General features: G+C 43.5%; 1 pseudogene; it reads right to left on the bottom strand.

Annotated features, from left to right (window-relative positions):
• Positions 1-24,920: 24,920 nt before the first annotated feature.
• LOC126191903 (5S ribosomal RNA) lies at positions 24,921-25,038 on the bottom strand (annotated as a pseudogene).
• Between the last annotated feature and the right edge of the window lie 47,051 nt (positions 25,039-72,089).

Below are 72,089 nucleotides of genomic sequence, written 5' to 3' on the forward strand. Positions count from 1 at the left end.
GCGCATAATTAATAATGTGTGTTAATTGTAATTTAATTTGTTCAGAAAAAATGCCCCAATAATAATATTTTTTATAACGTAACTCTTTTAAAGAAAGGTATTCATTTCAATTTAAAGAATTGGCATTCATTTCAATTTAAAGAATATTTCCTATCCATTCCTTCCAAGAATTATATATATATATATATATATATATATATATATATATATATATATATATATATATATATATATATATATATATGTATACGCCAGCATTGCACGAAGCTGTGTCGATAAATAAGAGCAGATATAGTTGCAGTTTTTATTGAGATAAGAATTTTGCTTTTGTTATTCAGAATACAGGGCCGAAGGTCAGCGCTGCTGTCCTTATAAAATTTACCAGATATTATTATTTCTGTTAGGAGGTTACATTTCGTTCATGGTTCATTATTTAAATAATAATATTGTGTGGTTTGTGGTCATTTTTAATTTCATAACTTTTGTGGGGAGTTTAAGCTTGGCTCCATTTTGCATTATTATTAAACATTATTTTTGTTGGGAGGTTACACTTGGCAACATTTTCATGTTTTTCATTGAGCATTTCTGTGGGGTGGTTACAATATATATCATGTGTCCATAACGCAGTGGTTTCCATAGCCTTGTGCATCCTCATGCAGTTCATCATTGCTGATTCTTCCCCTTTTTTGGGGGGTAGTTTCACACCCCGCTGGCAAGAGAGTGCCCTGAACCTCTTTGACATGGCCGTTGGCTGAATTCTTATGCAGAAAGTCTTCGGCTACCATTGTTAATGGTTTGTGACTCAAGACTTATCTGTTCCATTGTAGCATCAGACGCTTGGAGCGCCAGGGTCATTTAGTGATGTTTATATAATTAACAACGATATCGGTGTCATTAAGTACACTACGTTTCACGACCACACTATTTTCGTTGAAGGGTGGCCAGAGATTACTGTTATGTCGGTATGGCGGTGCCCAAGCAGTACCTTAATCGAGATGTCGGTTCATAAGTCAATGATGTAGCGTTTTTGTGTCCGCCTGTCTTCTACTGCGGCTGCGGATAGGCGGTGCATCGATTATATTCCCTTCATTCAGGTGCCGCTCCAGTTGTGGTGTCGTCCTAGTCAGCGCACTATTGGCTGACGTCGGCTCACAGCCCTCTCTGGCTTGTCGTTACGCCGGAACAGGTAGTTCATAATTTACAGAATTTCTTGAGATTCTAGCCACTTGACTCTGGTCAGGAGCCATTTGTGGCTAGTCATATGCTACACATATGTCCACACCCGAAATATTACTCTGCCTGATGAACCAAGTAGACATTTCGAAAAGGCACGTGGCTTTTGCTGCCGGCAATGTAAGAGCTATGAACTGAATCAGTAACGGGCAAGTTTTATGCGTCGTACGGTTTTCGTCCTTCAGCTATTGTACGTAGCACTGATGAGTCTGTTAATCGTCAGGGATAATGTTCAGCACAATGTTTCCTCTTCTGACGATTTTGTCTAAGACATTCTCCCAGCATTCATGAAGTTGTGATCTCCGATGAACGAGTTAAACATGCCATCCCCAAAGTCTACGGTAAGTGTGTAGAGATGGTGTGGGGGGATTGAAGGAGATGGAAGGGTGGAGTGGAATGCAGCGGATGGAATCTATTTGGGAAAGGGAGCTCGAACGAGGAGACGCTAACACGAAATGAAGGGGGAATTCGGCGTTCCAGCCTTGCTGATTCATCGAATAAAAACGGAAATTAGCGAAACTTTTTGCTCCTTCGCCTCCGCAGCCAGGAAACGAGGGGTGAAATTCCCTCTCCTCCTCTTCCTCCAATCGCGGCCTCACGTAGCAGCCGCACCCAGGGCACAGAAATTGCACCGCCGCCACATTAGTCTGAATACATTTTCCTCATTAAGTTTTTTAGCTCTTTATTCAGCGGCACGGAATAGCAGCAGTTACACGCCTGGTAGGACGGATTTTGCTGTAGCGCAGCTCACCGTTTATGCATAGTCAGCTGAAGCATCTCTTCAGTTCCACTGTGCTTATTAAATCTAGAGCAAGTGAAGAACGAAAACAGACTCGTCAGATTTTATAGGGAGAGATATTTTGCAAGGGTAGACAGTAACCAGTTTCAGTGTTTTTCACTTTTCAGTTATAAAAAGAAGCTGATTAAAGATGATTAATTCGATTTCCTAACACTGTATTTTCTACGTAAATAGAGGCAGAAACGAGGAGTGCATTATATCCTCCGAAATGAAACCAAACGGTTTCCTTGGGATAGGTTGAAAATATCCGTTCTTGTGTTCTGCCGGCTAGGGCTGTCTTTCAAAAATTTCGCTCTCTCTCATGCTCACTCGATTCCAGGCATGATATGCACGGTGTTAGGTATGTAAGTACAGATATTGTGATCAATGGTTGCGTAATATGTAACAATTTCAACTTTTTTTTTCTGCGGCCAACAGATTTCCCGCAAACATCTGACACAATGAAAAGCCTGATGTTTTCTAAATGATCATAATTGTACCACTGAGTAGACTATACCAGTCAGAACAGACTAACCGTTTGGCTTCCATGCGTTTTACCCCTTAACACCTGACCTGCAACAAAGGAGATAATAAACCGAATATCTTGCTCTTGCCACATGAGCTTGGAAGTACTAACAAAGCTAAAATTACACTGTCCTCAGTCAGAATTTCCACTTCTGTGCCTATCTTTACGTCCAAGAGTAGCACTTGCATCTACGTACTCAATTATTTGTTGGATGTATTCCTGTCTCTGTCTTTCCCTATAGTTTTTATCCTCTGTAGCTCCCTCTAGTACAATGGAGTTTATCCTCTGAGTATTAACTCTCGTTGACAATGTCTCCATGTGTTCCTTTCTTCGCCGATTCTGCTGAGAACCACGTCATTCCTTATCTCATTTACCCACTTTCAACATACATCCTTAGAACCATATCTCAAATGCTTCTATTGTCCACTGTTTTCCCTCGTGTTTTACTCCAATGCAATGCTGTTATCCAAACGTACGTTCTCGGAAATTTCTCCCTCAGACTGAGGGCTGTGTTTGATACCATTAGACGACTCTTTACAGAGGAAATCCTTCGTTACATATGCTAGCTTGCTTCCTTTATGTCGTCCTTGCTTTGTCCGTTGTGGGTTATTATCCTTTCAAAGCAGTAGAATTCCTTAACTTCCTCTACTTCGTCATCGCCAGTTTTGACTTTAAGATACTATTCTCTTTTCTGCTGCCTCTCGTTACCTATGTCTGTTTCCGGTTTTTTATCAGACCAAGATCTGCGCTCATTAGGTTGTTCATCCCATTTAGCAGATCCTTCACTTACTCTTTGTCTTCACTGAGGATAGCAATGCCATTACCAAAACTTATCACTGATGTTAACTCACCCTGAATTTTAACCTCACTGTTGAACTTCCCTTTTGTTTCTGTCGTTGCCTCTTCAATGTTCAGTGTGCAGATTGAACAGTTGAGGAGAAACACTGCCTTCATGTCTTACATTCTTTTAAACCGACCACTTCGTTCTTGATCTCCAAATCTTATCGCTCCCTCTTCGGTCTTGCACATATTGTACACTATCCATGTTTCAATACACCTAACTCCTTATTTTCTCAGAATTTTGAACTTTTTGAGCCAATTTGCACTGTCCAACGCTTTTCGTAGGACAACAAATTTTATGAGCGTGTCTTCTCTTTAGTCTTGATCTCATCGTCTAGAGCCACGTCAGAAATATGTCTATGGTGCCTTCACCTTACCTACAGCGAGACAGATCATCTTCTAAGCGACGCTCAGTTTTGAAATCCATTCTTCTACATATTATTACTGTCAGTGGCTTGAATGCATGACCTATTAATTGGGCGATAGCCCACGCACTTATCTGACCTAGCCATCTTAGGAATTGTGTAGGCATTGTTTTTCCTATAGTCTTAGGATATCTAGCTAGTCTCATACCTTCTACAAACGAGCTTGAGTATATTTTGGTTCCCATTCCCCAGAATGGTTTTAGAAATTCCGATGGAATATTACCTATTCCTGCGGCCTTATTTGATTTTATGTCAGAATTAGAAAAAAAATAGAGAATTGACTTGTCCTAGATTCTCTATTTCTTCGACGCCTACTCCGAATTCTTCTCTCACGTCAACAGACAAGTTCTACCCCTCATAGATACCTTCAAAGTACTCTTCGCAAGTTCCCTTTCTCTCCTTTAATTTTAATTTCACAGAGGGTGGTATCGACTTTTCTGTGTGCTGAGTCAGTTCTCTCAACGGTCATTCTATTTTCGTTATTTTCACACATTTCCTGCTGCCATTTCGATTTGTTTGCCTTGCACTTCCTATTCATTCTAATCGTAAGTGATTTACGTTTCTCTCCCGTAAACATTTTTGTTCTTCTCTCTTCTGTAGACCAATTGAAATATTTCTGTTGTTACGGGTTTTTCGCTGTTATTCTCCTTGTACTTGCGTTTGTTGGCCCAGCATTTGTTATTGTCGTTTTTAAAGATGTACAGTATATTTCTATTGAACTTACTACTCTGTTATTCCGTATCTCAATATCCACAGCGAGCATAAAACTCGCCTCACAATTCCTCAGTACTTCGGTATCCCACTTCCTTCCTCACTGACTCTTCCGCATGTGATTTTAAATCTCAGTTTACTCTTCATCATTACTAAACTGTCAGGTGAGTCTATATCTGCTCCTGCGTACGCCTTACAATCTAATGTCTGATTTCGGAATATGTATCCGTCAGTGTTCTGGTATTTTTCAAGTATATATCCTCCTTATTCCCTACTACGTTCAGACTTCTGCGTTTACGTGCTCCGACTCGTAGAGTATTATCCCTACTCTGGATATTCCATTTTTTATCATGGTCACCTCCTAGAGATCAAAATGGAGAACTGATCCCGAGAATGGAGAGATCATCACTACACTTCTTCAATTAAATGTCACAATGGAACACATTATGTGTCTTTAATGAAGTGGTTTCCATTGCCTTGTCCATCCTTATGCCGTCGCTTACTGCTGCTACTTCCACCTTTTTGGGGCAGTTTGCGAACCCAAAGGGAAGTAGTGGCCTGAATCTCTGTCATCTATTCCGCCCACTTTGAAAAGGCCTTTGGCAGAGGAAACGTGACTTCTTACGTCGGAAGTCCTCGGACGCCATTGCTAACGATTTTTATTCAAAATTTAAGTAGTGGCTGTGTTCAAACAGTGGGACCCAGACGTTATATCTTACTCTGCGTAGGCCGGCTGCGGTAGCCGAGCGCTTCTAGGAGCTTCAGTCCGGAACCGCGCGACTGCTACGGTCGCAGGTTCGAATCCTGCCTCGGGCATTGATGTGTATGATGTCTTTAGGTTAGTTAAGTTTAAGTAGTTCTAAGTTATAGCGGACTGATGACCTCAGATGTTAAGTCCCATAGTGCTCAGAGCCATTTGAACTACTCGGCGTAGGCAGGAAAATACTTCATAACATCGCTCACTGTGGGTCTAAACCATGACGTGTTGACTACCATTCAAAGAGGCTACACCTAGACAACATGTCTCATAGTGTTCTTGTCTTTTAATTTTTTTAAAGGGCGAGCTGAGAAAGTTGCTATGTACCTCCCTTTCCTACAACTTTGGGTGAAGTAGGGTACACCGTAGCGACAGCAGTGAACGCAATAGCTCCATATATGCCATTAGATGTTTCATACTAGCCTGACTAAACAATGGATGATTGTCGTAAGGCTGGAGAAGGGCTCAACGATTATGTGTGTATGCATATAAAACACATACCCTAGTAAAATCGGACGGGTGTTTGAAAAATAAGAAATATTTTAGACATCCGAAAGCTATAATTCACTCAAGGCTCTACCTAAAAATCGTATGGAAGATATAATTTTGTGAAATCTCAATGAATGTCTTGAACAACTTGTATTTGTTTACTTGCTACTGGTGTTCACAATACAAAATCAGTACGAAGCGACAATTCCCTTGTTTCTCGATCAGACGTCAGCAAGTCGTGTACAGAGTCCGTTAAGAACTTTTAATAGAACGTGGTGGATTGTGTTGTAATAACGATGGGCTGAAAGTCACAAAACTTTGGAGATAACCAGATACTGACCTTTACATAAATGTGTGGGAATTTGCTGCGTTGAATATATCGCCTACCACGTGAACCGTGATGGCTGGTTCTCTGCGTTTCCTCCTTGTGTGTGGTGCGTTCCTTTTGAAACTCCCGCTTCGCGTGCTGCTGTTTTCTTACCCTAGCCAGAGGGCGCTGTGGCGCTGCGGCCGGCTGCCTGCCGTGTTTGCGAGAGAGCCTCGGTCTGGAGGAGGGACCCTGATTGCGGATGTCTAGGAGTCTACAGGAGACCACGCCGTTTTGTTGATGGTTTGGCTTGACTCGCGTCAGGTGTGATGCATCGTTAAAGCCGTGATAGCAGCCAGTGTTACTGTCTTGGTCGCAGGTGGATCCAAGGGAATGAGGCCTGGTTGTCCGTTGAAAGCCCTATCTTACAGATGTCATCGGACTTAAAATAAGACGTTTTGACCATTATTTGCGTCATTTGCAAGCAACTGGGGATTCTGGCATCTGCAGTAATTCGGAGAAGATTATTTGTTTTTTCGGCGTGTAAATGACTGAACAAGGAGCAGTTTATTTAATGCTCACCTTGTGTTCTGCGTGTGCTCTTTGCGAGTGTAAATTTGACTCCCACTTTTGTCTGTTGATTTTAAGCGCATCATCAAATACTGAATCCCAGTAGTGACTTCCAATTAATCAGCAGGATTCTTTCTTTCCTCGTCACGACGGGTGTTAAATGGCGAAGTAGAATTGTAGACCTTAACTTGCTACCTCATTTGCGTGGCATCAATAACAGAGCCTAACCTGTTAACTAATTAGGGCTTGTGGTAATCAAAGGTATTTATGTATATTGTTTTAAAATATTATCTGAAATGTGTCAATAATTTATGTTGTGCTAGTAGATTCTGGGGTATGAGCGGAAGTGTTGGTACGTCTGCCGTGTAAGGGAATCCTGCTAGTTTTGATTGCTTTGGAAACTTTAATTGAGGGAGAAACTAGTATGCTTTAGTCCTGTCTTGGGTTAAGGCTTTATTCGGGCTCTGGAATTTGTACTGTAAGCTGCAATATCATCCTGTTGTTTCATGGTTGTTTTGTTCTCAAACTACGTGGTTGCGCTGAACATATATTGCGCTGGTCGTTTCGCCCCTCAGCATTATACTTGGGTTTCAGGTGATTGTTCAGTCTATTGACTGTCCATCGTACGCCACATAGGTAATGGTCAATCTGTCATCAATTGATTTCAATGCTGTAGTTACTTGTAAATTATTACTGGTTCCATTACCTTCTGACCATGGTTCTTGCTCGACGCTTGTCTTTAAATACGCCGCTAACCTGGATAGTGTATGTTGTGGCTAGCTTTAATAATCATGGCTCAATACCCAAACACAGTTTATCGGCCGTGTTATTTATTCCTTTATTATAGTCAGTCTATAAGTATGCTATTCTTTATTTGTTACTCTAGGTAGCCGTTAGGATGCCATTTTTAGATTGTTTCTCCTGTTGAACTGTAACTAAATTTCAGAAAACTGAATCATGTGTTTATTATTGTTCTAGTGCTATTACCTGTCAAGTGTAACACGCGACATTTTCTTGGTCTGTTATCAAGCGCTACAATAAATGCAAATTGCAGGGAAGTGACGCGCTTTTTCAGTTGTTCCCATGATTTCCTATCTCCGCATACAATATTTAATAGATAAGACTGATTCAGCCTTTTTTTAAATATTGGAGAGAAGTGCGCGTGTCTCACCACGTATGCATTTAAGAACTTTATATAAAAAAGTTACCTCTCACGGGAAATTACAGTTATGAAATAGAAGACAATGAGATGTACTTCACTCTGATAATATGCATGCTAGTGCAAAGAGCTGCTATGGAGGTTGTGGTGCAAGGCATAGACACCTTTGAGGCCAATAAAGATTTATAAGTAACTTGGATTTCAGCACCACCTAGGAGTCGTTGTACATAAGAAGAACAAGGACGTCTCATATAACTGCATAGGCTTCCGCCGCCAGAGTCGGTTGACAAAAAAATTTTTTTGGGTATGGTACGGCGTCATAATGTATAAAACTGTTGCTGTTGGAGAGAAACCTTCGTTTGGGCCACAGTTGCAGCGGTGGACCCAGATCCAGAGGAAGACAGCTGCAACCGTGGCCGAAACGTTGGTTTCTCTCCAGCAGCAGTAGTTTTATACATTATGACGCAGTACCATATCCAGATAACTTACGTCGAAGCACGTCTCACCTCGGAAATAAGTTTTCCGCATTCTCTAATTATCCGCAGTCATGTAACGATTCCATTACGGCCAAGAAAAAATTTATAAATATACTTTCATGCTCAGAACAAAAAGAGCACCTGTAACTACTAGAGCTATGAAGTTTAAAATTCATAGGAATGTACGTCAATACGTTCTGCAGTTAAGATTATGATTTGAACCATGTCGGCCAGCGGATTCGAGGTTAACATCGACATTGCGGCGCAACACCACAAAACCGTTAAATGCATCTATGGCTCTCGCTTCGCTATAAGATGGAAATGAGAGTGTGGCATCGGTGGCCAGCGGGCCCCTATTCGGGGATGTTCGGACGCTAAGTGACACCGTGTTTCATTCGACGCCACATTGGGCGACTTGCGCGCCGGCGATGAGGATGACATAGTGATGAGGACAACACAACACACAGCCGCCGAGTGGAGAAAATCTCTAACCCGCGCGTTAGTCGAACCCGGGCCCGCTTGCATGGGAGGTGAACACGTTACCACCCAGCAAAGCAGGCGGACGTCGTCGCTATAAACCGAAGGTAATGGATCAGTGCGACTTGAGCAGAGGTGCGGGCTGCCTCCCAGACGTGTGCGGGAACCACACCGTTAGATCAGTGAGTTTGAAAGAGAGAGCATTATTGGTGTGAGAGAATGTGATGTATTCATCCTTGAATTTGCTGCTTGTGAGGGACTATGTGTTTCGGTAGTGCAACAGATGTGTGAAGAATGGTTCACGGAAGGCCATAGAACACGACGAGATGGGTCAGATTACACCTCCCAGACCACCACAACCCCCGCTACCCCCTCCACCACCCCACGAAACCCCCACGACCGCTTCGCCCACCGCCCTCCGCTCCTCACCCCCCCCCCCCACCCCCTCACCGCCGAGTAGATCGACACCTCATCTGAATGGCACTGAAAGGAAGAGTTGCATCCTCGTAGATTCTGAGATAGCAGTGTAACACATCGTACACTATCAGGAGTGACAGTCCGCCTTTTCTAACTACGGCTTGGGTTACCTGCGCGTTGTCCGCTTCTCCGTCTACCCTTGACGTATGTGCAGAAACATGCTAGAAGACAGTGGTGTGTGGAACGACGTCAAAGGGAACAGGAATGACCCCAGAAAATGTTTTCGGATTAATCCAGGTTCTGTTCCTTTAAAAATGAAAGCTGAATTTTGGTTCGTCGCTGATAGGGGAAGCAACTTCACAGTGACTATTCGATCAAGACCTAGGGCGCCAACTCACGGCCTTATAGTGTTGCGTGCTACTGAGTGCAACCACAATTCACAGTTTGTACATGTCCAGGCACTCTCACCAATCTGACCTACTTGAATGACATGCTTCCACCCGTAGGCATACGCTTTTATGCACAACACACCAGACGTCATACACTGACGAACTTTGGAACCAGGTGAATGCAGCGTCGATGGCTATACCACTGGACTCCATTCGCGCTTAGTTGCACCGATTTCATCTTGTAAGGAACACGTTATCAGGGACCATGGCGGACCTCGAGCTTATTGAGCAACGGGACACATGGTTAACTAAGGTGACTCAGAGCCAATCATCTCTGCCGAACGTGCTAATGTTCTGTGAATCTGAACGTCCTGTCTCTAGTTTTTCAAGGTGTTCTGTTTTTTTTCTGTACATGAGCACATATCTGGGGGACAGTACGGAGATATGAACAACTTTTCCGTGGTTCCCATGCAGTAATGGGATATATTCTAATACATTTACGATATTCATGTTTGACTTGTTAGTGGCAGAGAGAAGAGGTCAGCACATTAGTTGAAACAGTGAAGTATGTAGTTGTCGAATACTCTAGAATATCTACAACGGCTCTACCGTTTCGGTTTCTTTAGGTCATTGACAATTGTTGGTGTAAATGGGTGTCCGAATAAGAGGTGGGTGGCATGTTATGTGAGTTACCTAAAAGTCTTCCGGCAGTAGACTTTCGTAAATGGACTCCACATCTGGATGCAAATTTTGTAGAAGAATTATCCGTCCACTATTAAAAGCAGATGCAATCTACATTTATTCAGGTGGCCGTTACGATTACATACGATATACAAATATTTACAAATTATATTTTTAAACACACACACACACACACACACTCTGAAGAGCCAAATCAATTGGTAAGCGTGCCTAATGTCGTGTAGGGCCCCCGCGAGCACTCAGAAGTGCCGTAGCACGACGTGACATGGACTCGACTAATGTCTAAAGTACTGCTGGAGGTAACTGACACCACGAATCCTGCAGGGCTGTCCATAAACCTGTAAGGGTACGAGGGGGTGGAGATCTCTTCCGAACACCACGTTGCAAGGTATCCAAGATATGCTTAATAATGTTCATGTCTAGGGAGCTTGGGAGTCAGTGGAGGTGCTTCAACTCAGAAGAGTGTTCATGGAGTCACGCTGTACTAATTCTGGATGTGAGGGGTGTCGCATTGCCCTGCTGGAATTGCCCAAGTCCGACTCAATGAACAATGGACATGAATGGATGCAGGTAATGACACTGGATGCTTACGTATGTGTCACCTGTCCCAGTCGTATTATATCTCACCAACTGCTCACGCCACACACCAACACAGAGCGTCCACCAGCCTTAACAGTTCCTTGCTGACATGCAGGGTCAATAGATTCAAGAGGTTGTCTCCGTACTCGTACACGTTCATCCTCTCGATACAATATGAAACGAGGATCGTCCTACCAGGCAACATGTTTCATTCATCAAGTCCAATGTTGGTGTTCACGGTCCCAGACGAGGCGTAAGGCATTGTGTAGTGCAGTAATCAAGGGTACACGAGTGAGCCTTCGGCTGTGAAAGTTCATATCTATGATGGTTCGCAGGCTGACAGCTGTTGATGGCTCAGCGTTGAAATCTGCAGCAGTTAGCGGAAGGGTAGCACTTCTGTCACGTTGCACTATTCTTTTCAGTCGTCGTTGGTCCCTTTCTTGCAGGATCTTTTTCCGGCTGCAGCAATGTCGGAGATTTGATGTTTTACCGGATTCCTGAAGTTCACGGTGCACTCGTGAAATGCCCGTACTGGAAAATGCCCACTTCATCGCTACCTCGGAGAGGGTGTGTCCCATCACTCGTGGCTCCGACTACAACACCACGTTCAAACTCACTTATTGATAACCTGCCATTGTAGCAGCACCATCCTATCTATAACTGCACCAGCCACTCGTTGTCTTATATAGGCGTTGGCGACCGCTGCGCCGTATTGTGCCTGTTTACATATCTCCGTATTTGAATACGCATGCCTATACCACTTTCTTGAGCGAGTAATTGTTGTAAAATTCAGACGACAGTGGGATTGCTAAGAACAAGGCTCCACCCTGCCCAATAGGTGATGTCTCGCAGGCCTAGGAAGCGCAAACGGCGTTCCGCACAAGCCTCGAAGCATGCCCACGCACGCCACTCTGGAGCCACCGCCTCCCCCCCTCCCCCCCTCCTCTTCAAACCGACGTGCCTCTGCGCCTGCGCAAACACTGTTAACTATGCCGCGCGATCGCATTGCCCGCTCAGTTTCGACCGTCATTTCTATTTGCATCTCAAAGACGACCTCGGCTCGCGGCCGCACCTGCTGTTTTGCCACCGCGCGCGGCCTCCAGCCACCACTGCAGACGCCATGCTGGGGACAAGTGACAGGGAACCGCCCGCGCCTGCAATTCCTCCGCCACTGTCGGCTGCGGTGAGCGCAGGCAGCAGCTTCCCCGCCGCTCTTAACTCGCTTTAACATTTGGTGCGACCCACACTCCGTGGTTTGGTGGACCTTGGTGAGCCGAGACCGAATCACTGGCTTTGCTCAGCTGCCTCTTCTGAAGCTGCTGCTGTGATGGTTTTGTTTCGCAGACGAAAGGCTTTTCCCTTGTAGCGAAGAGAATGGGTTGTTGGAACGAGAGAGAGATAACAACTCGTTTGGGATGAGGGTAGAAAAATTTTGTAGACCATGACGTGCCATTACTTCATTCATGCAGTATTTGCATTTGAGAATGAGAGCACTGCCAGAAACTACACATAATAACAAACCTTTACGAAACTGTTTATTGCTGACAACACCCAAAAAAATTATGAAATGGAAAAGTTAATGGCTTACTACTCTCATTTCCGCTGTTCAGGCAGTACAACTGCCAAATGAAGCAAGGCATTTTAATTTATAAATTTTTTACCACTGTCTGTATTCGCGACACGTTTTACAGAGAGTGTTCCCCTACACCACTGAATTTACCAGCACAATTACACCACCGTACGAGATATAGTTCGGGAGACATAACATCACAGACACTGAGATTGGTGAAACCTGCTGCATCATGCACGACTTTTAAATTTTTTACGTCATTAAGGCCAACTCTATTCGCAACACATTTCATAGACAGTAACCTCATATGCCACTGAATGTACCTTCGAAATTGCATTACTGTGCAACACATGGTTCATGAGACATTACGTCAGAAACAATGTGCAAATCTGTGACCCCCTTATGACGTTTAAATATATTACGTCTTTGCAACTACACCTATTCACAACAGATTTCGCAGACAGTAGTCATATAGTTGGATGTACCTCGAAAACTATATAATTATTCGAGGCATAGTTTAGGAGATACGACGTCATAAATATTAAGCTGAGTGAGAATGAAACAGCACTGTGAAATTCACTATATATACAGGTGTTCAAATACTTGTGAAATATGTTCAGTATATGTGAAATACATTTGAAATGCGCACATGCGGGCAAAACATTGGGTAAAAGATCGTCGTAAACCGTTGCAAAGATTTAATCCAAATTTGGGAGACATATTAGTTACGATCTGGAAAGGAATACTGAGCGGGTAAGAACCGACCATCTGTTATGGTGGCTTATAACATGAAGAAAGAGAGGGGTGGAAAAGGGGGCAAGGAAGAGGAGGACCGAGATGGGGGGGGGGGGTGATTGGCAGAGAGAAGAGGCAGAAGGAAATGGAGAGAAAGAGCGGAGGAGGAAATGGACAAAGGGTGGGGAAATATAGTCGGAGAGATGGTAAAGGAGGGATGCTTTAATACTAGAGTGGAACAAATACATACGTGGGCAACGCCGGATACTTAGTTATCTTTACATATACGCACAGAACATCAAGTCGCGGTACATAGTTTACAGAGAGATATTGCAGTAGATTTCTGGCTCTCCAGGCACACCGAATCAATTATCATCCATTCTAATCATGTCGCAAACACTCGTGAAATCACTTACTCCCTTTCCAGGCACATTTGGGAATCGGTATTCGGTCGCATCGATATTTTTTCCATGAAGTAAACGAGTGAGTTGCAAGCGACATGAGTTCTGTCAGCTTTTCCCACTGGGTAAAATTTGGTGTTTTTTTTTTTCAATATCAAGCGGTTTGTTGGGCCGCAAGTGACTTGCGCCGCATGACTTCCAAGAGATAACTTTTGAGGTGGTGCATAAGCGTGGATAGTCAGCTTCAGCATTAATATTTTCTTTATAAATTACTGTTTAACCACGGGTAGCACCTCTGGGAGCACATAGTGTATAGTAAAAGAGTTCATACCATACTATCACCAGCGTTGTCAGTGACAACAAAGAATTTTAATAACTATTTGAGACCTTAAATGTGTTTCCCAAGCTCTAGGTCTCAAAAGTAACATTCGAACGATGAAGGCCATGAACTCAGTCATTATTACACTTCATATCGAAAACTATGCTCTAGATGTTGTAAATGAATACTTTTATTTCGGACATAAAATGCTACTTGAAAAGAAAACCCGACTCAGAGATCACTAGATAAACTGCCGTCACCTAAATGGCGTTCGGGAAACTTTGTTAATATACCCGTCAACAGACTATATCTGTAGATTTAAAAAGGAACGTTTACGACACATACATTCTACCACAGACAACGCTTTGTTTCTTAGTCATGAGTGTTCTGCCTTGCTTGATGTGGGCCCCCAAGAATACCTCTCCTATGCCAAATTTTTTTTAACTGAGAGCAGCACTTGAAAATTAAGTCCTCGATTACTCGATTATTTTCCGAGTGTATTTCAATATCTGTCTTCCTCTACAGATTTCACAGTTTGCAGTTCCTCTAATACGACATGATGTCTTAACAGATTTCCTATCATTCTGCTCTTCTTCTTGACAGTTTTCCATACATTTCTTTCCTCACTGATTAAGCATAGAACCGCTTACTCCTTAACTTACCATTCCACATAACTTTAAACAATCTTCTTAGCATAAAATCTGAAATGCTTCGATTATCTTCTGTTATGGTTTTCGCACAGTTCATGTCCCGCTACATACAATGCTGTGTCCAAACGCCCATTCTCAAAAGATTTTTCGTCAAATTGAGGCCTATGCTTGATACTAGTAGACTTTTCTCGGCCAGGAATGAGTTTTCTGTCCTCTTTGCTCCATCTATCATGGGTTACTTTGCTGGATAGGTAGCAGAATTCCTTAACTTCATCTACTTTGTGAACACCAATTCTCTTGTTAGGTTTCCCTCTATTATCATATCTGCTACATCTCATTACTTTCGTCTTTCTGCAATTGACTCTCAGTCCATAACCGGTATTCGTGAGATTATTGATTCATTCAACATATCCTGCAAGTATTCTTTACTTTCCCTTAGGATTCCAATGTCAGCTGCAAATCTTATCATCGATATCCTTTCACCTTGAATTTTAATCCCACTCTTCAGCCATCCTTTTATTTCCGTCACTGCTTTTTCGATGTGTAGATTGAATAGCAAAGGTGAAAGTCTACACCCCTGTCCTACTCCAATTTTAATCCGAGCACCTCGTTCTAGTCTTCCACTCCTATAGTTCCCACTTCGTTTTTTTCGTATTGTGTAAAATACGTCTTTCGCTGTAGCTTACCCGTATTTTTATCAGAATGTTGAACATCTTGCACCATTTTACACAGTCGAACCCTTTTCTCAAGCCGATCAATTTTATGAACGAATTTTTTTTTCAGGCTTATTTTCATTACTAACCACAACGTCAGAACTGCCCCTGTGGTATCCTTACTGTTCCTAAAACCAAACCAATTGTCTTCTAACAGATCCTCAATTTTCTTTTGCGGTATTCTGTACATTGTTCTTGTCTGCAGCTCTTTTAAATTCTGATTCTAATAATGGATTCCTTATCTCTTCCATTTTGACTCGTGTTTCTTCTTCTGTGTCTTCGTCAGACAAACCCTGCCCTTCATAGAGGCCTCTGTGTACTCTTCCCGCCTCATCGCTCTCTCCTCTGCGTTTGACTGTGGGATTCATTGTGCACTCTTGATGATACCGCCATTGCTTGAAACATTGTGTGGACTTGAAACTTCCTGGCAGATTAAAACTGTGTGCCCGGCCGAGACTCGAGCTCGGGACCTTTGCCTCTCCCGGGCAAGTGCTCTACTAGCTGAGCTATCCAAGCAGAATAAAACATCCGCCAGGCTGTGGCAAGCCATCCTCCGCAATATTCTTTCTTCCAAGGGTGCTAGTTCTGCAAGATTTGCAGAAGAGCTTCTGTGAAGTTTGGAAGGTAGGAAATGAGGTACTGGCAGAATTGAAGTTGTGGGGATGAGTCGTGAGTCGTGCTTGGGTAGCTAAGTTGGTAGAGCACTTGCCGTAAAAGGCAAATGTCTCGAGTTCGAGTCTCGGTCCGGCACACACTTTTAATAGTCCAGGACGTTTCATATCAGAGCACACTAGGCTGCAGAATGAATCTCTCATTCTACTTCAGTGTTCTTTAAGGGCACAGTGAAAAAGTTTTCCTCAGACTGCCACTCGACTTCTACACTTTTACCGTATATTGCCCCTTCCACCTTCGTCCATCGCAACGGTAATTTCGCCCAAGCCACCGCCTCCCCGCATATTCGGAAAACAGCCTCACTAACAATCGAGATAGGACTCCCCGTGTCGATTACGGAGTCCGATGACAACCCTTTCACTGAGATGGCAATCACTGGACTTACGGCTGAAATCCTGTTATCCATTTGTTCCTGAAGTAGTGTTTCCCTAATATCCTCCTGACCTATGCAACGTAACGTGGGTTTTTCATGGATCAGCCGGTCTGGTTTCCACGTCACCGGGAGTAGTTTCCCCTTTTTTATTCGCCGGGGCCTGCCCGTATTTTTCACTGGTATTTCGTGGTGACCTCGGCCGGTTACCGCGATCGTATTTTTCTGTGTTGCGGTTATCGCATGCGTCGTGATTGCCATTGCGCCAATCGTTTGTATATTTACCATACTTGTTTCCGTTCCCCAAATTACCATTATACTGTTGGTAATTAGTGCCTGAGTACTCGCCCACCCGTGAGCTCGTACGCTCCGTGTTTTATTGCGGCTGCGACTGGTTTCCGGTTGTGTCCTACATAGTTTCTGTCTGCGAACTGTGCCTTTTCATGTTCCCACTCGCCGATGCCGTACTCTTACTCTTGTAAGAGTAGTTTAAACGCCGGTCGGTGTGGCCCAGCGTCTATAGGCGCTTCAGTCTGGCACCGCGCGACCGCTACGGTCACAGGTTCGAATCCTGCCTCGGGCATGGATGTGTGTGCTGTCCTTAGGTTAGTTAGGTTTAAGTAGTTCTAAGTTCTAGGGGCCTGATGACCTCAGATGTTAAATCCCCTAGTGCTCTGAGCCATTTTTTAGTAGTTTAAACGATTCTATATCGCCCTTAAGTCGTCCGGCAAGTACGATATGGCGCAGCTGAGTTGGAAGTTTCATTATACACAATCTTATCAGGTCGCCCGGACTGTAAGGGTAGTACAGATACTGGTGGTTCTGCAGCATGTGTTCGAACAGTCACGCAGGACTCGCAAAACCAGATTGGTTTAAATTTGGTAACTTCATTATCTTTACCCGGTCTTGCGCCACCTCGGACCAATAGGCTGAGAGAAACTCGCGCTGAAACTCGCGTACCATCGTGCACGTGCGCGCTACAGCTGTCATTCGCACAGCGGGTTCGGCCTCGAGATGCCCGCACACAAATTCTATTTTATATACATGTGGCCAGTTGGGTCGTAGACAGAACTGGTATTGTTCAAGCCAAACACTTTGGTACATCCCGTTCACCTAGTTGCGGAAGACTTCGAATTTTCGCTCAGAGCGAATGTGTTTGTAGTCAAACCCTTCCTCTTCCCTCCTGTACGAACCTACGCATGGGTATCTGTGTCCTTCCCGACATTTCATTATATCCCTATGCACACTAGTTTCTTCGTAGTCCTCCTCATGTCCGGAATCACATCCTTCGCTACTGTCTTCTGCGGCTTAGCGCACGTGCGTTCCCTTTCCGGTTCCGCACGCGAGAAGATTCTCCACTAGAGCCACGCTTTCCCATACCTTAATTGTAGCATCGCGTTGTCGCCTGTTGACCTCGCATTGGCCTTCCTGAATTTCTCTTAATGATTTCGTTTCTTCATTATCTATTGCATTCAGCAACGAAGCGTTCTCGCTTCTCTCCGATATTGTAATATCTGCAACCTTTTCGGCAAGTTTTTCTACTCTTCTTTCACCTTCTTTATTTCCTCCCTACATTGCATTTTTACCGCTTCTACTTTTCCCTCAAGTTCCACTATCGCCCTAGCGTTAGCATCTACCCTTTCGTGAGTTGCTTCGACGGCTTTTATACGTTTGATCACCTTGTTTTCGCTATTACATCTTTCTGTTAGTGTTTGGAGTCATTTTTCTAATTTTTCTCCACGTGTTCTCTTTTAGACCTGAACCCTTTTCTGTTCTTTCTCGACAGCGCTTAATCTACTACCTACTACTTCAATATTTCGTTTACATCGTTTACAACGTCCTTTCGAACCTCTTCAAGTAGCGCCTTATGCTCTTCAAATCTCGCACTTGGTCCAGTCATGATGCCCTCCAGTTTTGAGTTCAATTCCGTGTCTACTCTATGCATAAAGTCCTCAAGTTTTGAGTTTAATTTCGCATTATTTTCTTCCTGTTTCGCCATACTTTCTTTCATCACCCTGACCAATTCGGTGCCCCCACAGGTTATTCGGGTCTGTGTTAGCCAACGTGCTTTGTCTGCTCGCTATTATCTTGGTTTCGTCCGAGCTCGCGGTTGGGTCCGAAGTCCCACTATCAGTCGGGGAGGTAGCCTTCACATTTTCTAAGTTCAGCATTGTCGCAGCGCAACTGAAATCAGTGATATTCCTGTTGCTTGTCTCACCCGCACCTGCCTCCTCTCTCACCGTGGCTACCTGCTTAAAGCTAACTTCCTCTGCAGCTGACCCATTTTCCTGGCACCGTTCCTCGAGCGACCATGTGTCTCCATTTTTGGATATTGGGATCACAGTTTCGCACGAAGTATGTAATTAATAGTGCTTCGCTGACGGAAAAATTAATTTTCTACCATGACTATGCGAATCAAGACAGATTATTTTTGGTAGCCTAGTGCAAGCTATAATTACACACAACCTAGCGTAGTCATCACATGCAGGCTAAGGCATTTATTGTCACACGCAATGTAATTTAACATTCCTCAAAATACATGAATATAACACACAAAGAAAATTGCCCCCAAAAACACACAAATAAAATCACAAAGCAATGCAGTATATGAAACACAGTATTTGCAATGCTGATTATTCAGAATCAGGAGTTGTGACACCTGTGGAATTTTAATCATTTGTTAGTACATCCTAGCAATCCCACAGTATCACAAAAGGGCTACTAATTTGAACGAGATCCTGGCAGGGTTGCCATTATGCATGATACTTGCATTCTGCAAAGCAATGGCAGGCATCCTCAATTTGAAAGTGGCATCTGTGGAAGTTTGGGTTTGCAAGAGCAAACATCACTACACAACATTTCTGCTTACTGGTTAACTTTAAGTTGAAAGTTGAAATACCTTCATTGGAATGGTAACGGAAATATGGCATTGCTGTGAGAAACCAAGTTAAGTGTTTATATAACAACAAAATTTACTTAATGAAAATCAGGAAAAATACTCCTTGATCACTCACTTTACTTAATAGTACGATTACATGGAATGCTGGCTCATCATCAGTAATACAAAATAGAAGTAGCAATTTCATCCAACCTGCCTTTCTCTCCTAAGGTGACTATAGGAGTCGTCTCGCAGAGCGTCTATACTCACCAGAGTCTCAGCATGGAATGCCTAACCGTCTCCTTTCATCCAGGGTCCACACGCGGTGTTGGAAGGGATCAGAGAGTCTGCACAGCTGCTATTTGACAACCTAAAGGGGCCTGCTAATGCGCGGGGAACATATGACCCCCTCGTCCAGTGAGGCCACACACTACTTGATACAATGGCTGGCTGAATTGCATCTCCACATTCATGAACCCATAGCAGACAGCCGACGCATGCTTTATCAGACGACCCACATTCAAACTTGCAGACTATACTAACATAATTCCGCAGCAACTTTCGCCAAAGCGCCGCGAGCGCCCGAGGAGGAGGAGGAGGAAGGCCAACGCCCCGGGGCGAGCGCTGAAGGGAGGACACTGCAGTCATTCTGCAAGTACTCAGCTGGAAGCCAGCGGACATCTTCGCCTCGCTCAAGGAGTGACACATTGCGAAGGGCCTGTCTCACAACGAGATGAGTGTCGAGAAGTGATGGACAACTGCAGCCATTAGGACGGAACACCAAGAATGTACACACGAGAGCATCACAGTTCTTCTGTCCTGGCGGCAGTCATTTTACCTGCCTTAGAAAGCAAGAATGTTCCGACATTTCCAGCACCCCACGGGCACAGCGAGGAGTGTACACAAATCGCGGGGAACTGGCGCAGGGAGACGCGTGAAAGAAGTCAACGGTCTTAAGATGTTTTTCTCGACAGTGAGAACATTCCTAATAAATCACCGACGCCGGCAGATTTTGAGACGGAGCCCAGACCAGAGAGCAGTTATAAGGAAGTTTTCTGTAATTGCTCCCCCTAGAGCCTCGGAATGCAGGAAAACATCTTAAGAATGTGAAATCGTGAGAAAGATGCCGATTCGCGAGCCACACGCCAGCCCAGGCCAGATAGGAAATTTCCATCCCACACGGAAAGGCATGGCGATGGAAGGGCGATCTGTTATTGGGCTGCATCGAAAATTTCGCCCGCCAATGACAACTCCTAAAGGAAGAATATTTCGGAGGTGAACTGGGAGATGGATGAGAAGAGAGAAGGGAGTCGGGGAGACAACTCGAAAGCGAGAGGTCATGGGTATTCTTCCACCCGTCGCCAACATCCGCCTTCCGACACCTTGATAGCACAACTTCGGCCACGCGACCGATGTAGGTAACGAAACTGTCAGGCAACGCAGAGATCGTACCCGGGCCTCACCGCAACGCAGAGATTGCTGATGAGGGAGGCTGACTCGCCCAGCACATTTCTGAGACAACGCGCCGCACCGACGTAGCTCCTGCCGCCGCACAGCAGTATATGACGAACGGTAACGAAGAATGGTGAGACGATTCGTTCCCTTCTCCTGCCGCTTAATATCTGAGTCGTGTCAAAGCCCATTGAAACCGGCCCCGAGATTTATAATTTTGTTTCGGTTTGTGTAAACAGCACGAAAGTAAATACATCTCTTTCAAGTTTTGATCATATAAGCAATCTTCTATATTCATACTTGAACCCCTTAACTACGAACTACTTGCGTTTTATTTTATTGACTTATTGATGTCAATTAATTGTTGGCTCCTAAAGTGGGGCAATCTCATCATTCATCTCCTCATCATTTGATGTCCGACAGCAGAGAGAAGAATTCACAGGTCACTACATTTTTTACTCCCAACGTGGGGCAACCTGATTGGTAATTTTGATGTCACAAAACAATTTCTCGAGTTCACTACATTTTTGGGTTCCAGCGTGGGGCGACCTGATTGGTAATTTCGTATGGTATCTGATGTCACAAAATAATTTCTCGAATTCACTACAAACGGTACAGAATAGCTCTTTCAATGAAGAAGGAAAGGCGTTAGAGTGTACTGCTATCTCTTGGATACCTACTAATGCAACTAATTATGCTAATTCTGTATGACACTATAATGACAGAGCACTGGTTTTGGCAAGGTAATTAAGAATAAGAAATTATGTGCGTATTTTTGTCTGTAGCGACAAAAAATTTCTGAATCAGGGATATTATTTCACAAGTTATGGTCATTAAAATGGAAGTAACCCAGACAGATCTCATTCAGTTTCCTGTGTAGTACAATTTTCGCTTGAGAGCCAACGGAGCAACTCCGTGAAATTAGCTACGTCTACATATTTCAGTGCAAAAAAATGGTTCAAATGGCTCTGAGTACTACGGGACTTAACTGCTGAGGTCATCAGTCCCATATAACTTAGAACTACTTAAACCTAACTAACCTAAGGACATCACACACATCCATGCCCGAGGCAGGATTCGAATCTGCGACCGTAGGGGTCGCGCGGTTCCAGACTGTAGCGCCTAGAACCGCTCGGCCACTCCGGCCAGCTATTTCAGTGCAGAAACATTACATCATACAAATCTTAAAGTGGTTACTTCTGCTGCCAAAATTGCAGCAATGACCCATCAGTTTCTTCCACTAATGTGCCTTTTACAATTAATGTTATAGTTTAATTGTTCTTATTATTATTAGTATTTCAAACTTAATTTCATGTACGTGAGCGTTAGTAATCAACCACATATAATCACCGACATACATACATGAGTTATATGTAATTATAAGATCACGAGGTGGTTTGTACACTTACGTAGATAGTTTGTTGGGGACATACTCCTGAAGTAGTGTAAAATGCGTAAGCAACTATATTGTAGTGTATAACCCAATCATATTAGCTACGTGCCTTAAAAATTTCTGCTCAGTTTGTTTAGTGGTAAGTCTATGCTTGACTGCCAACTGTTCACACGAACATAGATAATTTCTACCTTACCCATTGTAAAAGGAGACTGCGTATTTTTTCAGTATTTACGATTGGTGGATGCACACTGATGGATGTTAGAGTTAAATTAAAACCTCAGCATGTCTCAGAGATCGTCCTAACGAGGAAACTACTTTCACACGTTACGTCTTAGACAAGCTATGAGGCTGTGTAATAGATAATACGGTTTTACAATACATGCGTTGTTCACAAGTACGATGCAATGTTTCTTTGGACAAGCATATACGTCCGATGGAACACGCACTGAGGCGCCTGCAACTGTTATGAAATACATGAAATGTATTCCCAGTTGCTAATATGGAAAACCATCATCTGTATAATGGAATAACTACAACATAAACCCCGATTTCCTACTTACCACGACCGCGCTCCATTAAAATTTCGTAACGAGTGTACGAGTGCTGATTGAAGACAAGTGGTTGCCGATTTATGGATTTTTGGGCGTGGTCGTGATTCTTGTTCGGATAGCTTAATGGTAAGGCGACCACTCGCAATATGTTGGGACATCCGGGTTCGTGTCCCTGTCCTGCACAAATTTCCACTGCTGTCATTCCATTATACAGTTGCGGTTGTACAAATATGCAACTGGGAATGCATTTCATGTATTTAACAACAACTGCCGTCTCCGCGGTGCCTGTTTCTTCAACCTACACGCATCTCCGAAGAAACGTTGCATCGTACTTCTGAAGTCAATATGGTATTTATTCGCCGAAAGCGGGCAAGCGGCATTCAATTAAAATACCTCCCCTCTACGGGAATACACATAATGAATACAGGAGTGCAGGTTGTACACACATGGTTGACGACATACGGATGTTTGGGTCTGGCCGTGAGTGGTACTCGGTTAACCAGCTGGTAAGACAACCACTCGCGATAATCGGGGAAACCGGGTTCGAGTACCCGTCCGGCATAATTTTCACTGCCGTCATTCCATTATGCAGCTGATGGTTGTCCATGTTTCCAATTGCTAATACATAATACAAAACTTCACCAGCGAATAGACAACCGTGAAATGTTAGGGGAAAGATGGTACATGGCCATCGGTGCAAACGCCTGAAGATAGCTAGAAACCTCTGCGGCGAAGTTCATTTAGTTCATTTAAACATTAAGCTTGAGGTCATTCTCAGAATGCTGAAATAATAAAATAAAGAATAATAGTCCGGAGCGTTGACATCACTGCTCACAACCAACTAAATGGCTACCACTTGTGTAGTCGCCACGTGACGTGGTGCAGAGGCGAACGATTCTAGAGACAAAACGGATTGCGTATGGTGGAATGCGCTAACACAGGCGGTTTTTGCTAAGGACGTTTTGTAAACGGCTGGTCGGTTGTCCACGTGCTACTGTCATGAGCGTCAGTAATAATTACTGAAATACGGTGAAACGACGAGTAGGTGACAAGGTGTTGAACGTCCGCAACTCACGCTGGACGAATTCACCTGGGCCTCCAAGATACCAGTGGCAGTAATTAAAGAAACAATAAGAGATAAAAATTGTTGCTGACCACCAGCATCCCTTTGTGCCTCCGCAAAGCCGATGGTATCTTCCACTAGAATAACTGTTCGTGTCACGAGGCAAAAATCGTGCTGCAGTGGTTCGAGGAGCATAAGAGTGAAGTCACGTGGATGTCTTGGCTACCAAATGCACCGATATGAGCCCTCTGGAACATATTTGCACACCACTAAGTGCCAGCTCCTCGCCCACGATTCATCTGTCGGCAAGTACGTGAACTGTGTGACATGGACGTAGAAATCGGGCGCCACAGACTTCTGGGAACATACGAGGCCTGTTCAGAAAGTAAGCTCCGATTGATTGCCAAATTGAAACCACAGTGAACATCAGAAATGTTTTACTGGTAACAATTAGCTACACCTTTCAGCTACTTCTCTACGTAGTCGCCGTTCTGACTTAGACTTTTGTCATAGCGTTGTACCAACTTTTCAATAGCCTCATCAAAGAAGGCAGCCGCCAGTGCTTTCCGCCAATTCTCCACGCTGTCCTACACCTCGTTGTCTGTGTCAAAATGTTGTCTTCAAAGACAGCGGTTCATGTGACCAGAGATGAACCTCAGGGGGAGACAATTGCGGACTTTATTGTAGGTAATCTCACATTTCCATTTGAAAACGATGCAGGAGCATCTTCATTGCCCCTGCAGAATGCGGCTGAGAATTGTCTTGAAGAAGAAACAGCACGACAGTTATGTAATGTTAGCTGCATAGCTTCAGGCGAAATTTCTCACCAGGCCCTCGTACTTGGCGGCAGACACTATTTTCTAGACATCTTTACGCACTCACTGCGAGCTCAGAAATGAGAAGAGCGACGTGATGCTAACTGGAGTTATACTAGAGACACTACCCAACATATCTGTGCAAAGCTTTATCGGATTTTCATAGTCGTTTCCATTTCGCGACCGATCGGAGCTTACTTTCTGAACGCCCCTCGTATTACCAAATCCATGCAACGCATTATTCAGCGCAATTGAGCAGACGGTCCTAATGTAATGTGTAATAGCGTACTAAAGTACCCCGAGCAGGCAATGAAGGCCCAACGCTACCGACCGGCCGCCGTGTCATCCTGAGATCATAGGCGTCACTGGATGCACATATGGAGGGGCATGTGGCCAGCACACCGCTCTCCCTTCCGTATGTCTGTTTCCGAGACCGGAGCCGCTACTTCTCAAGCAAGTAGCTCCTCAGTTTGCCTCACAAGCGCTGAGTGCACCCCGCTTGCGAACAGCGCTCGAAAGACCGTATGGTCACCCATACAAGTGCTAGCCCAGCCCGACAGTGCTTAGCTTCGGTGATCTGACGGGAACCGGTGTTACCACGGCGGTAAGGCCGTTGTCATCTAACATACTAGTGACCGCAAAATCATTATCCTCAGTGCGACATATGTGCTCACGATATTCGTTAACGGACAGTATATATAAAACCGCAGTAAATTCACAATCTCAGTTTGTATTTGGTTTCCACTCCCATCCCATTAAGACTGCGGTAGAAGAGGGGAAGTTTAGTATCTTACAGTCTATTGAATTTTAAAAATAGTCGCGAATGTATTACCCTTCGATGATTCGAGCCACTTTATAACGACCTACAAGTTGAAGTTGCCAGAACGTACCAATAGGAAAAATATGGAAGTAAAAATTTGTGGCTCGTAGTAATCGTCATTATGAGTTCGGATGTATTAGCAAGTTGTGCAAACTCAGATAGCAGGCATTAACATGTGTGCTCTACGTAGTTTGCATATTTGAAGTAGGCTGCTCGTTGCATATCTAAACGTCCTCCATGCGGTATCGTTGGAATAACGAGATATTCTGGGTTTTTATCTTTTGCGATCAACGGTAAAATAAAAAAAAAAAAAAGAAATGCCGTTGAAAGTAATGAAAAAGTCGTGGGAAGGGTAATGTGACTGAAGATGATTCCACATCTAAAATGAGGCAGAAATCAAAGAACGTATAGGCAATAAAATGCTTTAACGTACGAGGGTGATTCAATAAATAAGTCGTAACGCCAGAATACGACATATCCTTTTAAATGTAGCGTCTGTAGATATACAGAAGGCGGCAGCACATGTCGCGTGGAAGGTAGTCGGAACACACTATTACTCCACCAATGATTAATGATCTGCAGTCAGACCTAGACGGCAAATGTGCTATGAGTGAGCACCCGACCAAAGCAACGCGATTTTTGTGAGCCTGAGGACTATCTTCAGAGCATGTCCATAACGAAATTTGTCCCGATTATGCTTAGAACTGTATGTAATGGAAACTTTTGTTCAATTTAGTTGACGAATTCAGCAAACGACAAAAAAAGAAAAAAAGAAAAAAATAAATGAAACCTCACACAAACAGTCAGCATTCTGGCTGCCTTGGTTATCCAGTAATGGAACATTTATTCCCAGTCGTACCCCCAGGACACATCGGTCATGTGTTGTTCAGTAATGTAAGAAACCAAATAAGCTTGTTATATCCCGAGGGATCACTTGTTAGATGCGAAGACTGTTGTAAGGATTCTGTTCTGCAGGTTCTTACTGCTTTGTCGAGCTATGGGACAGGTGTTACATTTATAACGGAATACGCTGAAAAGTAGAACAAATATCAGGCTCATGTACATGGCTCTGATATCTCTGTTCCAGTGCAATGATTTATTTATTGGCTCACCTTCGAATATATCTTCTTCCGCGTCAGTCTAAAACGTACTGTGTCAGAATCAATGTCTCAGTGAGAAAAGCGAGGAAATCATCCTTTCGGAAGGAAATGAATTTACCTGAAAGTTCAGCTGTTAATGCTAGACTCGTTTTTTGACTCGACTGTATTACAAAATCGTAACAGCATGGCTTTGGCACTTAACAAAATGCGTTGGTTTAAACGAATTTCTGATGAAGCCTGTAACCGTTCTGAAATCAAGAGTCAGATACAATAAATAATTAATAGTCTCACAACCATCTAGTCAATAACACTAACATTAAACTGTGCCCCCAGATATGTGCAAGAAGAATGTTTTGCACTCATGTTTACTTTCCTCCATTCTTGTAGTAGCGCGTGAGTATTTAACATAGAATTACTTTTCAAATACGAGGCCTGTTCGGAAAATATGGTCCGATCGGTCGCGAAATGAAAACCGCAGTGAATGTCGAAAATGTTTTATTCGCAACAGTTAGCCACACCTTCCAGCTTTCCGTCCCAATAGTCACCACTCCGACTTAGACATTCGTCGTGACGTTGTACAGACTTTCCACTATTATCGTCACAGAAAGCAACCACCTGTGCTTTTCCATCAGTTCTCTACGCTGGCCTGCCTTCCGTTGTTTGTGCCGAAATGATGTGTTCGTAGCCAGCGGTTCATGTAAGCAGAGATGAACATAGGAAGGAGCCAGTTAAGGGCTGTATTGTGGGTGGTCAAACAAATCCCATCGAAATCACTGCAGGAGCGTCTTCATTGTCATTGCAGAATGTGGCTGAATATTGTCTTCAAGGAAGAAATGCATGACATTTGTATTATATGGGCTGCATAGCCTCAGGCGAAATCTCTCACCAAATCTACGTACGAGGGTTATTCGGAAAGTAAGGAACGATAGTCTGCGAAATGGAAATCACAGTGAAAATCAAAACTGTTTGATTTCCAACAGTCAGATACAACTTCTAGCTACCTGACTTAGACATTTGTCCTTGCGTTGTACCAAATTTCAAATACCCTCGTCATAGAAGGCAGCCGCCAGTGCTTTCTGCCAATTCTCTACGCTGGCTTACAGCTCGTTGTTTTCTTCATAGCCAGCGATTCATGTTACCAGAGATGAAACTCAGAGGGAGATAATTACGGGCTGTATTGCGGGCAACCAAACATCTAGAATTGAAAACGATGCAGGGGCAACTTCATTGCCCCTGCAGGATGCGGCTGATAATTGTCTTGAAGGAGAAAACGCACTACAATTATGTAATGTTGGCTGCATAGCTTCAGGCGAAATTTCTCACCAGGCCCTCGTACTTGGTGGGAGACACTATTGTTCTATGTATCTTTATGTGCTCCCTGTGTGCTCAGAATTAAAAAGAACGACGTATTGCGATCGACGGGCATACTAGAGACACTGCCCAACAAATCTGTGCAAAGTTCCATAGGTTTTTCACAGTGGTTTCCATTTCGCACCTAATCGGCCTTTACTTTCCGAATTCGCCTCGTATTTTGTAGTGATTACTGGCTGCTGTTGAAACTCTAGTGGCACTTCCTGTATTGTTGTGTGTCTAAATACTTCCAGACGTTTACAAAAGGTTGTTGTAACTTAAGGCATCATACGATGCGCGCTCATCCAATCCACGAAAGTCATCTGATACGCACAGCGTGTGAATTATGCTTGAGGTGTTTTACTCTCGTTAGCAAGGGTAGAATTTTCCATACACGGAGTGGGCTGTCCCGTCACAGTGTTCGCTAGTTGTTCGCTGTGTGCAAGCGACAGCAGGGGTGCCAGGAGAAGGGGGGCTAAATTTTGGATGCGACATTAATGTTTTGCATCTGCCGTACACGGCATGGGTATGAAAAAGTGATGGAAGCCACCCCACGGGGTTCAGGGCAGCGACTAACTGCCGCTACACGCAGCTTCTGAAAATATGATGGGCTCCCCCAGCCCTGCCGGGAACCCGTTCACCCTGAAATCAGAATCTGGATTGGCTGTTTACGTTCCTCATATACTCTGGCAAACCTACGTCTCCTACACAATGCTTCTATCTGGCACAAACCACATTTCATCTTGGAATACACATACTGTACTCAATGAAGTGCTTGTCTATGGAAGTTAAATACCTAATAATCACACACATCTACAGAACTTACGAGTAATCCACGTTCAGTATAAAATTAAGCTTTTTTTGACGGTCATGATTAAATTAACTCCGTTCAAGCGACGTGCCTACTATGTGAACCAACTATTGTCCTCGAATCAAAGGAGACGGGAAACAGAAATTATATTCGAAAACTGAGAACCACAGAATACTATGTTTTGTACATTTGATTAGCCTGACAGCTCTTGAGGAAAAAGTATGTGAGCAATAAAGAATTGCTTGTCCATCTTCTTTCACCTTGTACAATGTAAATTACCTGCTGCTGCTTATGTTGCTGCGTTTGAAATATTAAGACAATAATAAAGTACAGTGCTATTCACATGGAGACTCGAGGAAGATTGATGACAAAAGCCCTGTTCTTATGTATGTTACAATGAGAAAAAGAAAGGGTGATCCACTAGTATGTCACTGGAGTAAATCTGGGTACGCAGATGAGACGTATAATGAAAATGTGTATATATGTCTCCGGGTGAAAATTGAGCGAGGGGCCTATACCTTCACACATTACAGCTATGTACAACTTTTTGTCATTTACCTGAAGCTTATCCTTTCGTGCGACTGTATTTTAAGCCATTAAGTACCGATAGTCTTGTAAACACTGCTGGGTGAACTGTGTTTGGCAATAAAGATAATACTTGTCTGCCGATAATGATTTATGAATAACCGCTATTATTGCGCGCTGTGCACACTGGATATAATTTTAACATATTTTGACTTTAGTTATGCATCCTTTGTGATCTCACATTTGAATATGCACCTGAAGACTGGTCGTATGTCCTGAAATAGGCTAGTACTTCCCTCTTTAGAAATATATAATTTTTCTAAATGTAGCATATTTTCTCATTGACAATATTGGAAGAAGGTAAGGTTGATGAGATGAATACGCGTTGATATATGTACCACTGCACATCATCAAAGTCATTGTTGGGTGACAGCACGATAGGATGCTGAAAGTGAGACCATACGGTCGTGACTGGATTTTAATCCATTTCAAGTTTGAGTATGAATAAATAATTTATTGGTTACGGCACATGGGAATCCTTCAGACAACGTTAATTTTGCGTTAGTGATCTTTTGTGACGAACGAAGCAATAGATAAGGATTTTGCTATCCATAATTAACAATTATAGTCCTCAGCCTCGCAAAGTAGAGCTTCTACCCTACATCCTCAACTAATTCCTGAATGTATTCCAATCTCTGTCTTCCTTTGCAGTTTTTACCCTATACAGCTCACTCTAGTACCATTGACGTTGCTCCCTTATGTCTTAACGGACGTCCTATCATCCTGTCCCTGTCTGTGCTGGGCCTCCTTATTTTCAACATTCACTTTTGCACCACATCCCAAATGCTTCGATTCTCTTCTGTTCCCGTTTTTCCACAATCCATGGTTCTGTACCATACAACGCTGTGCTGCAAACGTATTTTCTCGGATTATGGGATATATTTGATAGCTGTCCACGATTTCTCGTTTTACCAGTCCTAGTCTGCTTTTGATGTCCCCCTTGCTCCTCCTTTATTGGTTATTTTGCAGCCTAGATAGCAGAATTCCATAACTTCATCTACTTTGTAACCTTGGTAAGTTTCTCACTGTTCTCATTTCTACTGCTTCTCATTAAATTTGTATCTTTTTGTTTTCAGGTCCGTTGTTCAGATTTAGTTTCCTTTGTGGCTTATTTTTTGTAACGAGCTATTATAATTAGATATGTACTTTGTATAACCGGTTGTTAGCTATCCATACGAGGGCAGATTCCATGGTTTATTTCCCAATGTTCGTCGTCGTTCGCTGGTCCTGGCGTCATTTAGTACTGACTAGTTACCGAATTTTTAAATCTACTCTTCCACTTTTTTGTCACATTGTTCAACTACTTGTTTATTGGCATCTTCCAATCATGTCTTGGAATCTGGCAGAAAACCCAAAGAGATTGTGGTCATACATGAAGCACACCAGTGGCAATACGCAATCAAACCTTCACTGCGCGAGAGCAACGGTGAAGTCACTGATGACAGTGCCACTAAAGCACAGTTATTTAACACGGTTTTCCGCAACTCCTTCACCAAAGAAGAAGAAGTAAATATTCCTCAATTCCACTCAAGAACAACTGCCAAGATGAGAAACATAGAAGTATATATCCTCGGTGTAACAAAGCAGCTTAAATCACTTAAAAAAGGCAAGGCCTCCGGTCCAGATTGTATCCAGTCTGGTTCCTCTCAGAGTACTCTGATAAAATAGCTCGATATTTAGCAATTATATACAACCACGCGCTCACAGAAAGATCCGTACATAAAGACTGGAGAATTGCTCAAGTCACACCAATACCCAACAAGGGAATTAGGAGTAATCCGTTGAATTAAGGCCTATATCACTAACGTCGATTTGCAGTAGCGTTTTGGAACATATTCTGTATTCGACCATTATGAAGTACCTCGAAGGAAACGATTGATTGACACATAGTCAGCCCTGTTTCAGAAAATATCGTTCTTGTGAAACATAACTAGCTCTTTATACTCATGAAGTAGTAAGTGCTATCGACAGGGGATGTCAAACTGATTCCATACTTTTAGATATCCAGAAGGCTTTCGACACCGTTCCTCACAAGCGTCTTCTAACCAAACTGCTTGCCAATGGAGTATCGCCTAAGTTGTGCGACTGGATTCGTGATTTCCTGTCAGAAAGATCACATTCCTTAGTAATAGACGGAAAGTTATCGACTAAAACGGAAGTAATATCAGGCGTTCCTTAAGGAAGTGTTATAGGCCCTCGATTGTTCCTGACCTATATTTACGACATATGAGACATTCCGAGTAGCCATCTTAGATTGTTTGAAGATGATGCTGTCATTTACCGTCTTTTAAAGTCAGCAGATGATAAAAACGACTTGCAAAATGATTTAGATAAGATTTCTGTATGGAGCTAAAAGTGGCAATTGACCCTGAATAAGGGAAAGTGTGAAGTTATTTGCATAAGTACTAAAAGAAATCAGCTAAATTTCGATTACGCGATAAGTCGCACAGAGTTGAAGGCTATAAATTCAGTTAAATACTTAGGGATTACAATTACAAATAACCTAAATTGGAACAATCACATAGATAATATTATTGGTAGAGCAAACCAATTACTGCGATTCATTGGCAGAACACTTAGAACTTGCAACAGGTCTACTAAAGAGACTGCTTATACCACACTTGTCCGCCCTATTCTGGAGTATTGCTGTGCTGTGTGGGATCCGCATCAGGGGGGACTGATGGATGACATCGAAAAAATACAAAGAAGGGCAGCTCGTTTTGTATTATCGTGAACTAGGGAGATAGTGTCACTGACACGATACGTGAATTGGAGTGGCATTCATTAAAACAAAGGCGTTTTTCGTTGCGACGGTATCTTCTCATGAAATTTCAATCACCAGTTTTCTCCTCCGATTGCGAAAACATTCTCTTGGCACCCACCTACATAGGGAAAAAAATGATAATCACGATAAAATAAGAGAAATCGGGGCTCGCACGGAAAAATTTAAGTGCTCGTTTTTCCCGCGTGCCTTTCGAGAGTGGAACGGTAGAGAGACAGCTTGAAGGTGGTTCATTGAACCCTCCTCCAGGCACTTTATTGTGAATAGCAGAGGAATTACGTACATGTAGATGTAGATGTTTTGGAAAGCGTTTTGTCAATGCGGTCTGCTACTTACCCTGCGGCTTTCAGTTGTGGCTTATTTATTGTCCCTATCTATTATAATTAGATTTGTACTTTGCATAGCCGGTTGGTAGCTATCCATACGAGGGCAGACATCTTGGTTTAGTTCCCAATGTTGTTCGTTGTTCGATGGTCTTTGGGTCACTTACTGCTGACTAATTACCGATTTTTTAAATTTACTCTTCCACTATTTTCTCACATCGTTCAACTACTTGTTTATTAGCATCCTCCAATCACGTTTACGAAATATTAGTTCAAGATTTAAATACAGAGGGTCGTCTATTCCGGTTGTTGAATATTGTGCCAAACTTTTCATTTTGTTAGTCGAACTTCGTATCGAAAATTTAGTGATATTTGTCGAACTTCTTCTCTTAATGTCGTTTAGTTGCTTGCTACTCTCGGCACTCTCAGAGTTTTTCATGCAAGAAACACACCGCCTTAATCCTTGTTTTTTTGCATATTTAGTTATCGGAATCCTCGACGTGACTTCCCATAGTAGCAGAAACACTGCACTCATTAATACCTGAAACCACTGAGCCACATTCGTGTGTCTTCCAAATCAGCAACTTCTTCATGTCCTACTGTTAAAGCGATTACATTATTTTAATTCATTGGTAGTAATGCAGATGAAAATTCTATGGAATATAATTAAAACTGTCCCTTGAGCACAGCCTGTACTCTGCTTACAACATAATAGCAATGTACTTCAGACTCACATTAACATCGTAACCCATTTCAAAACAGAGCAACATGTAATAACATCGAATAGGTGGCTGTCATGGCATCACTCTTTAACGGCACACCTCGATGTTAAATGTAAAACACAGTAAATAAATGGCTTCACAGAATGATGTAGTGTAGAATGTATGAATCTGGAGATATACCACCTGACTTTCGGAGAGACACCATCCACACTATTCCAAAATTTGCTTGAGCCGGCAGGTGCTAGAATTGCAACACAATCAGCCTAACAGCTCAGGAAACCAAGTTGCTGACGAGAGTAACATATAGAAGAATGGGAAAGAAAATTGTGGAACCGTTAATTGATGATCAGTTTTCTTCTAGGAAAGGTAATGCCACCAGAAAGGGATTTCACACTATACGCTTCATAATGGAAGCCAAACTGAAGAAGAATCAAGACACGTGTCTTACGATGGAATGGTTACTCCACACCCTCTTACCACATTTCACAGTTTTTCTTGATGCCTGTGTGATGTAGGTCAGAACTGCGACACCCAGGATTGAAATCATGCGGTTTTTTTCACGAATGACCGAGAAAAACATTTCAGACACACCGCATCTCAGGATAGTCACCAAAAATTCACAGGGGTTGGCATGAACGGTGCTAATGAAAACACCTCTCCCCTTGGGGCGTTCAATCCCACAAACGTCCATGTTGAAAACGGCAGTTCGCAGTGTGTTCAGCAACATCGTTGGTGTGCAACCAGATCGAACGTGAAAGCAGCCCTTTGGATTGCAACGCTACGAGCAGTTATCTCGACAGACCTCAGATGAGTGGCGGTACATAGCTGAACAGCGCCTGCTGGCCGCATGCGAAGTCTAAGGGATGCTGGGAGCGGGGATGTTGGAAGTGGATCCTGTCACATCGTCGCGTAGGAATCTGTAGATAGATGCCTCCACTGAGACACATTTTTAAAGTGTCCAACGTAGATGTTTGTGTGACAATGAGGGTGATCTGTTAACTACTAACTTTTCATTCACGCTTGTCAATGTCACAGACATCGCCACCACGTACACGCCTCAAGAGGGTGCTAAACCGGAAGGCCCAAAAAGTTTAATCACTCTTTGCACATTCAAATTTCATCGAGTGTTCTTGAACACGTCTCAGTGGTTCTTCAGCATACACCACAGCAAAAACAGTGGTCATACTCCAGAGGGGTACGGTCACGTACGTTGGGTTTACGAGCTCACGATGTGCGTAGGGAAGAGTTGAATCTCTGAATACTGTCAGCACTGTCATAAATTGCCAACGGCCTTGTCCTGTTGCTTACTGTACTGCAAATTTCTGTTTTCGGCCAGAAATGTATGCGATTCGTCTTCCAGAAAGAAGAGGTGGTTCTACTGAAGTCCAATGGGACCTTTTCGTGTTGATTCTAAGCGTCAGTATGTTGAAACATTCTCGTCAGAAGCTCATAAGACACCCGCGTGATCTCGACGCTGAGCTCCACGGTTCTAACCTCCGTCACAGAGACATCGAGAGAATTTGGATAACAAGGGGTGACGGCATTCTCATCGTGTCACACGTGCACCGTTGCGTTGGACAAAATTGTGGTGAAATTGGATGCAAATCTGTTATAATTAACACAAATAACATCTCACTATAACTGTTGACCTACGGTCGTCTTCCGAGGCCTTGCTATTTGCAGCGTCACCGAACTCGAGAGTGACGTCGCAGGGCTTCACAATAATGCCCACGTATGGGCACATTTGGGCTCAAGTTCAAGCTTCTAGGTGGCGGTGGGAGACAAATGATGTGTTTCGAAAAAGTGATCGCTTGACTTTGTTGAGCAGTCTGCGTGAATTGTTAGCTGTGTTTCGAATAATGTACTACATACACGAAAATTCACTGCTGTTTATTTCTGAAATTCCTTGCATGAAAATAACCAGCTGCTCTTTACATCTACAACTACATGGATACTCTGCAAATCACATTTAAGTGACTGGCAGGGGGTTCACGAACCATCTTCACAATTCTCTATTATTTCAATCTCGCATAGCTCACGAAATTAACGAACACCTATATCAGGGCCGCACAAACACGGAAAACCGCACGCGTGCAAAGCGAGGTGCAGCGAGTGCCGGCACAGTGCATCGGTTCAACTCGGCATACTTCGCCTCAACTCGGCTTGCTAGGTGAGGCCGACGCTGTGCGATGCCGAATGCGCTGCCAGGCGGCTTAGTCAACATTGGAATACGTAAGCGCCAGACAATTACCGAAATAATGGAACCATCTGCTGCAAAAAAAGGGAAAATTGCCGAAAGTAAATTTAAACCGGAATGGGAATTCTCCTACTTTTTTGTGCGTTGTGACGATAAAGCCAAATGTCTAATCTGCGGTACACTAATTACGTTTGTCAGAAAATCGTCTATTGAAAGGCACTACAGCAAACTGCATTCCAAAAGTATAGTGATATAAAAGGGGATGTCAGAGAGGAAGAATTACGGAAGTTGCAAACTCTTGCAGAAGTGAATTCTGTATCTACAAACGAGGTTTGTTGCAAGTACTCTAGCATGTATATTTTGGTTAGTCATGCGAAACGAAATAACATTTGTTTAGATTCCTTAGTTTTCGTGTTCGCAGAAATTATTTCTAACATATCTTTTTTTCTCTACTTTAGGGTGAAGAAGATGAGGGGTGTTGCGAAAGGATTCTCAGAGCTAGTTACAAAGTTGCTCTACGTTTAGCAAGAGCTGGGAGGCCATTTATGGACGGGCCATTAATTTAAAAAAATGTTGGACGTAGTAGAGTCAATCAATCCCACATTAGGTCCCGCGTACAGCAGAATACCACTTTCCAGAATGACAATACATCGGAGAATCAACGACGTTGCTGAGAATTTGCATGAACAACTGGCAGCCAAAAGTGAAAACTTCCCAGCGTACTCCACCGCACCTGATGAGTCCACGGATATTAACGACACGGCTCAGTTAGCAATACTTTTGCGTGGCGTGGACGACGACCTACTTGTAATGGAAGACCTCCTGGATATGATTTCGTTGTATGATACTGTTACAGGCCGGCCTGTGTGCCCGTGCGGTTCTAGGCGCGTCAGTCTGGAAACGCGTGACCGCTACGGCCGCAGGTTCGAATCCTGCCTCGGGCATGGATATGTGTGATGTCCTTAGGTTAGTTAGGTTTAAGTAGTTCTAAGTTCTAGGGGACTGATGTCCACAGATGTTGAGTCCCATAGTGCTCACAAGGGAACCTCCCCATCGCACCCCCCTCAGATTTAGTTATAAGTTGGCCCAGTGGATAGGCCTTGAAAACCTGTACACAGATCAATCGAGAGAACAGGAAGAAGTTGTGTGTAATTATAAAAAAGTAAGCAAAATATACAAACTGAGTAGTCCACGCGCAAGATATGCAACATCAAGGACAATTTGACTTCACGAGCGCCGTGGTCCCGTGGTTAGCGTGAGGAGCTGGGGAACGAGAGGTCCTGGGTTCAAGTCTTCCCTCGAGTGAAAAACTCAATTTTTTTATTTTCGCAAAGTTATGATCTGTCTGTTCGTTCATTGACGTCTCTGTTCACTGTAATAAGTTTAGTCTCTGTGTTTTGCGACCGCACCGCAAAACCGTGCGACTAGTAGACGAAAGGACGTGCCTCTCCAATGGGAACCGAAAACATCTGATCGCAAGGTCATAGGTCAACCGATTGCTCCACCGGAAAACACGTCTGATACATTCTATACGACACTGGTGATGGCATGTGCGTCACATGACAGGAATATGTTGTTGACCAACCTAACTTGTACACTTGGCGAATGGGTAAAACAATTCTTCTACCTTGCCCGATTTAGATTTTCTCGTGGATGTAATAATCACTCCCAAAAAAGTGATGAAAACATAAGAGTTTGTCCAATAAACTGCAACAAATGAATGCAACAGTTTCACAGTCGCACAGTTTTCCCTGTGCTCTTTCAAAACATATGTTTTTCATACAACGTCCCGATACTACGGCGCAGTTACCTCGCATCGGACGAACAGATAATAATTGTCTGGAAATAAAAATTTTAACTTTTCGCTCGAGGGGAGACTTGAACACAGGACCTCTCGCTTTGCAGCTCCTCACGCTAACCACGGGACCACGATGCTCTCCGCTTCAGGGTCCCCGAGATGTTGCTTATCTTGCGCATGCACTCCTCATTTTTTATATTTTCCTTATTTTTTTCATAGTTCCACGCAACTTCTTCCTGTTTACTCGATTGATATGTGTTCAGTTTTTCGAGGCCTATCCACTGTGCCAACTTATAACTAAATCTGAGGGGGGTGCGATAGGGAGGTTCCCTTGTCAGAGCCATTTTTTACTGTTACAGGGGCGGATATTTTAGGAGCTGTTGAAATGGCAGTTGAAGGAATAGGACTCCCTTGGGAAAAGCTGTTTTCCGTAAACAGCAATGTGCGGTAAAGCAAAACGGTTTATTGGCCTACTGCGGAAAAAACTTAAGATGCCGAATTTACCTTCCGTTCATTGTTTTGCACACCAAGAGGCTCTTTGTGCGAAAGTTATTGGTCTTCAAGATGTGAAGAACGTAGTGATGCGTATTGTGAACTACATCGTCAATTCAAAGAATTTTTGATTTCCCTTGAAGAGTAGTATCCAGATATTCCCTACCACGCTGAGGTGCGCTGGCTGAGCAAAGGGAAAGTGATTTCCCGAATTTTTCGACTACGCCACACTGTGGCTCAGTTTTTGGAGAGCAAAGAACGTCCGGAACCACTTTTTCATGACCCTGAATGGGTAGCTGATTTAGGATTTTTAGCACACATTATGGCTCTCCTAAATGATTTAAGTCTGAAACTCCAAAAACAAAACAATCTCATCAACGATATGATCAGCAAAATAAACGCTTTCCAGTATAAACAGAAGCTCCTCAAAAAACAACCTTTCAGAAAAAATACGCAACACTTTCCAGAACTAGGTAAGCGAGCTATAAATTGTGCCTTTATTAAAACAGCATGATTTTTATAACCGCTCTAATCAAAACGGTATTGTGTTTTTGTTTGACAGCATCTGTGCGGGAAGGAGCGCGCTTTGAAAAATACGTCGAGGTGCTACAATCCCTTGAAAATGCGTTTAACGACCGATTCCAATTAATGTGCCGGTATATGACATACAGCTAAATAAAGGAGATTGCGTTACATATGCAAGTGTAACATTACATTAAAACCAATAGTACACATTACATGTTTATTAAAATCCATCGCATTTTAGTACTTCGAAACAACGGCTTACATTACTTTCATTTATTAACATTGGCGTTGTTATTGTTTCAGGAAATTACCTACCTGCAGCCAATTCTCGATGTTTTTGTGAAACCTTTTTCGGTAGATATTGAAAGTGCGCCTTCAGATTTACATTTCGAACTAATTGATTTGCAAAGCGATATTCACCGAAAGGATGTGTTTTACAATACAAAAGGTTTGCACCAATTCTACCAGAATTTGCCGAGGGAAGAATTTCCCAAGTTACACAGAGAAGCATCGAAGATTATTTCTATGTTTAGTTCCACTTGTGTATATGAAAGGTTTTTTTCTGTTTTGTCTTGTACAAAAACTAGATTGCGTGTGAGTGTTTCTAATTAAAATTTAAAAAAATTCTCTCAGAATTGCTGTCAGCCAATCTCTTGTTCCAGATTTTAGTAGCATAATTGCAAATAAAATAAAGAGCACATAGGAAGATACATTTGTGTTGAAACCAAATTTAAAACTGTTACCATTATAGTTATTATATACGATGGCAGTTCAATAAGTAATGCAACACATTTTTTTTCTGAAACAGGGGTTGTTTTATTCAGCATTGAAATACACCAGGTTATTCCCCAATCTTTTAGCTACAGAACACTATTTTTCAACGTAATCTCCATTCAATGCTACGGCCTTACGCCACCTTGAAATGAGGGCCTGTATGCCTGCACGGTACCATTCCACTGGTCGATGTCGGAGCCAACGTCGTACTACATCAAGAACTTCTTCATCATCCGCGTAGTGCGTCTCACGGATTGCGTCCTTCATTGGGCCAAACATATGGAAATCCGACGGTGCGAGATCGGGGCTGTAGAGTGCATGAGGAAGAACAGTCCACTGAAGTATTGTGAGCTCCTCTCGGGTGCGAAGACTTGTGTGAGGTCTTGCGTTGTCATGAAGAAGGAGAAGTTCGTTCAGATTTTTGTGCCTACGAACACACTGAAGTCGTTTCTTCAATTTCTGAAGAGTAGCGCAATACACTTCAGAGTTGATCGTTTGACCATGGGGAAGGACATCGAACAGAATAGCCCCTTCAGCGTCCCAGAAGACTGTAACCATGACTTTACCGGCTGAGGGTATGGCTTTAAACTTTTTCTTGGTAGGGGAGTGGGTGTGGCGCCACTCCGTAGATTGCCGTTTTGTTTCAGGTTCGAAGTGATGAACCCATGTTTCATCGCCTGTAACAATCTTTGACAAGAAATTGTCACCCTCAGCCACATGACGCGCAAGCAATTCCGCACAGATGGTTCTCCTTTGCTCTTTATGGTGTTCGGTTAGACAACGAGGGACCCAGCGGGAACAAACCTTTGAATATCCCAACTGGTGAACAATTGTGACAGCACTACCAACAGAGATGTCAAGTTGAGCACTGAGTTGTTTGATGGTGATACGTCGATCATCTCGAACGAGTGTGTTCGCACGCTCCGCCATTGCAGGAGTCACAGCTGTGCACGGCCGGCCCGCACGCGGGAGATCAGACAGTCTTGCTTGACCTTGTGGCGATGATGACACACGCTTTGCCCAACGACTCACCGTGCTTTTGTCCACTGCCAGATCAACGTAGACATTCTGCAAGCGCCTATGAATATCTGAGATGCCCTGGTTTTCTGCCAAAAGAAACTCGATGACTGCCCATTGTTTGCAACGCACATCCGTTACAGACGCCATTTTAACAGCTCCGTACAGCGCTGCCACCTGTCGGAAGTCAATGAAACTATACGAGACGAAGCGGGAATGTTTGAAAATATTCCACAAGAAATTTACGGTTTTTTCTACCAAAACTGGCCGAGAAAATAAATGTGTTGCATTACTTATTGAACTGCCCTCGTAAATCTCTTTTGTACCGGTACACCAAACTAAGCTCCCCACCTAGTGTACATTAGTATTTGGCAATGACGAAGACAACAGGGTAAAAGCTTTGAAACAGGTCGAGACAGGCGGCGCGAGCGACACAAGCTAAGGAAGTGAGAGGCAGCGCTGTCGCGCAAAGCCGTGGAGTGGGGGGTGGGGTCTGCACCGTCGTCGACATAGCGCGGCCGTCTTCTGCACTCTGCACTGTGAGATGCACCGGTGCAAGCACCTTGTGCGGCCCTGACCTATATGTTTCCGTACAAGCTCTGATTTAAGTTATTTTATTATGGTGATCGTTTTGCCCTATGTAGGTCGGTGTCAACAAAATATTTTCACATTCGGAGGAGAAGGTGATTGGAATTTTGTGAGAAGATTCTGCCGCAATGAAAAACGCCTTTCTTATAATGACGTCCACCCTAGATCCTGTATATTTGAGTGACACTCTCTCCCATATTTCACGATAATACAAAATGTGCTGCTCTTCTCTGAACTTTATCGATGTACTGCGCCAATCCTATCTGGTAAGGATCCTATAGCTCGCAGCAGCATTCTAAAATCGGACCGACAAGCGTAGAGTAGACATACTCCTTAGTAGATCTGCTACATTTTCTAAGCATCCTGCCAATAAAACGCACACTTTGGTTGGCCTTCCTTCCAATTAAAGTTGTTTGTAATTGTAATTCTTGGTATTGAATTTTGAGCCTTTAAATTTGACTGATTTATCGTGTAACCGAAGTTTAACGGATTCCTTTTAGCATTCATTTGGATGACTTCACACATTTCGTAATTTACGGTCAATTGCCAATTTTCGAACAATAAATCATTTTGCAATTTGTTGTGATCCTCCGATGACTTTGCTAGTTGATAAACGACAGCGTCATCTGCAAAGAACCTACGACGGCTACTCAGATTTTCTCCCAAATCGTCTATACAGATAACTAACAGCCCAGGGCCTATAACGCTACATTGGGGAACGCCAGAAATTATCTCTGTTTTACTCGATGACCTTCCGTCAATTACTACGAACTGTGACCTCTCTGTCAGGATATTACAAATCCAGTCACATGACTGAGATGATATTCCATAAGCACACAATTTCACTACAAGCCGCTTGTGTGGACAGTGTCAGAAGCCTTCCGGAAATCCAGAAATACAGAATCGATCTGAAATACCTTGTCAGTTGCACTCAACGCATCATGCGAAGAAAGAGCTAGTTGTCTCTCACAGGAACGATGCTTTCTAAACCCATGTGGACTGTGTGTTAATAGACCGTTTACTTCGAGGTAATTCATAATGTTCGAATACGATATATGTTCCAAAATCCTATTGCATATCGACGTTAATGATATTGGCCTGTAATCAAGTGGATTACTCCTACAACCTTTCTTGAATTTTGGTGTGACCTGTGCAACTTTTCCGTCTTATTGTACGGTTCTTTCCTCGAGCGAACGATTTATGTGATTGTTGAGTATGGAGATAATGCATCAGCATACTCTGGAAGGAACGTAGTTGGTATGCAGTCTGGACCAGAAGCCTTGCTTTTATTAAGTAATTTAAGTTGCTTCACTACACAGAGGATATTCACTTCTACGTTATCCACCTTGGCAGCTATTCTTGATTCCAATTCTGGAATGTTTACTTGGTCTTCTTTCGTGAAGGCATTTCGGAAGGCTGTGTACAGTAACTCTGCTTTGGCAGCGCTGTTTTCGATGGTATCTCTGTTGCTATAGCGCGGAGAATGCATTGATTGATTCTTGCCGCTACCGTTCTTCACATACGACCAGAATCTCTTTGGAATTTCTAACAGGTTTCGATGCTAAGTTTCGTTATGGAAACTGTTATAAGCATCTTGCACTGAAGTCCGTGCTTCATTCCGAGTTTCTGTAAAACGGTTCAAATGGCTCTGAGCACTATGGGACTTAACTACTGTGGTCATCAGTCCCCTAGAACGTAGAACTACTTAAACCTAACTAACCTAAGGACATCACACACATCCATGCCCGAGGCAGGATTCGAACCTGCCACCGTAGCGGTCGCGCGGTTCCGGACTGCGCGCCTAGAACCGCTAGACCACCGCGGCCGGCTCGAGTTTCTGTAAAAGATCGCCAATCTTGGGGACTTTGCGTCTGTTTACATTTGTCATGTTTGTTTCGTTGTTTCTGCAACAGTGTTCTGCCCCGTTTTGTGTATCAAGGAGGATAAGCTCCGTTGTTCGTTAATTTATTTGGTACAGATGTCTCAAATACTGCCGATAATATTTCTTTGAATTCAAGCCATATCTGGTCTACACCTATATTATTAATTTGGATGAAATGGAGATTTTCTCTCAGGGAGGCGTCAAGTGAATTTTAATTATTTTAATAGGTACATTTTCCGTTTATTTTGGGAGAGTTACAATATTCCGTTTCGGTGCTAGTTATTAACTCAGAATTATTAATTGCTAAGGGGCCAAGTGTGTTTTTACAACCGCGTAATATTCGCGTGGGTTCATGAACTAATTGCTGCAAATAATTTTGAGAACGCGTTTAGCACAATTTCGGATGACGTTTTCCGCGTACTTCCGGGTTTAAATATGTGTTTTTGCCAACATATCGAGGGTAAATTAAAGTCACCACCAACTGTAATCGTATGAATAGGGTACGTGTTTAAATCAAACTCGTTTTCTTTGAACCTTTTAGTAATTGTATCATCTGAACCGCGAGGTCGCCAAAAGGATCGAATTATTATTTTATTCCGGTTACGAACAGTGGCTTCTGCCCATACTAACTCACAGGAGTTTCGCGACAAGATACGCTACTTGTAACAGCAACAAACACGCCACCGAAAATCGTGTTTAGCCTATCCTTTCGGAACACAGTTACATAGTTCTCAAAATTTTCCTCTGAGCTTATCTCCGGCTTTAGCCAATTTTCATTGCCTATAAAGATTTGAGCATCAGTGCTTTCTATTAGCGCTTGGAGCTCTGGTACTTTGCCAACACAGCTACGACAATTTACAACTGTTATAAAAATGGTTCCTGTGTCTACATTCTTCCTGTGTCCGGCCTGCACATTTTGTGACTGAAGCCCTTTTTATGTTTTCCCGAGACCATCTAACCTAAAAAACCAGCCGGTCCACGCCCCTGCTACACCTGTAGCCGCCTCCGGCGTATAGTGGACACTTGACCTATTCAGCGGAACCCGAAACCCAACCACCCTTTGGCAAAAGTCTAGGAATCTGCAGCCTACACGGTCGCAGAAGCGTCTGAGCCTCTGATTCAGGCCCTCGACTGGGCCCTCTACCAGACGTCCGCAATCAGTCCTGTCGACTATGCTGCAAATGGTCAGCCTCGTATTCATCTCGCAAGCAGGACTGGCTGCCTTTACCACTTCTGTTAGCCGTTCGAAACCAGGGAGATTCTCTTCTGAACCAAAGTGACACACATTATAGGTACCGACGTAGGCCATCACCTGAAGTTGGCGGCATGCTGTGCTCTTCATGGCATCCGGGAGCACCCGTTCCACGTCTGGAACGACTCTACCCAGTATGCACACTGAGTGCACATTGGCTTTCTTCCCCTCCTTGGTAGCCATGTCCATAAGGAGCCCCACAACGGGCCTAACGTTGGAGCTCCCAATTATCAGTAATCCCACCCACTGCGATTGTCCGGACCTTGCAGGCAGAGGGGCTTCCTTTGAAACAGGACAGGCGACGTCGTCTGGCCGAGCGACAGTGTCAGCTACTCACAGCACCTGGAACCTGCTTATCAGACTAACCAGGGAGGCCTTAAGTGAGGCCGCCTCGGGGGGCCTTTCACCACCTGATACGCCCCGGGGTGACATCCAACTCGACCATAGGCGAGGGGTCAACCTCAGTGCGAGCAGTAATTGGGCTGGCCACCGTTGAGGATTAATTGGAGGACTCTGACGTGCTGGACGTCCGTTGGATCCCCACAGCCGGTTTACAACAGCGGTGCCCATCCACTGCAGCCCCAGAATATTTAACAGTTACTCTTAATCGTACAAGCTAATGGATGGTCATTGCTTACTTAGCTATAAAGATTATAATATAATAGATGACCTAGGTATGTTACAATGTTCACAAGTGCCGAAATCGTAGTACCAGTTAAAACGTTTATACACAGAAAGCAAAGTTTCATTTCATAATATTACTCACGTTTGCCAGTAAGATAGACAAATATCATCACAATAATTAATTTTCATATGTACATATGCCTTGCACTAACACTACAATTGTTAGCGAATACAGTACATTTCTGTAAAAATACTTTCGATCGGATCTTCGATAAGAGTGGAAGACTAAGAACGATGTCCTCGTACCACAGAAGGTGTAAGCCACTGACGTAGTCTTTTGCCCCTACTGTTCAGTCTATACGTCGAAGCAACAACGAGGGACATCAGAGAAAGTTCGACGAGTGGAGTTAAGTTCAGAGCGAAAGGATATCAGTGATAAGATTCGCTGATGCCAGTGCTATCTTCCGTAAAAATCAAGAATAATTCATGTTGAATGGTATTAAGAGTGTAATGAGTGCAGAATAGGGATTGAGAGTCAGTCGGCGATAGACGGCCGCGCAGGATTAGCCGAACGGTCTCAGGCGCTGCAGTCATAGACTGTGCGGCTGGTCCCGACGGAGGTTCGAGTCCTCCCTCGGGCATGGGTGTGTGTGTTTGTCCTTAGGAAAATTTAGGTTAAGTAGTGTGTAAGCTTAGGGACTGATGACCTTAGCAGTTAAGTCCCATTAGATTTCACACACATTTGAACATTTTTGACGACAGACGAACGTTAGTAACAGAAATCAGAACAGCGAGAAACTTGACATGAGACATCGGGATCATAAAAGTAGGCAAAGGTAAGGAATTCTGCAACCTAGGCAGCAAAATAACACATGATGGGCATAACAGGGACACAAAATGTAGACTAGCACTGGAAAAAATTACATTGCTGGTAAAGAAAAGTCTACTACTATGAAACATACTCTTTTATTTGAGGAATACATTTCTGAAAAATGTACATTCCGAGCATACCATTGCTTGGAAGTGGGACATGGACTATGGAAAATGTAGAAGGGAGTCGAAGCATCTGAGATGTGGTGCTATAGAAGAGTGTTGAAACCTGAGTGGACTAATAAGGTAAGATAAGACGAGATTCTCCACAGAATCGTCGAAGGAAAGAAACACTGAGGAGAAGAAAGGACATGAAGGTAGGACGTGTATCAAGACGCCAGACACTAGAATGAACTGTAGAGAATGTCGGTATAAAGCCAGCAGTATCTAAGGTCCTTGTTTTTGCCCCAATTGTCCCCCAAGTGCACATCATTAATAGTCGAAATATCATGTTGAGTGTTCTCTGCTTCAGATTGTTGCCATCCTGAGCGACTCCAAAGTCGTGAAACTATCATTGCCTAACGAAGTGTCGTTGTGTTGTCTACGAGAGTGGATGATTAATTGATTAGTGTGAGTAATAGTGCTTAAATTTGAATTCATTTTGGGACATGATCGCAAGTGATTAGTAAATGTGTCGAATGACACTTTTTTTCCTAATCAAAGCGTTATTTTACAACAGCCTGAAATTAGATTAATATATCTTGGCACAGATACGCAGAGAATCTGAAATTGTCATTGTAATATGCATTCACGAATCCATACATTTCTGTGTCACATATTATGCCATAGCAGCTTATCTACATACCCCTTTTCCCCGTGGTAAACGCCCATCTTTACTTACATCACAGCCGAATTCTCCAACGTTAATTAAAATGAATTCTCCAACGTTAATTGAAATGAAGTACATCTTACAATATTACTGCCTCTGAAAGTATTTTTTGCTTGTGACTGAGCAGAAAAACTACACTCTCTCAAGAAGTTCTTAACGTAGTCTAAGTTCATTGGATTCGAATTTTGATTATTAGATGCATATTACAAAATACGGCTGAAACCCGCAAACCATACTGAGTTGTGCTGCGACTAGCGTTGGTGCTGTTGGAGGCCAGACGGTATCGTTTAGTTCGCATGGTTGTGGGTGTTTCTCTTCTTCTCGTGTTGACTGGCGCCACTCGGTTTCGCAAGCGTTGCCTGTCCAGTAGTGGCAGCAGTGGCGGTTATCGATATGTATTAACTGTTGCTCTGTCTTTGGGTCGACGTCGTTGTTTTTCCGTGTCGTGTGAGTTTGGTAGTCCAGTTGGGGACTTAGGAGGAGCTAGGTCTGCGCAGTGTGAGAACACGCCGGGACTGCTGGCGGTAAGCGTGGACTGCCTGATGGAGGGGCTGTCGTCACGAGGGTGCATGACCTCGTCGAAACTGGATCCAGCAAGGTTTATGATGAGTGCATTTAATCCAAGTAGAGGGGAGTCAGTCACCTGTGTGGGCCTGGTAGTGTGTATGTGATGTTGTGACAGCTTGTCATTGTGCTGTCACGTTCAGTTTGGTGGATCTGCGTACCGCTTAGTACTTGAAGACCCTACTGTGTTAAAGCAGTTGGCTCAGTGATTAGACGGTGTGGTTACTCAACTGTGGATTAATATAGCCGGGAAGAGATTTGTTTGATTTCCATCAACCGTCGTCCGAGTTGTCACAGTGAGTTCAGTGTGCGTTTATGTGCCTAATGAATTTTCTGTCACTCATATGGTACATGGTTTTGGCTCGCTTTGCGATTGTTTCCGCAGTGACGCGTGGTTGCTGTTTATGGTTGGTTACATTTCGGTTTGTCTCGCACGCAAATCGACTGGGGTTTTAGTTACTGTTACTTTGTCTGGTGTTCTGTACTGTGACTTGTTTGTTCCAATTTGTGGGTTTCTGGAATCGGACAGAAATATGGTAGCGGTTCCTATCTCGTTCCGGGCGCTCTAAACACAGAATTGTGGGGACGTAGTGCAGTCCTCCTGTTCCGGCTTCGGCGAGTTGTTCCATTCTTACATTTGGTTTATTGAATGTCAGTTGGCTTCAGCAAGATTCTCATTAGTCGTTCGTTAGACTGCCAATAGTCCGATTTACCATCTTGTGAAGTGTTTGTTGCCGGATCTTCTCAGAGGTCGATTCCTGGAGCACCGTCTGTGACTGGTCCTTGTGTTTGTATTATTTATTGACATACCTTGTAACGCCTACATGAAAGGTTATTAATGTATAGTTAATAGTTCCGGTCGCCTTGTGGAATAATTCTAGCAGTGTTAGGGCTATGTTACAAGGTAACCATCATCTTCTTTTAACCATTTGGTAGTCAGTTTCTTGTTTCTTTTAATTAACCTTTGCTTGTATTCGATGTTTTACAGCAGGTTTCTAAATTTCTTTATATAATTGCCGTTCCTGGCGTGTAAGGGCTTCATCTGTGATTGTTAACATTTGCTTTGAAAAAAATAATTCCATATCTGTATTTTAACTGTAAACCTTAAAACATTATTTACTGCCATTCCTGGCGTCTAATACCTTCTGCATTGTTTGTGGCCTTCAGCCGTGATCACAGTGGCATGTTTTCTGTAAAACATTATCTGTATCTGTATTTTATGGTCATTTGCTAAATTGTAACGCTCTGAAAACACTATTATTTACATAGTTGTTTATTCCTTCATTAATAACGTGTAGTATTCTTTTTTTATTGTTGAGTCTGGGATTAATGTTTTAAAAATAAATGTGTGTAAATGTAAAATGCAACCAATAGCAACTGGTTACGGCCCCGTTCACAATCGTAACCGAATCCTGCGTTCCCTCGACTACCACCAGCTTTCACATACGAATACTTGGCCGCAGTTTTGTTACCCTGTTCTTTTTTTTTTTTTTTTTTGAGTCCTCAGTCTTCTGACTGGTTTGCTGCGGCCCGTCACAAATATCTCTCCTGTGCCAACATCTTCATCTCAGAACAGCACTTGCAACCTAGGTCCTCAATTATTTGCTGTATATATTTCAATCTCTGTCATCCTCTACAATTTTTGCCCTCTACAACTCCCTCCAGTACAATGGAAATCATTCCATGATGTCTTAACAGATGCCCTGTCATCCTGTCCGTTCTTATTGTTAGTGTTTTTTTTTACATTTTCCTTTCCTCTCCGATTCTGTGCAAAATCTCCTCATTCCTTACCGGATCAGTCCACGCAATTTTCAATATTTATCTGTAGAATTATATCTCAGTTGCTTCAGTTCTCTTCCGTTCCGGTCTCCCATGGTCCAGGATACAATACCATATATTGCTCTGTTCTAAACTTACATTCTCAGAAATTTCTTCCTCAAACTAAGGCGTGTGTTTGATATTACCAGACTTCTCTTTGCCCTTTTTGGCCAGTGCTAGTTTACTTTCTACGTCTTCCTTGCTCCATCTGTCATTCGTTATTTTGCTGCCCAGGTAGCAAATTTCCCTAACCCCCTCTACTTTATGACCATCAGTATTGATGTTAAACTTCTCGATCTTCTCATTTCTACTGTTTCTCATTACTTTCGTCTTTCTTCGATTTACTCTCTGTATATGATCTGAATTCATTAGACTGTTCATTCCATTCAGCTGATTCTCAAATTCTTCTTCACATTCACACAGGATAACAATGTCAGCAGCGAATCGTATTATTGATTCTTTCACCTTTTATTTCTATCATCGCTTCTTCGATATGTAAATTGAACGGTAGGTTTGAAAGACTACCTCAGGGTCTTACATCCGTTTAGTCCGAGCGCTTCATTCTTGGTCGTCCTCTCTTATTATTTCGCCATGGCTCTCGTACCTGTTGGATATTACCCGTCTCTCCCTATAGCTTATTTCTTTTTTTTCTCAGAATTCCGAATATGTGGCACCATTTTACGTTGTCTAACGATTTTCCCAGATTGACAGATCCTATGAAAGTGCCTCGATTTTTCTTCAGTCTTGCTTCCATTATCAACCGCAACGTCCTAATTGCCTCTCTGGCCCCTTTACCTTTCCAAAAGCCAAACTGATCTTGATCTAACTCACCCATTCTTCTGTATATGATTCTTATCAGCAACCTGGATGCACGAATTGTCAAGCTGTATGTACGATAATTCTCGCACTTGTGATGTCTTGCAATGTTGGGAATTGTGTGGCTGATATTTCTCCGAAAGTCAGGTGGTACGTCGCCAGATTTATACACTGTACACACCAGCGTGAATGGTCGTCTAGTTGCCACTTCCCCCAATGATTTCAGAAATTCTGATGGAATGTCGTCTATCCCTTTTGAATTATTTGATATTAAGTTCTCCAAAGCTTTTTAAAGTTCAGATCCCCCATCTAAACCCACGCCTGTTCCTTCTTCTATCACATCAGAAAAATCTTCCCCTCATATGGGCCTTCAATGTACTCTATCCACCTATCCGCTCTCTCCTCTGCATTTGGCGGTTGAGTTCCCGTCGCACTCTTAATGTTACCACCGTTGTTTTAATTTCACCGAAGGTTGTTTACACTTTCATTATGCTGAATCAGTCATTTTTTTTCGATTTCTTCACATTTTTCATGCAGTCATTTCGTCTTACCTTCTCTGCACTTCCTATTTATTTCATTCCTCAGTGACTTGTGCTTCTGTATTCCTCGATTTCCCTGAACGTTTTAGTACTTTCTACTTTCATCGATTAACTGAAGTATTTTTTTATTACCCATGTTTTCCTTGTGTTTACCTTCACTGTACCTACGTTTTTCTTTCCAACTATTGTCATTGACATTTTTAGAGACGTTCGTTCCCCTTCAACTCTACTGCCTACTGAGATATTCCATATTGCTGGATCTATAGCATTAGATATCTTCAAGCATATCTCCTCAATTCTTATACTTCTGTATTCCACTTCTTGGCGTATTGATTCTTCCTCACTAATCTCTAAACTTCAGCCTACTGTCAATCACTGGTACATTGTAATCTGAGTCTATATCTGCTCCTGGATAAATCTTACAATCGAGCATGTGATTCCGGAATCTCTGTCTGACCAGGAAGTAATCTAACAAATCTTTTCGTGTTACCAGGTGTTTTACAAATATACCTCTTCCTCTTGTGGTTCTTGAACAGAGTATTCGCTTACTTGCTGAAATTTATTACAGAACTTAATTAGTCTTTGTCCTCTCTCTCATTCCTTGTCCCAAGCCCATATTTTCCTCTAACCTTTGATTCTACTCCTTCCCCTGCAACTGCATTCGATTCGCTCGGACTATTAGATTTTCATCTCCCTTTACGTACTGAATTATATTTTCAATATCCTCATATACTTTCGCTCTCTCTTCATATTGAGACATCAGCATGTATGCCTGAACTATCGTTGCAGTGCTGGTTTGCTGTTGATTCTAAAAAGAGCAACCCTGTCACTAAACTGTTTACAGTGACACACTCTTTGCCCTATCTTCCTACTAATAACGAATCATACTTTCTTTTTATTATTTTCTGCTGCTATTTCTATTACCCAATACTCATCTGACCTGCCGGCCGGTGTGGCCGAGCGGTTCTAGGCGCTTCAGGGTGGAACCGCGCAACCGCTACGGTCGCAGGTTCGAATCCTGCCTCTGGCATGGATTTGTGTGATATCCTTAAGTTAGTTAGGTTTAAGTAGTTCTATGTTCTAGGGGACTGATGACCTCAGATGTTAAGTTCCATAGTGCTCAGAGCCATTTGAACCATTTTTGAACTCATCTGACCAGAAATCTTTGTCTTCTTCCCATTTCACTTCAGGTGACCCCTACTGTATCTTGACTTACCCATAAAATTTCCCCTTTCAGATTTTCTAACTTCCCTATCACGTTCAAGCTTCTGACATACCACGCCCCGACTCGTAGAACGTTATCCTTTCGTTGGTTATTGTCTTTTTATCATGATCACCTGCTCCTTGGTAGACTCCTCCCGGAGGTCCGAATGGGGAATATTCCGGAGTTTGTGGCCAATGGAGCAGTCATCATGACACTTTTTCAATTACAGGCCACATTCCGGTGGATACACGTTATGTGTCTTTAATCAGTGGTTTCCATACACGATGACTGCCTCGAGCCCATGTTTACGACAGCGACCTGCTACGGTGACAATGACTCAAATCAAACTACAAGCGCGCCTCGTCACCAGCATGTCCAAATGATGAGTTAGGTGTGATGTTACTCCATTCACAAACTTTCCGATGCACCTCAGCTCCATCAAAACATCCACAGCTGCTCATCCTACCCATTAGATGGTATACGTATACAGCGAACATAAGCAGTCCTACCGTCATTCCTGGGGAGTTCCTATATCTGATGAAAGCCCGCTAATTGGGACAACTTACTAGGTTGTATTAAAATGTCTTCGAGCCGCTTACATAACTGGCATGTGTTCTGCATGCTCGGGCATCCGTTAACAGTCTGCAGGGGGGACACTGTGATAAATGCTTTCCGGACGTCTAGGAACATGGAGCCTACTGGTTGGCAGGATATAGTGCGAGAAAACACAAGGTGAGTTCCGCACAAGTGGTATTTTCTAAATTCGTGATAATTTGTGGATAGAAGTTCAAAGAGAGCTGTAATCTCAGTCCAGTCTTAGTGGTATACCTTTGGTTTCTCTTTGTACGAGGTGCATTCAAGTTGTAAGGCCTCCGGTTTTTTTTGTAATTAACTACTCACCTGAAATCGATGAAACTGGCGTTACTTCTCGACGTAATCGCCCTGCAGACGTACACATTTTTCACAACGCTGACCCCATGATTCCATGGCAGCGGCGAAGGCTTCTTTAGGAGTCTGTTTTGACCACTGGAAAATCGCTGAGGCAATAGCAGCACGGCTGGTGAATTTGCGGCCACGGAGAGCGTCTTTCATTGTTGGAAAAGGCCAAAAGTCACTAGGAGCCAGGTCAGGTGAGTAGGGAGCATGAGGAATCACTTCAAAGTTGTTATCACGAAGAAACTGTTGCGTAACGTTAGCTCGAAGTGAGGGTGCGTTGTCTTGGTGAAACAGCACACGCACAGAACTTACCGGGCGTTTTTGTTGCAGCGCAGGAAGGAATTTGTTCTTCAAAACATTTTCGTAGGATGCACCTGTTACCGTAGTGCCCTTTGGAACGCAATGGGTAAGGATTACGCCCTCGCTGTCCCAGAACATGGACACCATCACTTTTTCAGCACTGGCGGTTACCCGAAATTTTTTTGATGGCGGTGAATCTGTGTGTTTCCATTGAGCTGACTGGCGCTTTGTTTCTGGATTGAAAAATGGCATCCACGTCTCATCCATTGTCACAACCGACGAAAAGAAAGTCCTATTCATGCGGTCGTTGCGCGTCAACATTGCTTGGCAACATGCCACACGGGCAGCCATGTGGTCGTCCGTCAGCATTCGTGGCACCCACCTGGATGACACTTTTCGCATTTTCAGGTCGTCATGCAGGATTGTGTGCACAGAACCCACAGAAATGCCAACTCTGGAGGCGATCTGTTCAACAGTCATTTGGCGATCCCCCAAAACAATTCTCTCCAGTTTCTCGATCATGTCGTCAGACTGGCTTGTGCGAGCCCGAGGTTGTTTCGGTTCGTTGTCACACGATGTTCTGCCTTCATTAAACTGTCGCACCCACGAACGCACTTTCGACACATCCATAACTCCATCACCACATGTCTCCTTCAACGGTCAATGTATTTCAATTGGTTTCACACCACGCAAATTCAGAAAACGAATGATTGTACGCTGTTCGAGTAAGGAAAACGTCGCCATTTTAAGTATTTAAAACAGTTCTCATTCTCGCCGCTGGCGGTAAAATTCCATCTGCCGTACGGTACTGTCATCTCTGGGACGTATTGACAATGAACGCGGCATCATTTTAAAACAATGCGCATGTTTCTATCTCTTTCCAGTCCGGAGAAAAAAAAAATCGGAGACCTTACAACTTGAATGCACCTGGTACTATCACAATCGATATGTTTGTCCACTTTTCTCTTACAGATCCACTTGTCCGTCTTCAGTAATATCTGTGTCTACGGTATATTAAGATATAATAACTTCACTTTACACTCCCCGTTGACTTATTCTGTTCAACAGTGGAATTAGGGTAATATTAGGAAAGAAACATATCAGTGTACAGTTCTTAATCAGTGAATAACGTACTGATATCCCAGGTGGTACACAGTTCTTCAATATAGTAGAACCTAAAATGAGTGGAAGGTGTACAGTTGAATGACAGTAGAAGTTCTGATGTTCTCCTCGACAAAGTATGACGACTATATTACACAAAACGTGCCATACTACTTTCTAATCTGTGTGAGGCTGCTACCATTGATGTCAATAATCCATGACTGTTAGTGAATTTGCTTCGACAGTTTCATTTCATACTTTTATTAACTAAACAAGATTTCGTGAACCAATATCAAAATTAATTACAAACGCAAAATCAAAGAGTAAACCCATCGACAATAGCCGGCAGCGGTGGTCTAGCGGTTCTAGGCGCTCAGTCCGGAACCGCGCGACTGCTACGGTCGCAGGTTCGAATCCTGCCTCGGGCATGGATGTGTGTGATGTCCTTAGGTTTAGTTAGGTTTAAGTAGTTTTAAGTTCTAGGGGACTGATGACCACAGATGTTAAGTACCATAGTGCTCAGAGCCATTTGAACCATTTGAACCCATCGACAATACGTAGGCCTTCCGTTGTGATTCAGTGTTTGTTCTCAGAGAGTAGAGCGGAATGTTTATGAGTGGTAAATCTGACACCGTTTGCTTTATACTCCTAAACAGTCGACAGATTAGAGTGATGCTAAGATACATCACTTCCTTGAAATCCACGATTCAGTATTGTCCCTATCCGTATGACGTCATCATTCATAGTCTGTCACCATTGATTCGCTTTACCTCCCACTGTCACTGAAAATTTCGAAAAATTGAAGTAGCTCACTAGCATTTCTAGGACGATTAAGTAGGTCCGCTTTGTGACTGGGAAATAAGTACACAGTACTCACAAGAGCCTTGTCCAGCGCTGATGTGACAGTTAATACTTGGGTCAATAAATTTCGGTACGGCTATACCTTCTTCTTTTCCTTCTGCTCTTATCCCGTACAGTGTCGGAATGGTTATTTCCTAGTTTGGTGTGGTTAATTTTAGGGAATGCTGTATGCTCTTAATGTCGCCACACGATTACCCCATGGGAAGGAACGTGTGTGCCGCAAGAGTCTCCATGTAGTGTTATTCATGTGGAAGTCAGCGAAAGGTTTGTAACAGCGAATAGTATCATGAGGCAGTTACACTATACATCAGTCTAATCTAAAGGCTGTAAATTCAAAGAACTACCTAGGAATTACGATTACGAACAGTTTAAATTAGAAAAACTCATAGAAAACGTTGTAGTGAATGCAAACCCAAGACTGCGTTATATAGGCACTTAAAAAATGTAACAGATCTACTAAAGAGACTGCCTACACTACGCTTTTCCGTCTTCTTTTAGAATACTGCTGGGCGATCTGGGGTCCTTACCAGGTATGATTAACAGAGTACGTCGAGAAAGTTCAAAGGAGAGCAACACGTTTTGTATTATTGAGCAATGGGGGAGAAAGTGTCACGGGCACGACGCAGAAATTGGGATTCACACCATGAAGAAGAAGACTCTTTCGTTGCGGCGGAATCTTCTCACAAAATTTCAATCACCCACTTTCTCCTACGAATGCAAAAATATTTTGTTAACGCCGACTTACATAAGGAAGAAACGATTATCATAATAACCTTAGGGAAAATGAGAGCTCGCACGGAAAGATACAGGTGTTCGTTTATCCCACATGCTGTTCGGGAGTGGATTAATAGAGAATTAGTGTGAAGGTGTTTTGATGAACTCTTCCAGGCACTTAAGTGTGATTTGCAGAGTTTCCATGCAGATGTAGATATAGGGTAGCAGACTGGTATTCTAACAGGAAGTGAGAAACTGCTTATAAACCATATCCAGGCCAGCCGTCACAGAGATCCTCATTGTTAATCTGACGGGCGGATTCGATCCGGGGCAGCTTCACCTCCCCACCCAGGCTTGACGCGGCGTTTTAACAAGCACGGTTATTCTTTTTTTTTTCCTTTCAAAGTGAAGAGTAGAGTGGTCTGTTTTGAGCCGGTGGAGACAGCGTGGGTAGGGGTCGAAACCCGAGGCCGGACCACGACGCCTCCACCTTCCCATTCCTAAACCGCTCCCCTCTAGTTTATTTATTGTTTCTCTTTTTATTTTATGTTACCGGACACAAGATGTGTAAAAAAATATCTTTATTTGTACAAGCATAAATACAACAGAAAAGCCACCTTTCCGGCGGAATCAGGACTAGACATTACACTGGAATGAGGCCAGAAAAAGACTTTATTAACAAGACGTGGAAAAAAATAATCACAATAATACTGAAGTAAGATAAGAGGTGTGGAGCCGTAGACAACAGAGGGAAGAAGGTGCAGGGGCATGATAAGACTTGCAGATATCTGCCTGTCCGATGGGGCGTGGAGGCAGAGTGGGCAGGGGTCAAAATGCGAAGCCTGGTTACGGTATGCCCGGAATCCCTACCGGGAAGAAGTGCCCGAAAGGAGGGCAGAAGCCACGGAGGACGGGACAGTAGACTTGGGGAAGCGTGTCCATTCGCCTACTGCACTCAGGATTACGATGTAGATATGTAGCGTGGAGAGTCATAAATGTCAGCAGGGTGGGGTGGGGGGAGGACTGGGAGTGTTGTCCATGTGTGCCACCTTCCAGCTGATGGGGGATGACGTAAAGATCGCGTGAAGGTAATTAGCGAAGAAGGTGCGGTAGGGCGGGCGGTGCTCGACTTCACTGTGAACGAAGTCTGAAGTCAAGGCGTGATTTAAAGCCATCACAATACATCGTCCACCCCTTGACCCATGAAATTGCATGATTTTTGGGTGTGGTGAAATAAATATCCTCAAGATGGATAAAAGTCCACGGATCAACCGAATCCCACGGAAAGAAGAGGTAACAGGCAACGAAATGTCGACACGGTTTGAGACGTCACTGGTGGCAGCACAAGTCTATTGGTGGTTACCGTCATCTATGAAGTGGCAAATTGAACAAAGTCCGAAGGAGTGAGTGGCGAATTGTCCACATGCGACGTGGTACCATGTTTCTCGACAGTTGGAGGGAAAGAAACGGCGGTGGATACGACGACAAGTCGTGGGTCACCGCAACGATGCATGTTTATGTTCGATGTTGTTACTGGTTATGTAACGAAGCAGTGGGGTGTAGAAACCTTTGGATCGAGGAGGACAGGTGCTCGATAAGTGAATGTGAGCATAACTGAAGTCGACGACGAGATCAAAAACGTGCCTCAGATGGTGTGTGATGTGGCCGACTTCTACTGGTGGCATTATGGTCACGGGCATAAAATTTCCACCAAGCTGGAGTAAAGGAGGGGCCCTCGCTCCACTGCTTGTGTATGGTGAACATATCAGTGGAGGTGAAAATGACACCAACGTATCGTAGTTTCTGTACACATGAGAGAGATGCTACATTGTCGGGTGAGAGGCCGCATCCAACGAGCATAGCCGTGGATTTAGCCACATTAATGTTAGTGCCCGCTGCAGTTCCGTACGTTGATATCACATCATGAACCATCTGCGTTTCATTCCGTGAGCGGACCAAGAAGATGAGGTCTTCCGCGTACGCCCGACACCAAAACGTGTGCTGTCGCAACGTGAGACCAGAAAGGTGGGTCGTCAGACTCCCCATGAGTGGCTCGAGGCTCATGGCATAGAGTAGTGTCGAAAGTGGTCAACGCTGCCTTATGGAACGCCAGATGGTCACTGGTCCCACCACTTGGCCGTTGGCCTGAATCAACGATTCGACGCTGGCATACAGGCGCCTGATGATATTATTGAGACGGGTGGAAAGCCCATTTGGTTCACTACTGAGAACAGAAAACGATGCGCACCTTGTCGAATGTGCTGTCAAAATCATGACAAAGCCGCTGCCAGTCCAATTAAATCACGATATTCTCCTGTGACCGTTTCTATAGTAACTTGGCCACCCGGAGTTGTCTCTTCTGGGGATACAATGCTACGCAGGATCTTGCGACATCGCGTCGTCAGGAGTCATGCAAAAATTTTATAGTCTGCGTTAAGAAGAGTTAGGGGACGATAATAGGCTGTCGTCACCCCCGTGTCGATTGATGGCTGGTTACAATCATTCCCATCACGAAGGACAGCGGTACAGCGTTCTCCATCGTCAACAGTTCATGAAACTTTGCCGTCCATAGTGACGTCATTAACGCAAGGAAAGAGCGATAAAATTCTATCGTCAATCTGTCGACATCATGTGCCTAATTCAGAGCACCTTTGTTGACTGCATCGTGGTCTTTGTCGCACTTAACCGCCTCCATCAGCTCATCCGCCTCGTCGCCGGCGAGGATGCAAGTTACATTTGGTAACACAAACTTCTCAGCGCGGTTGTTGGTAGTCGGCTCCTGGTTCATTGTACGGTAGCGGTCTACAAAGGCAGTGACGATTTCGGTCTGACGAGTGATGTGCTGGGCGTGACAGGTGGAGATCTCGGTGATGAGTCGTAGTCGTAGGTATTTCCTGTTGGAGGTAATAAGATGCATGGTGGAACGTTCCTGTTCCTCCTAATCTTGACTTCGGTGTCCCCACCATCGCCCCTGCAGTCTAAGCTGTGTCAACGTTACAGTTTGTACCTGAATCCTGCTGCGTTCCCTCTGGTTTTCAGTGGTCAGCGGCAGGGCGTCATGACCACGGATAACGGCGTAGAAACAGTCGGTAGTGTGCCGGCGCCATGCAGCTGCTTACTTAACACATTGAATCAAAGTACGTCGGATGCCAGGTTCGTCACATTCCATCCACCAAGTCAAGGTTGTGCAGTACTTGGGTAAGCGACGTTCACAGGTGTCCCATGTCTCCTATTGAACTCACTCGGGATCATGAAGATGGGAGGTGTCTAGCTTCCACGGTGCACGACTGCGCCAGACAACTTGTTGCGGGAGGAGAATGACGCAGGTGTAGGTACAGTGGCTTGAAAAGCCCAACGGCCAAAGTTGTGGATCTTCGATCGTAGGTGTGAGTTACCGAGAGACGTGGGTGGAGCCTAAAGAAGCGTAAATATCGACGTCCCCATGACGGTGACAGCCATGCCTCTGGCGGAGGGAATGTAGGTCTATCAGCCACCGTAATGCCTTCTCGGGAGTAGGTGGCTGTGCCACGACCCAGGTGATTGGCAAGAGAAGAATAAGTGTTATATACTTCCTGTAGCAGTGCGATGTCAACGTCCGTTGCCCATATCAACTCTCACAGCAGTTGAATTTTCACGCGGAATAGTGTTAGAGTGGTTCGTTGCTACGCGATAGGTTTGGAGTCGTGCCCAGCCGTGAAGGGAAACACTGTCAGCGTAGTGTGAAGAGGGCGAGGCAACGGCGAGTCATTCCGCACGCCACCTGACGGCATTATCGGCGGCGTAACTAGGTCTCTGCCTGCGGTAACTTCGTCCCCAGCGTGGGGTTCGGGCCATCGTCAACGTCGTCACTCCACCCAATCGAGAGCGGTCGTTGTGATGTTCATCTTTTCCACCTCGTCCTTAGGAGCGGCGGACGTCTCGGCAACAGTCGCACCGGTGTAGTCCATTGGTTCCGGTGTTCTTGGGCGAGCTGGCAGAGCAGGCACCGGTACAGCCATAGCCGAAGTCATATTGTCGTCATTCTTGTCTTTGTGCAGGCTTTCCGAGGCCTCGCCGGGCCGGCCGGCCTCTGGAGCCTCAGTGGTAGGTGATCTGTCTCGTTCCGGGACCGTACGGCACCTCCTCTTGCACCTTTTAGGTGAACATTGTTTGCGTGTTCGTCCCTCCATGTTGGTAGACGGGAGGGAGTCGCGGCGATCTGGGAGGAAGGCCGTCGCGGGGACGACAAGTAAGGGGGCGTTCATTACATCGGCCGGGAGGCGATCAGGAGTCGTTGCTGTTGGTAGTGGCGCCGGAATAGCATCAGGTTGTGAGCGTGACGCATCGACACAGGCGGTATACGTAGCAGCAGGAAGGGTCACCGGTACATGGTCCGACGGACTGCGGCCAGCGGGAGAAGAAGAGAGCACTGATGCGTAGGTGTTGGGTAAAACCATCTTCGGAGTCGAAGGCGCCACGATAGCGGCTGGCAATTGGGCGATTCGTCGCTAAAGGCACTCAGCCTTTTGGGGGCCTTCTTAGTCGCACCCGGAACGGTTCTTGCGTTGGCCGCCGTATATGACAACCGGGCGGCACCCGCTCATTTGGAGGTAAGACTGCACGTGGCAATGGAGATCGATGGTGATCTGCCGTACACCGTTATGAACGGGGTACGCTTGGAATTGCTCCCAACGTTCGGCATTGTGGCCAGATACAGTGCCACAGGGGCGGAAAGCCGCGATAACGTCTTCCGCCTGGAGTTCGAATGGTAGTTCGAAAACTCGTGTGGTGCGCATTACCAAGCCTGCGTGGCCGGCAGTGACCGCACCGACATTTCAGTCGGCGTGGCATAAGCGTAGTCCATGTTTGGTCTCCCGAAGTATTCCCTCGCACTTTGACGTACACTGTACTGCTTAAAATGGACAAGTGGATGCCCAAGATGTCGGAAGCTGGAATTTTAGCAATGTCGCGTGGGAAGCGTTCGACTTCCAAGGTCTCTGGTCGGGTGTAGTCATTGCAGATACTGAATCGTAGAGTTCGTTTTCGAAAACGGTTGACTATAGTTCTAGTACACGTAAGGGACACGTAAGTGACGGCCGCTGAAAGTAAACAACAGCGAGCGCGCGCGCTCCGCGGGTGGAAACAACAACACGTCCGCAATGCACGGTTGCGAAATCCGGACTACGCTATCCAGGCGAGTTTCGTACGACAATACCTTACCTTGTCTAAAATTCTGCAAATAATGTAACCATTTGATTTGCAGGATTCATTTGAAAGAAATGCGCAGTATTCAAGTTTGTTGGCGTAATGGAAGATTTTAGATCTTTTTTTTTTTTTTTTTTTTTTTAGCTGCAGTTCAAGAATCAATTTACGTTACATACCACTTTACAATATGGGCAGCGTCACCCGTTCAAATTCATGGTACATTGAACCTGAATAAACTAAAAACAACTATTAAGTGACTATTAAAAGCAGCGAAACTGGTCATCAATAAATCATTGCTTAACACCTGTTTCCGGTTTATTGACGTTCAATTTACCATAATCTTCATTAATTAGAGAGACCAAATTTTTCTTCTTATTAATTCTAAATCATTCATTATGAAATTTGTCTTCATAAATCTACTCGCGTGAGTGTTCGTTAATGCACATCTCGAAGGCACATGATGTCAGTGCGCTGAAGCAGTTTCCTAAAGTAAGGTCTCGAACGCCATGAGCTCTCCGACATTACACAAGATAAAAATATCTGGTTCAATAATTTAGATCTGAGAGCTATGGTCAGACGTTCCGAATGTCAAACAAATCCAGTGTTTGTTCTCATAAGATTGATAGCATTATGTGATGAACGTAATAGGCGACCAACTTGGGGACGTGTTCCTTCTGCACGAATTAATCTCGGCAACGATAAAATATGAGGACGATTTGCGAATGTGTAATCTCTGTCTCCCGGGCTACGGAGGGAGCTCAGCTGCGCCCGTGCAGAACTGTGGATAGCCCCCCCACACACACACACACACACTCACACACACATACACAAAAGAAAAAGAGCTAGGTGATTGCACCCATGAAGAACAAAGAGTCGGTCCCCCTTCGCCACGTAAATTCCATACACACGGCAGACGGGCTGGACTTAGCCTAGTGTGTAAAGCGTATGCTTGCCGCCCCCGCCAGGTTTATGGGCTATAAATACTGGATGAGGCGGCGGAGTTATGCTGCCGTAAATACTCGCAGCCCTTCCCACGGCGTCCTACAGGGTTGGCCGCCGCCAGAACCACCGAGCCGACGAGGCCGCAGCCACGCTGCAGTCGTACGCCCACCACTGCCAAACCGCAGCGCGTGGCTATCAGCAGCGCTTCTAATGTATTTCGTCTTTTACACAGCTCACAGCTTTTAGTAGCAGTTTAATATGTTTTCAGCTTGTGTCGTCATATTGTCTTACTATACATGAATTTTCCCTAATTTTACTGTTGGAGAACGGCGCATATGTAACTGTTAAACTATATTATATAGTTTAAGCTTGCAAAACAGTATGTGATCCACTGACATTTACGAAAACAATTAACTCTACTTCCAGTACAACTGTAACTCTGTAAAATATTCATCACCATGGTTTTGTAGCCACTGCTTCTCAAAAAGGTAGAGTGTGTTTTTGGGCATCGTTGTCATCATACAGAGCAAAAGCGCCATTTTCTCATATTCAAGTCCTATACTACAACTTGTGGGCCACTTTTTTCTGGGCATATAACATTCATTGAGGAGTGCAGTTACACTGTGGCATTACATAAGAAACTGGCAACTCTACTTACACTAAAAATATTTCACACGCAGGCACAGAGCAGCTGTAAAAAAAAAAATACTGCATCTAAATCAGTATTTACACCATACTCTGCAAGCCACCTAACGGTATGTGGCGAAAGGTACTTCTGGCACCACCAGCTGATCCTCTCCCCTTTCCTGTTCTACCGGCGAATTGCGAATGGGAAGAATAAATTTTCGCTAAAAAGAAACCTTTGCTACTCGTGTGTTTTAAATTAAATTAGCTCTATAAAACTGACTCTGACATAATACGCACCAACATAAGCTGTTGAAAAATTTACTCTAAGATAAACTTGTTGTACCCGTACCCGAAGCAGTGACAATTTCACTACTAGCAAGTAGCACACCTTGGGACAAAACTATATAGAAGCTGCAGTCAGCTGAATTTCATACACGTCATTGGAAAGGTAATCATTCTAATGTTTACATTTGTTAATTATCTAACTTTAATGTTTGGAAGGAAAAACATCCCACAGTTGCACCAATTACGTTTATACTAAATCTTGACCATGGTTTCACCTGTAATATTGTAGCCTTCTTCAGAAGTGATAAGCTTTTAAAAATGAAAAATGTCGTAGCCCAGCGGCTGGCTACATATGGCACCGTATGTAGATTTACTAATGATCGAAACAGGGTTATTTTATTGATCGTGACGCAACCGCTGGGCTAACAAATTTTTCATTTTTAAAAGCTTATTACTTCTGAAGAAGGCTATATTATTATAGGTGAAACGTTGCTCATGATTTAGTATAAACGTAATTGGTGCTACTGTGGGCTGTTTTTCAAAAATGGTTCAAATGGCTCTAAGCACATCTGAGGTCATCAGTCCCCTAGACTGAGAACTACTTCAACCTAACTAACTAAAGGACATCACACACATCCATGCCCGAAGCAGGATTCGAACCTGCGACCGTAGCGGCAGTGTGGTTCCGGCCTGGGTGGCCGAGCGGTTCTGGCGCTACAATCTGGAACCGCGCGACCGCTACGGTCGCAGGTTCGAATCCTGCCTCGGGCATGGATGTGTGTGATGTCCTTAGGTTAGTTAGGTTTAAGTAATTCTAAGTTCTAGGGGAATGATGATCTGAGAAGTTAAGTCCCATAGTGATCAGAGTCTTCTGAACCGGACTGCAGCGCCTAGAACCGCTCGGCCACAAAAGCCGTCGGCTGTTTTTCATTCGAAACAATTTCGTAACGGTTGCCGGTGTTGCTGCCATGATGGAAATAACTTTAATGTACTATGCTACTCCAAGGACAACAAACCTAGGCTTTACATTAGCTACTTACGCGTCGTTACACCGCTTCTGAGGAAATTTTATTCACTAATCATCAAGACAATGTATCAAATAATTATCATGCAAGTTAGTGCTTTTTAGCAAGTGAAAACTCTACATCCTTTCTATGCACTCGCCATTAACGCCCATCGCGAAGTGCAGATGTTACTACTCCGTCTGAAAAAAAAAAAAAAAAAAACCCTTGAAGTATCCGAAAAGCGAAAGTCGAATGAAGCTTTGCGTTTTTTTTCAGTCATTATGAGATAAAGTCAAAATTACAAAGATCTTGTCAGTATGAAATCAATTATAAGTCGTTGTACTCCCGCCGGTCTAGATGGATGCACTTTTCAGGCTGGAAAGGGTGTCATAAAGCCGTTGTCTCCTTTCGCGAGAATAATTGCCAAACGACTGTTGTAACTCTTCCTTGATACCCTGGACACGGGCATTGGTATGGAGATGAAATCAGAGGTGGTCGCACACATGCTCTGTTGTCAACAAATCAGGATATCTATCGGCCAAGCCGGCCGCGGTGGTCTAGCGGTTGTAGGCGCGCAGTCCGGAACCGCGCGACTGCTACGGTCGCAGGTTCGAATCCTGCCTCGGGCATGGATGTGTGTGATGTCCTTAGGTTAGTTAGGTTTAAGTAGTTCTAAGTTCTAGGGGACTGATGACCACAGTAGTTAAATCCCATAGTGCTCAGAGCCTTTTTTTTCGAGCGGCCAACCGAGCACCTCAACACCACGTAGACCGTTCAGAGACACCCGAACCATGTGTTAACGATCATTCTCTTGTGGAAATATTGCACAACGCTGCTGTTTTAAGAGAAGTAACACTTGACGGCATTGACATATAGTTCTGCCCTAGGAGTTCCCTAGCCTCGACCAGCCGATGCATGAAGCTATACACGACGCTCCCACACCTTGGCACCAGGAGTGAACCACTGTGCCTTTCCAAGACGTTGATAGAATGGTATCTCTACCGAGACAGCCGACAATGGTCACTGGTGCACAATCGTTGAAAGCAATACGACACCATTCGTCAGCAGTTCATAGCATGGTGTTAGCGGCATCCTACGTACGTCACGTTAATTCCCTAGTTCGTCTGGTACTTTTCTCCTACCAGTTCTTTGGGATGACACGAAATGTGGCAGGGTACCCATTAATTGTTCTGGGATGCCAAGCACATATGTGAAGGGGGTTACGATCAGTTTGGTGAACAATACTCTGATACTCGCTTTTAGAGGTCTGAAAACGACTATTCCCGCCCTCATTTCCTCTTGCACTACAACATCGACCCGCTTCTTCGTCCGACTGCCTCTTAGTCGTGCATGCTGTACGATTCGACCAGTACAACAAATGGCGGGTAACAGTGAGACCCATATCAAATTGTCAGGTGTTGATAACTTTGTCTCACACGAGCACGCGTCGTCTTAGCGTCCTTCACAGTGGTGTGCACGTGTATGAAGTTACATTGACTTCCAACCATGCCTCCTGGGTGTAACACGTTTTTTGTCAGAGGATATAAATTCATTATTTGTGACAATATTCTTCTATTCTTCCATTTTTTTGCCACAATTTCACAAAATTTCAAAGTTTTCTTCACCATTATGCTGCCACTACCATATATCTTGGCATGTTCGAATAAATACGCCAGAAGTTAATCGAGTGAACATTATGTAATGTATACTGAATTGGGGACCTAGAAACGATGGAGAGGCTTCGTCCCGCAGTAGCCCTCAGTGGCTCACAATCTCACAACAAGCCACAGCAGTCCACCCACCCCACCGCCGCCCCACGCTGAACCCAGGGTTGTTGTGCGGTTCGGTCCCCAGTGAACACCACGACCGTTCCCCCCCTCCCCCCCCCACCATGAGGAACGCCTCATACCAGACGAGTGTAACCCAAAATGTTTGCGTGGTAGAGTAATTATGGTGTACGCGTACGTGAAGACAACGTTTGCTCAGGAATCGCCGTCATGGTATAACTGAGGCGGAATAAGGGGAACCAGCCCGCATTGGCTGAGGCAGATGGAAAACCACCTTAAAAACCATCAACAGGCTGGCCGCCACACCGCACCTCGACACTAATCCGCCAGGTGGATTTGCGCCAGGGACTACCACGCCTTCCCGCTCGGGAAGCAGCGCGTTAGATCACACGGCTAGCCGGGCAGGCTAGAGTGAGCAGAGTTATATTCCTTCCTCTTAAAATTTCTGTCAGTTGTTCTCTGTTCTGGTTCCAAAAAAGAGAAGGTGTCGTATAATCACTCACTAGTAATAGCTGCCTGCAGTTATTACCTTATCAGCAGGCTATTCTTCGCTGAAGTTGCTAAAATCCATACTATCATATTAATGTTACCAACGCCATAGTGTGACTGTATCTGTTACGTTTTCACGATTAAACTGCAGAATCGATTATGATGAAATTTGATAAGGAGTTAGCTTGAAATCTGCGGAAGACTGTGAGGTGGGTCAGAAAGTGTGTAGTACATTTATTGATCTGCGCAATATAAAGCGAGATATGGAACAATAATTACTTTTTGAAGAAGCTGTTTACTCCTTGACTTTTGAACTTCATCTTGTTGGTAAGATTGCTTTTATTTGTTGATATTTTTTTTTTTACATAACATGATTTAACGTGACGGATACAATTCTGATACAGTCCTCCATGTTTATTCCATACCAATATGTTAATATTTGGTCACAAGCCCACCGTCTTTTAGCCACCTAGGGTCATGCGTCGCTTTTAGATTATGATACGCGTAGATGCGAGCTGATTTGCGTCAATAGCTGGTAGCCATGTTAGCGTTTCTGACTGGGTCCTGAGTTCGCTTCCCAGCAAGGTCGGACATTTTCCACTCTCGACAGGGTGAGTGCGTAACTGATGTTACGTGAAATAAAAAAGACGTACTCCAAGCTGTCTAACACCCAGGCCCGGGTCTCCCAGCCAAATAAAACCCAATTCGTTTCATTTTATGAAGAGGGAAGCGCAGCCGCCGGTAACAACTAGAATTCAATGCTTACACAATTCTAAAAGTCTCTAATCCTTCGTTCCATACTAATATCAATATTATCACGAGCGTCATTTTTAGAGAAAGAACATATTTGTAATGGAGTAAGAGAATATTTATGAACGTAAATTGTATTGAAAATTACATTATGCACATTTTTCCCTTATTCTGTATAGTCACCATGAACATTTAAACATTTGTCCAGTCGTGGCACCAGCTTTGGGATCCCAACATGAAATAACCTGTTAGTAACTGAGCACTTCCCACGAAGAAATTCGTCCAGTTTTGGAAACAGATGACAGCTGATAGGTCAGAGGTGTATGGTGGATGATCCAGTAATTCTCAATGAAACTTGTCCAGTTGCGTCTTTGTTCTTGCCACAACGTGAAACAGAGTATTGTCGTGAAGCAGAACGATATCCGCTACAGAGCAGTCCAACCGGCGATTATGAACAGAGAACCTAAACTTTATTAATGTTTCACAGTATCCCTCAGCATTTATTATCATTCCTCTTGACAAAAAGTCTAACAGAAGAGTGCCTTTCCGGTCCCAAAAAACCGTGGCCATGATTTTCCATGTTGAAGAATCATCTTTGAATTTTCGTGGCTTCGACAGGAGTTTCAATGATCCACTCACTGGATTGACGTTTATTCTCTGGAGCGCAGTGCGCAATCCGCGTTTCGTCACTGGTCATCATATGACTCAAGAACTGGTAACCATCCTTGTGAGAACGCTCCAGAACGGACGAAATATGTGCCACTCGCTTTTTTTGTGTTCTGCCAACATTTTCGGCACCCAACTCGCAAAATTTTACCGTAGGGGATTCTGTCATTAATAATTTGAAAAACTGCTGATCTTTAAACTTCTGCAATATTCTGGTGCAGTTCCTCTATTTTGGCGGCTTGCCTCATCAACAGTTTGTGTCAAGTCTTCAGTACTGACAGTAGGCCGTTCAGATCGTTCATCTTTAAACAGCCTTATTCATTTACGCAAATTTCCATTATTCATTACACCTGCATCATATACTTCAACAAGCTGCTGGTGAATTTCAGCAGGACGAACTTGTTTTGCATTTAAGAAGCGAATAACCGAGCGCAATTCACAATCGGTTGGGTTTCTGATTGCGATGGTTACATACGAAGCAGTATTACCATACAACAAACACCGTCAGAGACGTGAAACGTAATGGCGGCGCAGTGAAAGACTAGCCAAGAGTGGCCGACCATGAACGGGGGTCGCGTGACAGGACGTCAGAACACGATGTGCTATAGGCTCTCACTTTAAAACTGACCTTCGTAAATACGGAAGTAACTGAGTTTCTTACGTTTTCACGTCTGTATCGCCAAACGATTCCTATAAAACTGTCATGGAGATAGGTTGAACCCTCAAGAAGATCAAGGATACTCTGCAAACGTATATAATTTTTTGAGTATTATTAATGTTCTTAAATGCGGAATACATGAGTGGGATGTAGGCGACGCTGGCTCGATTGTCGGCGACTCTTTGTGTTTATTGATTATTGCATTACAGTGCAAGTCCGGTGTTATTGTGCGCGTTGTTAATGATATTGAGTTGGGAACTTGCATGGGGCCTTAATTAATTAAAATGCAAATATTTTTTTAATTTTAGTAGCTTTATGTCCGGCTTCGAAGTCTCGTAACCGGTTGGCCCTGACTAGTAATAGTACGCAATCTGACTGCATAGAACAACAACAACGAATGAAAGAAAACTTCCGTTAACACAATTAATTAATTAAGTCCCCAGCAACTATAAAACCTACGAAGCAACAAAATACAAGTAGAGCTGTTCTGTGTGTGGAAGTGTGATTCAACGTACACATCTGGCACGGTTCTTCCTCAATAAGATCAGATGTTTTAAACACCATTTATACTGAAGTAATTAAAAAAAACAGAAATACTATAATTGCAGATAGAAACCAGAAATACAGTCTAATACAAGAACACGAGCCAAATGCTTTGTTGACTGAACCTGTGACCAAGAGGCATTATTGTTTAAGACATTGAAATAATAAAAAAAGGAATTTTTTTACCTTCATATATATTGACGAAAAGCACATTACAGCATCCCTAATCCCACAGCATCTGGTGTCTAGCCCATCAAAACAATACTACTAGTTCTGAACAAGCACTCTCCATGGGAACGTCTCAACAACGACTCACCACTGCTACATCTCAACAAGCACTCTCCACCACGACTTCTCGACAAGAACTCTCCACCACGACTTCTCGATAAGCACTCTCCACTATCACATCTCAACAAGCACTCTCCACCACGACTTCTCAATAAGAACTGCCAGTGGAAGCGGCTGAATAATACTCTTTGGCGCAATCTCTGGCGCTGTGGCTCAGTGTAGCCACCTTTCAAACTCCACCAAGTATGTATGGAGAGCTTTTGTGTACATACAACGGAAAATCGGACGGAAGTCTCAAGAACCATATTCACGCTGTTACGATATCCCTCGAAAACGGAAGTCTGATTTAGATCATGACCAAAGAGAGCTCGAGCTGCGATAGTTACACGAATGCAACTAAACTCGGAGCAATCTCAGATCCGCCGGACCTTAGTTGTAAAATGTGTGGCTCTTGAAGATTCAGAACAACGTCATTCAAAGGCTCCGTGAGAAACAGAGAGAAGTGCCTTTACATGTAAAAAGTGGTAGGCTTTTATTGAAGCATTTCATTGGGATCCATTATATGACTACTTCAGATATCGATTATTCATCTTAGGGAGAATGGACCAAACATGTAGGCATTGTAATGTATTGAAATGCAAGGACGAAACGTTTGTTATGTGTTTCTCTGATGGCAAAATCCCACATTCAGTACTATGTCAACTAGAAAGGCCCCTTTAAGCTCAATTTCTGTGCGAATGTAATGAATCGAGCCTTTTTTCAATAGAGTTAGTGAATATAATGTATGCTTTCTGATGGAAACTTTTCTGTGGATTTAAAAGTAAAAATGCCAGATTTTTCTCCCAGTCTTATGATTCAAGGACAAATCTGCCGTACAAGTGCCTCTCTCCTTCGAACAGATAATCATCGTAATCAGGCAGACTGTAAGTGTAATAATATCCAAGGCACGGAGAAAGAGGCGGTTTTAAATAATCAGAGAATGTTGCAGGAACATGTCCATTCATTAACTATTTTTGAAATTGGTCTAGTGAAAATGGCAGGAGAAGATTAAATAAACTTGTGATTCACCCAGACTGCACTCCAAGTAGGGAACACGAGAGACTGTATAACACACCATTGAGTTGCAGCCTTGGTTACAAGGCGAACAGTTAGCAACATGCGACATCGTTTCCTATGCCAATGATGACAGAGTGACCAGGCTGTCGGATACACATAAATATCGTGAAGCAGGGCTCACAGAATTAAGCATTTTCAAATACCACAGCTCTGTCTCACAATGTGCTCATCCTTGTCAAACAACAAAATGCCTTGCATGCACTTTTAAGCATATCGTTTGATAATACGAGAAAATGATTTTGAGATGATATCAAGATGCAAGCAATTGGAGGGAAAGTGAACGACTACGATACCTATCTTTAAATTAAGATATGTGTAGAGCAAATAAGATATGGCAAGTGATGTAAATGTAAACCCAGCATGGCAGGAAGTAGTCGATGCATTATTTCCAGGACAGGCAGCTATTGGTGGACATAATGTGGTTGCACGAGTTTTTAGATTGAAAGAAATCAAGCTAAAGTCGTTCATAACTAGGTGAAAAATACTTGAAAAATGCCATGTTTTATATACTCCATTTAATGCCAAAAAAAGCGGCTTACCACATGAACATATTTCACTTTTGAAGGGTCTGTTTGTACCTGAGGTACACGTTGTATAATTGTCTTGTCGCTGGGCGTGTGGAAAATTAGATGGAAGGAATGACATTACATTAGTGGAAGATGCTATATGTGAAGCATTGTTAGAAGAACTTCATCGTGAAAGTGAGGCAAGTGCCTTTCGTGGTGAAATTAGATGGAAGGAATGACATTACATTAGTGGAAGATGCTATATGTGAAGCATTGTTAGAAGAACTTCATAGTGAAAGTGAGGCAAGTGCCTTTCGTGGTGAAAGACAATCTGGAGCCGTTGTTCCTGGAGCAGTCATGGACAATGGCGAAACTAATCAGTTTACCGACTCTTCAGACAGCGATGACGAAAATGCAGTCGTTCATGGTGAGAATGGTCACCGTTGTAACACAGGTGTCAATAACAGAACAGTCCTGCCAGCTGCTGAACATTGTAGTCCACGTTCTAAGAGTGTTCAAATAATGAATAAACATATTTATGAATAAATGAAAAAAACAGAGTAAATTATTTATGTAATATGTGCATTTGATTAAACGATTAGCATCTCCATCCAATCAAACTGCAAATAAAGTCTTTAGATATCAATCACTTTCAGTTTTCTTCTTTGACAAGTTTCCATGACTTGCTCAGTCTCGAATTTTAGATGGGTTAATACCAATACTAACTGAAAAAGGTAGGTAAGAGAGATGAAATAAAAGTAGTTAAGTACGCGAGAGTCCCGTTTCCCTATAAAATATTTTATTTTCGTGCAAATTCTCCAGCAAATAATTGAGGATTATTGTGACCCTTACGTATATTCCTTTGACACATCAAGAGGTTAACGCTACTAGGGTTATCAAGAAAAGACATGAAATTATTGTAAGAAACTAAGATCCATAGTCTGTGTTGCTCGAATTATCCTTAGTCTCAATGCGAGAACCATGGGGACTGCACTGAAAAATTCCTTCGTGCGCTCCACAAGGAGACCTAGAACAATGAAAACGGCAATTCTCCGTACATAATCCCACCGATAAAGTACACAAACACATACAATCAGTCTGGCCGTTACCTCAGTAGCAAAGAAGCTATGTAGTGTCTTTCAGGTTTTCCGTTGCACGAAAGTCATCCCACCAAACATACTACAATGTTCAGGTACAGAATGGTGAAACGGTTTGTTTTAATGTAAATACTTTACACTGACTGCATTTGTTTTACCTTTGTGCGAGAGATGATATTACAAAGTTTTGTATCGTTTAAGGTTCCGAGATGTTATGCCTGGATTACATCAAGAAAACAAGGAAAAAGTCGAGTTAAAGGAATCCCTGTTCATAAATGCCCTGGTGTTAAGTCTGGAGATGGTGTAGGTAGAGCCTATAACTTGAATGTTGTAAGATGGAATGCTTTTGCTTGAGGATGATTCTACATCATTGAGCCGTGCTTTGGCTCGCGTTGGTGCTGTTGTAGGTTTCCGGCCTCTGTTGGAGACCAGACTGTATCGGTAAGTTGACATGGTTGCGGTTGTTTGTCCTCTTCTTGTGTTGACTGGCGCCACTTGGTGTCGCAACCGTTGCCTGTCCGCTAATGGCAGCAACAGCGTTATCGATATGTAGTAACTGTGACCCTATCTTTGGAGTGACGTTGTTACTCCGTGTCGTGTGAGGGAGCAGTTCGATTATGGACGCAGGAGGAGCCGGTCACGATCAATGGACCACCCTGTATACCCAGATGTTTGTGAATCACTAGCACGCGTACTCATCGTTAAAAAGCTTCTGGCATGCGAGCGGAGCATCAGTTAACAACTAGGACACGATATATCCCTTTATTTGTGAACTTAAAAATTATTTGGTTTGCGGCATTATTTAAATATAGTACATATTTAGTCGCATCCTTTCCAGATTGATTAACTTATACTTCATCATTATTTTATTAGTTTTCCGATGATCTTTATTTTCTGTAGAATTGATGGGGATGTATTCCGTCTTTGCAAATAAATGAAAGTGAATAGGTTTTTTTTGCCATATGCGTTTGACTTCTTACATTTGTGAAAGCATCTTCACTGGCTTGTGATACTTATCTAACGTATATAATATTTGTATGATGTAGTAGTTACAAGCGTGGTACTATACTACGTTTTCTCTTATTGTGCTCTTATTCCTCGCGGTCTGAAACAACTTTCACGGCAACAAGTTTCGTGTGGTTAAATTATCATTTGGTGTTACGATTTCGAAAGTTGGTAATCCATGTGTGTCTCTCGGAAATGTATTCTATCGTTCTCCATACTGCAGATGGTAGATTTTTGGCGTTTTCTGGACAACATATGTTTCAACATTTCACTTTCAATTTTGTTTGTGTTTTGAATGCGTGCGTGTAGTGTAAAGTTTCCAACGGCCGTTGTGTGTTTATCCCTCGGATTTTTTTTTGTGTTTTGGTGTCCATGTGAGGTTGGTATTTATTCATTTGTTGTGTGTGTGTGAGAGAGAGAGAGAGAGAGAGGCAGAGAGAGAGAGAGGGAGAGAGAGACAGAGACAGTTAAGATAGACAGGTAGAGAGAGAGAGAGAGAGAGAGAGAGAGAGAGAGAGAGAGAGAGAG

The sequence above is a fragment of the Schistocerca nitens genome, chromosome 6 (genome assembly GCF_023898315.1).
Source record: "Schistocerca nitens isolate TAMUIC-IGC-003100 chromosome 6, iqSchNite1.1, whole genome shotgun sequence".
Classification (NCBI taxonomy): Eukaryota; Metazoa; Arthropoda; class Insecta; order Orthoptera; family Acrididae; genus Schistocerca; species Schistocerca nitens.